General features: G+C 36.8%; 2 protein-coding genes and 1 long non-coding RNA gene across 4 annotated transcripts; all 3 read left to right on the top strand.

Annotated features, from left to right (window-relative positions):
- Positions 1-8815: 8815 nt before the first annotated feature.
- Positions 8816-10335, top strand: LOC145017176 (cytochrome b561 and DOMON domain-containing protein At5g35735-like). Its single transcript, XM_078975245.1, has 2 exons — positions 8816-9497; positions 9589-10335. The coding sequence occupies exons 1-2, from the start codon at positions 8886-8888 to the stop codon at positions 10153-10155; spliced, it is 1179 nt and encodes a 392-aa protein (XP_078831371.1). The 5' UTR covers positions 8816-8885; the 3' UTR covers positions 10156-10335.
- A 17644-nt stretch (positions 10336-27979) lies between these two features.
- Positions 27980-29552, top strand: LOC145018150 (cytochrome b561 and DOMON domain-containing protein At5g35735-like). Its single transcript, XM_078976057.1, has 2 exons — positions 27980-28673; positions 28774-29552. Exons 1-2 carry the CDS (start codon positions 28062-28064, stop codon positions 29335-29337), a joined length of 1176 nt encoding a protein of 391 aa, XP_078832183.1. The 5' UTR covers positions 27980-28061; the 3' UTR covers positions 29338-29552.
- Positions 29553-35582: 6030 nt separating this feature from the next.
- LOC145013889 (uncharacterized) lies at positions 35583-38270 on the top strand. Of its 2 annotated transcripts, none has more exons than XR_013665308.1 (5): positions 35583-36228; positions 36486-36664; positions 36782-36960; positions 37027-37074; positions 37150-38270. It is a non-coding gene; the product is annotated as an uncharacterized LOC145013889 (long non-coding RNA). The 2 variants fall into 2 exon arrangements; XR_013665307.1 differs by having other exon boundaries at positions 36561-36664.
- The last annotated feature ends 33819 nt before the right edge of the window (positions 38271-72089 follow it).

A 72089-nucleotide genomic window follows, 5' to 3' on the forward strand; every position in this document is an offset into this window, starting at 1 on the left:
ACTCGGCGAGTTGGGTCGCTAATTGAGGGAAGTTCTGAGCATGAGGACTCGGCGAGTCATCGGGATGACTCGGCGAGTAGGGTCAGTCAGGGGTTGACTTTGACTCGTCCAGGGTTGACCAGTTGTCTTCCAGGGGTATTTTGGTAATTAAGGGTATTTATTGAGTTGTATGTTTGATGTTTAGTGAAGGAGTTCGTGCTGGAGTTCGGAGCAGCGGGATCTTATCTTTTCAGCCGGCAGTTTCGAGGTGAGTTATCCTCACTATATTAACAGGGTCTAAGGCACCAAGGCCGGCCCTTTATTGTATTGAGATTCGGTTATGGTTATTATGTTATTCTTTGATGGGTCTGCATCCTGGTAGCTAGGATGGTACATGCTAGGAGGCCTTGCTAAGGTCAGTTTTCCCGATATACAGAGTGATGCTATGCTAGTGACCGGTTAGGTCGGTAACCCGGTTAGGGTAATGATATGCTATGTGATCTGCTTGCTCGGTTTGTTGGCTATGACTGTTATATGAATGTATGTTTTGTGCGCATGGTTGTTGGACTGGAGATGGGTTGAGGCGGGTCCTGCTTTGTGCTGTAGGCCAAGATACCCAGGGCGGACCGGTTGTTCCGAAGGCCCAGCGAGCGGTCCGGATAGGCTGTAGGCCCCACGAGGGCGGACCAGACGTGCCGAGGCTCGGAGAGTGGACCAGGCGGACTGAAGGCCCGATGCGGGCGGACCAGTCACACTGTAGACTCAGAGAGTGGACCAGGTGGGTTGAAGGCCCGATGTGAGCGGACCAACCCCACTGTAGACTCGAAGGACATGACTAGACCCAGAGGATGGATCCGTTGGACTGAAGGCCCGATACGGCGGACCAGTCACACGGTAGACCCGATATGCATGGTTGTTCTATGATCTGTTATGTTATGTATGTTTTATATGTTTTGGACCGGAAGGTCGTAGCCTGGTAGGGCGTATTCGTGGTTGGTATTTTGGGGGTATCTCACTAAGCTTTCGGGCTTACAGTTGTGGTTTAATGTTTTTCAGGTTCTTCAGGAGACTGTGGCAAGGCGAAGGCGCGATCGTACCGCTCCTCATGATTTTGTAGCAAAGTGATTCTGGGAATACTTTAATGACTTGTATTGAAAACCTTTTTGTAACCATTTTAATGAAAATCAGGTGGTTTTGAAAAATTTAAATTGGTTGTATTTTTCGGACGTTACAAGTTGGTATCAGAGCCTTGGTTTGAGTGAATTGGAGGAACACTTGTGTGACTCCAGTCTCAAATCGAGGAGAGCTTTCAAAAAGAGAATTTAAAATGGTTTTCAAAATAAGTAAAGGAGGACGCGGAGGTACGATCAACCGGAGCCAGTAAGTAACCCCAAAATACCATACATGACAATTGTTTTATTGTGCTTTAATAGAACAGCATGCTAGAGCTAGGCTAGGGATCTTCAGGATTTATTGATGAGTTGCTTGATTTATGATGCCTGCTAGCCTAGGGTTCCTTATGAGAGATTTCTAGTGTTCCTCTAGTTGTGAGGATAGAGCGATGTTATGTGTGTCGCTAGGGTGTTGTGGGAGTACTTCATACAAATATGGGTTGGTGTGGAAGGTAGTATGGGCCCGTACTACTGAAAGCATGGACTCATACGCGTATCAGGGAAACCATGACCTCTAGGGTTGGGATGAGAGCCGGTTCCCAGGATAGTGGAATATGTCTGAGATTTGGTGTTTTATTTTCAGTATGGAGATTTCAGGGCACGCTGGGAGTAGATCCGGGTCAGGATCAGGAGCCGGAGAGGGAGTTCCGGGTGGGTCTGTACAACCTGAGGTTGTCAGCCAGATGAGTACGCATGAGTTGGATGCGAGGATTCGTGAGATCTTGCATGATGAGGTTGTTGCATTGTTTAGGGCTGAGCTGCCGGAGTTGTTTGGGTTGATCAAGACCACCATGGTGGAGTATTTTGATGAGCGCTATGCGGCTCTCACAGAGACGGCTGCCGCGGCGGCTACCGCAGCAGTAGCAGCGGCAGGGGGAGGAGCCAGTAGAGGTTTTCAGTATCGGGACTTCGATAATACGAAGCCTCCCACTTTTGATGGAGTTCAGGATCCGATCGTTGCTATGAGATGGTTATCAGATGTGGAGGGATGTTTCTTCACGTGTTCGTGCCCTGCTGATCAGAGGGTGAGGTGTGCTTTGAACCTGTTGAGGCTCGGAGCAAAGGATTGGTGGAGATTGACCACGGGGTCGTACTCGGATGCGCAGAGGGCTGCGATTTCATAGGATCGGTTAAGAGAGATGTTCAGCACTTGTTATGTTCCGCAGGTCGAGAGAGAGAGATTGGCTCAGGAGTTCTTGGAGCTGAAACAGGATTCGGAATTGGTGATGGAAATCACCAGGATGTTTACTGAGAGGGCAATGTTTTGCCCTGAGTTCGCTTCGGAGCAGGCTCAGATGTCCCGATATCTGAGTATGCTAAAGAGAGACATCAGACAGTTTGTGTCTACGCAGAGGTGCGAGACTTTGCTGGAGTTGCAGGAGGCCGCCAGGCGGCGTGAGTTAGAGATTGAGTTACAAATGCGTGAGCTGAGGCAAGCTCCGGTTCAGTCGCAGCCGGCGACGAAACGGTCTAAGACCGTTGATTCCAGGATGGGAGATCAGGGTAGCCACGTCTGTGGAAAGTGTGGAAGGGGCCACGCCGGGGTTTGTCGGTCCGGTGGAGCATGCCGCAAGTGCGGAAAGGAGGGACACTATGCGAGGGATTATCGGCAGTCAGTGCCGGTTCGGGATTTGAGGATATGCTATCATTGTCATCAGGTTGGACATTTGAAGGTCAACTGTCCACGGCTTGCTACAGGACCGGTGCAGGCTCCAGCACCGGCTACATTGAGGATCACAGGTGGAGATCAGGGTGGAGCTGAGCCCCCAAGGGCTTAGGGTCGTGTTTTTCAGCTTGCTGTTGCGGGTATGTTTCTTTCTGATGTTTGATTATTTATGATTGTTGTGGAGTATTGTTATCTGTTGGTTTCGTTGAACTGCGTTTCGGGTTTTCGTGTGGCATCCGTTGTTCCTTGAGGGTTTGGCGAGTTGTGATCGAGATTTCGTTTTAGTATCTTTTGTTCCCTGAAGGATCGTTATGGTTAGGGATTTGTACTTCGAGCTATCGTTGATTATCTTTGTGAGGATTGATGGCGGATGCGGCGTTGATTTGAAGGCCAGTTAGATTCTGTAGTCTGAGGAATTGATAGTTGAAGATTGGGTTCCTTTCGAGCAGGTTGTGCAGCATGGGAACATGGTTGTATGAAAGTTGTTGGTGCTGGTGAAATACATTTTTTGAGCGCATGTGTTGATTCCTGCAGGGTTGCTTGGGGAGATCGGTGATGGCGACCGGTGACTATCTGTCAGTGTCTTAAGTGGGGGAGAATTGGAAATTCTCCGGATGATCGTTGGGCCTGAGAGGTTGTTTAGCTGCTTGGGAAATTCAGCGGTATTTCTATTAGTCGAGAGCAGGCTCGTATGAGTGAGTAACAGGCGTGCGGGGCGGAATACAGACCTAGAGCAGTTGATTGAGGAAGGCATGGGAGTAGGCCGGGATCGAGCATGTATGATGGAGATAGAGTTCGGAACCCCTAGAGGGCTAGAACGGTATGCACGGGAGGATTTCCCGAAGGGATGGTTCGGAGTGATGAATGCTAGTTGAGCGGTCCGAATAGACTGTAAGCCGGTAGGCGTATCAGTCAGACCGAAGGCTCGGAGGACGGTCCAGTCAGATTGGCTGAAGGTTCTGAGAGTGGTCCAGATTGGCTGAAGGCCTGGGGAGGCGGTCCAGTCATGCTGAAGACTCTGCGAGTATTGTTGGATCGGATTGAGGTTATGGGTTGCGTATGTTGCAGTGTGATTACATTGGGAGGTCTGGCCCCGGGTAGCAATCTGGAGCATTGAAGGTAGTGCATGGGCTTGAGAGTCCCTATGATGAGAGTCAGAGTAGTGGTGATGCATGGATGTTGAGTACGCTTTAAGGAGGTGGTGCAGCGTGGGATGAGCACCATGGTGCCTGTCATGGTGACTGGGCGGACAAGCGGTTCCTTGGTAAGGAAAGAGGGAGGAATGAAATCCCAAGAGGGAGTGCGAATTCACGGAAGTGAAAGCGGCAGTGTAGAGTTATGATTGGAGTGGTCCATCAATGATCCTTGAGTAGTGTGTTGCGGCGGTGGAATAAAAGCTCATTCGACTTGATATGTTGCTTTGGGCGCGGAGGGAATACCACGATGTAGAGCCAGGGAGAGGGATTCGGAAGGGATACAGAGGGAGAGTCTTAGACTCTCGGTGCGATTCTGATTAGGGTTTTGGCTAGGTTTTAGCGGTTCATCCTGGAAGGATGTTCGAGGATATCATCAGTGTATCAGTTTTTCCAACCTGAGGGTGTTAGAGCTAGATCAGCATGTGTGTGTGATTGCGAGAGGAGAACTCGGGGGAGTTGCTCCGAAATGGAAGAATGGGTCTTTCGGTCGTCATGGGATGGATAGAGTGGAAGTCGGATCGGGAATCCGATGGTTCGTGGCTTTATAGCCATATGAGTCAAGTGAAGGATGAGAATTGGAGCAGTAAGGCATCATGGGTAATTCTCGGTTGTTGAGTGTGGTTATCGGAGGGTACAGTTGGTGCCCGGTTTGAGTAGGTGGTGGGGACACCGTATGGAAGGAGAGAGTGAGCTTCTGGTTCTATGGTTGTACCTTGAGGGACTTGGTTCGGTCAAGGTCAAGTGGTGCGTCGTGGGAAGTAATTTGAAGAAGAGATGCCGAAGGCTTCGAGGACGAAGCCTAATTTAAGTGGGGGAGAATTGTAACATCCCGGAATCGCAAGAGTAGAGTTGAAGGGCTGAAAGTGTAAGTTTTAGAGGATGACTCGGCGAGTCAGGTCGCGGTCATGGTCGCGTGTCAAGTGGCCTACTCGGCGAGTCCATGGGATGGACTCGGTGAGTAGGTGCTGTATGGAGAAAACCCTAAATTCCGAGGTTGAGCCCTATATAAAGAGCATTATACTCCTCCACAGCCTCCCTTATTCCCCCCTTGAGTTCCAGAAACCCTAAATTCGTGGAGAGATCATTTGTGGAGCAAATTAGAGCTTGGAGAGGTGTTGTTTGAAGAGATCTTGAAGGAGAAGTGGCTTGGATCAAAGGGCTTTGCTTGGATTCGAGTTTGGCTGCTATTGAGGCATCTTTTGGAGGTAATATCTTCGTCCTTAGGCTGTGCATTCCTAGTTTCATCATTTTGGGGTTTGTGGGGAGTATGTCTTGGAATGTTTTGGAGTTTGGAGGATAGATCTGAGGTTGCTACCTCAGATCTGGAATATTGAAGGCCTAGAGTGCATTAAAGTTCCGTGCTTGAGTGCTTAGTGGAGCCACCATGTCCCAAACCTTGGTTTTAAGGTGAATATGGCTTAAATCTCGATAGATTCACGTAAAGTTTGCCACTTTACGTGATGGATGGATTGCAGGAGGATGGATCTATGTTTTGGGTCAATTGCATGGCCTGAGATGCTTCTGTATGGGTTCAGATAGGTGGTACTCGACGAGTCACATGGGTGGACTCGACGAGTTGCTTGAAGATGACCTGGGACTCGACGAGTTGGAAGAACAACTCGGCGAGTAGGATGAAGATGGCCTTGGACTCGACGAGTCCATTTGGACTCGGCGAGTCTTGTCGAGGAAGTCCTAATATTCTGGTTGAGTCGATGAATCGGTGAGTCAAGGGATGACTCGGTAGGTTGGGTGCGAGTGGACTCAGAATTGTTGGACTCGACGAGTTTTGGGGTGACTCGGTGAGTTGGGTCGCTAATTGAGGGAAGTTCTGAGCATGAGGACTCGGCAAGTCATCGGGATGACTCGGCGAGTAGGGTCAGTCAGGGGTTGACTTTGACTCGTCCAGGGTTGACCAGTTGTCTTCCAGGGGTATTTTGGTAATTAAGGGTATTTATTGAGTTATATGTTTGATGTTTAGTGAAGGAGTTCGTGCTGGAGTTCGGAGCAGCGGGATCTTATCTTTTCAGCCGGCAGTTTCGAGGTGAGTTATCCTCACTATATTAACAGGGTCTAAGGCACCAAGGCCGGCCCTTTATTGTATTGAGATTCGGTTATGGTTATTATGTTATTCTTTGATGGGTCTGCATCCTGGTAGCTAGGATGGTACATGCTAGGAGGCCTTGCTAAGGTCAGTTTTCCCGATATACAGAGTGATGCTATGCTAGTGACCGGTTAGGTCGGTAACCCGGTTAGGGTAATGATATGCTATGTGATCTGCTTGCTCGGTTTGTTGGCTATGACTGTTATATGAATGTATGTTTTGTGCGCATGGTTGTTGGACTGGAGATGGGTTGAGGCGGGTCCTGCTTTGTGCTGTAGGCCAAGATACCCAGGGCGGACCGGTTGTTCCGAAGGCCCAGCGAGCGGTCCGGATAGGCTGTAGGCCCCACGAGGGCGGACCAGACGTGCCGAGGCTCGGAGAGTGGACCAGGCGGACTGAAGGCCCGATGCGGGCGGACCAGTCACACTGTAGACTCAGAGAGTGGACCAGGTGGGTTGAAGGCCCGATGTGAGCGGACCAACCCCACTGTAGACTCGAAGGACATGACTAGACCCAGAGGATGGATCCGTTGGACTGAAGGCCCGATACGGCGGACCAGTCACACGGTAGACCCGATATGCATGGTTGTTCTATGATCTGTTATGTTATGTATGTTTTATATGTTTTGGACCGGAAGGTCGTAGCCTGGTAGGGCGTATTCGTGGTTGGTATTTTGGGGGTATCTCACTAAGCTTTCGGGCTTACAGTTGTGGTTTAATGTTTTTCAGGTTCTTCAGGAGGCTGTGGCAAGGCGAAGGCGCGATCATACCGCTCCTCATGATTTTGTAGCAAAGTGATTCTGGGAATACTTTAATGACTTGTATTGAAAACCTTTTTGTAACCATTTTAATGAAAATCAGGTGGTTTTGAAAAATTTAAATTGATTGTATTTTTCGGACGTTACAATACAGTATGTTAATACTATGGAAAAGTGATATTTATACTTACAAGGGTTTTCATTACACAAAACATAAACTTGTTGAAACAATTATGTGAGACAAAGTCTTCATTGTAATTACCAAAGTACACACTAAAGTCCTGAATTATAACCAAAATCTTGGTAAGAGCGTGTGATGCTTGTGTATAGATCTATACGGGACTGACAATATCACACCTAAGTTGGTAGCTATAGCCAGACTGGTTGGTCTGGGGTGACAAATATCTAACATTCTGACGCCTGAAGAACGTCGTGGCGTGCCACCTTCGGTTTTAACATGGTTGTAATAACTCACATGGCAAATCAACAATACATATAATTTATGGGGTAACAAGCATTCAAATGGTTTTATATAAGAATAAAACTACGTAATACTATTTTAAGTATAGAAAACTTACACATTTTTGGTATTAGGATTTTAGGACTACAACTCATTCTAAGAAAAGAATGGATTTTCTAGGAACAAATACTATCATTTTTACGAGGAAAGAATTACAGATTTTTGTCCATACAAAACTCTTATGAACTCACCAACTTAATTGTTGATATTTTTCAAAACTACTTTTATTCTCAAGAAACCGTTAAATAGATAGTCATAAGGCTTTTGAGGATGGGACGTTATGGCGTCGTACTATTTATTTTTGTCATCATAATGTAATTGGTTTTGAAACATACAATATCTAGAGACAATGTAACATTCTCAACTATATTTATGATGGTTGTGTATGGTTTGATCACTATTATACATTATATTATAATACTGTTCATAAAGTCATCCATCCCAGATGTTTCCGCCATCTTGGTTGAGGGGATGTGACAAGATGGTTCGGCAATAAACTCGCACACACACACACACACACAGAGCTAGAGAGAGAGAGAGAGAGAGAGAGAGAGAGAGATGCCATCATAGTTTCATGTGAATGGCATACGACATCTTGGTTTAGGGGATGTGAAAAGATGGTTCGACAATAAACTCGCGTCTGTGTGTGTACACACACACACACACACACACACACACATATATATATATATATATATATATATATATATATATATATATATATATATATATATATATATATATATATATATATATATATAAAGAGAGAGAGAGATGCCATCATAGTTTCATGTGAATGGGATAGGGTGATCGCCAGAAATAAAGGTGAATGTTGGAGATGGAAGACACTATAGAGTTCGAGATTGTGATGGTGACATGATTCAACTTAGGGTGTGTATTTCCATTTTCAACTAAATAACATAAATGGTCTGTAAAATTCCAAAAATTACAAAAGAAAAATCGGAAAAAATGGGACATTTGTGTCATCCTACATCTATCAAATGGAGACATGTGGAGGGTAAGCATTTGAAGGGATTAAAACTGCCAATCATATGACAACCAAGGATGTCATCTATATTTTAGAAACTTGGACTAAGACATGTCAACCACATGGTTAAAATTGTAATCAACTCAACATTTATCTAACCATGGTCATTGAACTTGATCATTTTTGTAATATGATATTTCTGAATCGTATACGATGTAAAACACACACCGTCAGATAAAACGATTTTTCTAGATGGTCAAGATTTTTGTAAAGCAGTTGAGTTATAATAATAAGAAAATCATATATTATTGGAACATTCATACTCAATATTTGGTCTTATCATATGATAAAGAAAACACAAGTAGCACCACATCAACCCTTTCGAGGCTTCTTCCAATTCCTCTAAATAAAGAATCAGCCAACTCCATTTTTGCTCTATAAAAGCTCTCCCATGTTCTTGTTCATCTCCCAGAAATACTCGATTTTGATCTTCAAAAGCTTCAAAAATGGGAAAATTTATAAACTTTCTTTTTTGCATTTTGATATCAAATTCGATCGTATCTTTAGCTCAACAAGATTGCAGTTCTTATAACTTCAGAAACAACGAAATCTATGCAACGTGTGTGAGTTTACCTGTTCAAAATTCGAATCTTCACTGGAACTACCACCCGACCAACGGCACCGTCGATGTGGTTTACCGGCACACCGGAGTTTCAACGTCGACGTGGGTGGCTTGGGCTCTGAACCTAAACGGGTCGGGTATGCTTGGAGCTCAAGCTCTTGTTGCTTTACCCAACTCAAACGGATCCGTTCAAGGCTATACATCGGCGGTTACCAGCTACGGCACGGGGCTGCAACAGTCTCCGTTGAACTTCGCCGTGCCAGCGATCAGGGCGGAGAGGGTGAACGGCGATGTTTTGATTCATGCGACTTTGGTTTTGCCGGGTGGGAGAACGAGTTTTAATCAGGTTTGGCAGTCGGGTCCGGTTTCTAACGGAGCTCCGGGTGCTCATGCTTTGGGTTCTGAGAATAGAAACTCGCTAGGAACGGTGGATTTCATCACCGGTCAGACTGGTGCCGGCGCCGCCGTTGGTGGTTCACTGCTTCACCGGAGAAACGTAAGCTTTTCTTTTTCATATTATCTCTTTTAACATATAATACGCAAAAGGTACAGGTGATTGATTAAATTATTTTTTGTTGATTTGACAGACGCATGGAGTGTTAAACGCTGTGAGTTGGGGAATACTTATGCCGATGGGAGCTATGGTGGCGCGTTACGTGAAAGTATTCAAGGTCGCTAATCCCGCCTGGTTTTACATTCACATCGCCTGTCAAGCCACCGCCTACGGCGTCGGAGTCGCCGGATGGGGTACCGGATTGAAGCTCGGCAGCGACTCCGAGGGTATCAAGTACACTTCTCACCGGAACATCGGGATCACCCTCTTCGTCCTCGGAACTCTACAGGTATTTGCGCTGCTGTTGAGGCCGAAGCCAGACAACAAATACAGGAAGTATTGGAACATCTACCATGGCGGCGTTGGGTACACCGTCATCATTCTCGCAATCATCAACGTCTTTAAAGGACTCGATATTTTGGATCCGGAGAAGAAATGGAAGCATGCTTACATCGGTGTTCTTATATCCCTTGGCGCCATTGCAGCCATCTTGGAAGCTTTTACGTGGTTCATTGTTTTGAACAGAAAGAAGGAGGAGAAGCAGGTGAACGGTGCTCATGGAGCGAACGGTTATGGTCACAGCCATCGCCAGCCGGCGTAAGGCAGTGTGTTGGGCGGCAGAGCTTCAAGACTTGGTTGTTGCTCCCAGTTTTGATTGGTAGTTATAGTTCATGTTTATACATCTGTTTTTGTTGAGGTTGATTATTGTTGGTATTTATATTCTTTTTTCTCATGGTTGTAATTTTTTAATGTATAAATAATAGTATAATCTATTTACACATGTATTTGTATGTTGAGATTTACTTTGAAAACTTATGGATATTTGAACACATTTGATAAAAAATATTACATGTTAACTACTTTTTCAAAAAAAAAATTGATACTACATTTGTTCAAAAACCGAACATTTAAAGGCATACCATATCCATCCCAAATTAATTGTTTAATTTTATTTATTTTTGAGTTTTGAAGGATTTTTTAAATAATTTTGACCTAAAATATTTTCATTATATTATATATTATTTAATAAAACTTATAATAATAAAAAATTATTTAAAATACAATCCATTCATATATTTTATATCAAGTATCATCTATCAAAACAAAAAAAAACTAAAAGTTAATGTTGAATAATAAAGACTTAAAAAGTTAAATGTAGACAATTAAATTGGGACGGGTGTAATATTTCCAAACATCGTATGATTTTTGAACATTTTTATAGAGTTAAAATATTTTTAAAAATAGCACAATACAGTTTTTGAAACTAGATTGAAGCATAAGGGTGAAAACTCTTCTTCAAGCTACGTAAATAAAATAGATATAACTCAATTTTCTTGAAAGTGTTGTTGATATCACATTGAGATTAAATAATGTTCAAACATACAAAAGTCAAAGATCGTTAGGAATTACATACGGTTGGTTGTCCCAAAATTCATCAAATTTGAATGTAATACTTTGTTATGAGAAGACTACTTTGTTCCCGTTAGTTGTTGTAAACTTTCTCTTATACTCATTTAGTGATATGTTACCATTCTTTAAATGATATTTTCTACTTGAAGTTTTCAGTATATCTAAAGGCACAAGACTTTTCTTTCAACCTTTTATTGAATTATTCCTAAGACCACTTATAAACTATCTTCTTTCCAAAGGTGTCCTATAAGGTTTCCCACTATATTAATGCATAATCTTTGGGATAACTGGAAGCATAAATCACTATCTCTTTCTTCTTAAGACTGTTACTTTCTAGAACTCTTTCGGTTTCCAGAATCCACTACATTGTAACTTTTGGTTTCAAGCTACATGATAATCTTTAGGTTTACATGCCATGAAAGACTTAAACGATCATCCTTTCCATCCTTCCAATTCAATATCACTATCTCTAACATGAAATGAATCTCCACCATGGTTATTACTGCAGAAAGATTTTATCTGTGAAGAACGAGAAGAAAGTTGTTAAGTTTCTTCTAGACGTGTATCAAGACACTACTAGAAAATTGGTGCAATAGCTACGGCACAATCCGTAGCTATTCCGTAGCTATAAGCAGATAGCTACGGAATTGCTACGGAAAATTGGTTGTAGCATAATGGCCCGTGGCTAAATTATAGCTACGGATTAGCTACAGAATCGCTACGGAATAGCTATGGAATATTCCATAGCTCCTATAGCTACGGAATAGCTACGGAATTAAATAGCTACGGATTTCCTACAGAATAGTTACGGCACTAGATAGCTACGGAAGTAAATAGCTACGGAATAGCTACAGATACAAATAACTACGAAATAGCTACGGAACCAAATAGCTACGGAATAGTTACGGAACAAGACAGCTACGAAATCGCTACGAAAGTAAATAGCTACGGAAATCCGTAGCTATTCCGTAGCTAACTTCGTTTTATTTAAAAAAAATAATAATTTAAAATTTTCCAATTTTTTGTCAAATACCACATTCAATTCACATTTGTCCCAAATACCATATAAAATACACCAAAAAACGCCCGTAATACCAAGTTTGACACATTTCAATCCATTATCCAAAATATCTTACAAAAGTTAGCACTACTTAACAAAACAAACAATATCAAATGTTTACAAACTAAATTGTTCCAAAATACTTATCAATTGTCCTCAGCTGGATTATCGAGGGGAGCACGGGGTTGATTTCCAGACATATTCATCATCCTCATAACCATTTCCATTTGTTCTTTCATTTGTTGTTGTTGTTGTTCCATGGTAGAAACTTGTGCACGCGACCTATCAACCTAAAAAAATGGCAACACAATGCAATAGTTAAACAATATTATCAATGTACTTTAGTTTATTATATCAATATTATCAACATACTAATTAATGTTTAAACCATAAAAACATACCTCTTGTTGTGTACTATCCGATTGGGTGGATTAGGAAGACGGTGTCCCAGTAATCACAAAATGTATATCTGATGCTCCTATGCCATAGATATCACCCTTCTTTTTTCCTTTTCTCCCAAGTTGAATTCCCTCCCATACCCTCGCATCATCTTTATGGTTTGAAGAGTCTTCTCCGTGTTTTTTGACCATCTCCTGTAGATACATCTCCTACAAATTACCAAAGAAGTATCATTGTCATGTACAAAAATACTAAGACAATCAATATATATAAATGATAAAAGATAAGTTACGTGTGCTTCTTTGGCAGTTAGTGAGCAATATTCGAGATTTTCATGATCTCCCGCAAAATATCTTTTTTCCCGCAAAATAGGGAGTCGTGTTTGAATTATTAGGACTAAACCCATCAGTGCACAACCCGAGACGTATATTGCGCTTCTCATTTGCAAAATCAGGAAATTTTCTGTCAAAATGATTCCACGCTTCACCTTCACTGGGATCTATCATCTTTTCTGGATCTACTAAATGATCTGCATGCCAAGTTAAATGTTTGGCCGTCTTCCTTGAATAGAAGAGCCTTTGGAGTCTCGGTCCAATCGGCATGTAAGTCATGACCAAATTAGGAACCTTTATCCCTTTGGCTTTGTATATATTTTCTCCACATACTGCACAATGATCCAAATCAGCAAACTGGCCCCTAAATAGCATGCAATGGTTTATACATACATGAATCCGTTCTGAAGGCAATTTTAGTGGCTTCAACATTTTCTTGGTCTCGTAGAAGCTATTAGGAAGCTTCTCGCCAGTTAGTAGAATGTCTTTAACAATCAAAAGAAGTGTATCAAATGACGTGTCTGAAACATTAGATTGGGATTTCCAATCCAATAATCTAGTGGTGGCAGAGAGTGTGGAAGTTTTTGTACACCCGTCCCATAAAGGCTCACTCGCTTGTTTCAAAACTTTATAAAAATTTTGGGCTTCAAGATTTGGGTGTTGTGGTGTTTGTTGATAATACGAAGTCTCAGGTTGGTGCATGCTATCGATAACCATCTCCTCGTATCTATGATAATCACTAAAATCGTTATTAATGTGTTGAACTGTTTCAATATTCGAACTTGGACCCACGTGTTGAGGTGAGATTAGGTTTGAACATTGACCTATCTCTAGTGTTAGATATTTTTCTCCATGTAAATAACATTGTGTATAACCATTCATGAAGCCTCGGTTAACAAGATGGCTAAAAACTAATTCTCTCGAAAGGTAATAAATATTTTTGCATTTCTCACACGGACATCTAATTTCAAAAACTTCCGCCCCTTCCCTAATGATATGTTGGATGTTTGTTGCGTTCACATAAGCAAAATCCAAAAACAAATTAACATAATGTGGCCATTGTGGATTAAACAAACGATGATTATCGAGTCTCTTTGTGTACATCCATTCTCTATTAGACAACATTTCGATCTAAAACTACATTCAGATATAAAAAATGTTAAAACTTTAAACTAAACATGAAGTAATAGTGTAACATCTCATTTAATCTAATATATATAACTAATGATACATAAAAAGCCCATAAAAATTATTAACATAATACACATACATAATACACATATATAACTAATGATACATATATAACATCCCATTTAATCTAACATTTTTAACAAATTTATAAAATTAGCCTAACATTTCAACAAAATTAACATTTTTAACAAATTAAAGTTCACAACATTTTTTATATATCACATTTCAACAAAATTAACATTTTTAACAAATTGAAATTATCCAAATATTCAACCAAGCTATGAAATTAACCAAATATTCAACCAAATTAAATCTAAATCCTTAAATTCGACATCACATTCAACAAAACATATCAATGAATAAAGCATCTAAATTGTATATATCAAGTAATTTCAAAAAAAAAAAAAAAAAACACTAGGGTTTTACCTTTTTAAGGAAGAATCGAGCAAAAGGCCGAGAGAGAGAAGGGAGGTGCGCCGGAGAAGAAAGTCGGCGACGACAGCGCTCGAGAGGGGGAAGAAAAATCGTCGGCGGTTGTCCACGAACGAGAGGGGGGGGGGGGGGGAGTTTCAGTTTGTTTTTTTTCTACGCATTAGCTACGGCCTGCAAAAAAAACGTGGGTGAGATTCTAACTCAGGTTGCCTACGTACAATAACACAAACTTACCAACCGGCCGAGCATGCCACATCCATGCCAACATGGTTGACTATTCTATTTAAACATCTTATTATTATTATTATTATTATTATTATTATTATTATTATTATTATTATTATTATTATTATTATTATTATTATTTCAGGCATCAAAAGTCGAGTGCACAAATGGGATCCATTACTCGTTTAATGGTTTAAAACTATAATTTTATCATCTACGTTCACATATAAATACTCACAAACACGTATACATAGACATATACACATACATATATACCACAAATTATTCATGTATACAAACATAAACCAATCACTACTTGGTAAAAAATATAATCATTATATTGTTAAATTGTGCAACGAGTACTTGATCCCGAGGTGTAAACGACTTTATGAATGATATTAATAGCTATAAGTTGGTGAAAATAGAGATAATCATTTATAATAGAGGTGTGAGAAAAACGAAGTGGAAAAACGACGTTTGGTGCCCGGAAAATAGAACATAAGTATAATCCGTAGCTAATCCGTAGCTAATTAGCTACGGACTAACTACAAAATTCTAATGGAAAGCATATTCCGTAGCTAATTAGCTACGGATTAGCTACGGAATGTGCTTTCCGTTAGAATTCCGTAGCTAGTTCGTAGCTAATTAGCTACAGATTAGCTACGGATAATTCTTATTTTCGATTTTTCGGGCACCAAAAGTCGTTTTTTCCGCTTCGTTTTTTTTACACCTCTATTATACATGATTATCTCTATTTTCAAAAACTTTTAGCTATTAATGTCATTCATAAAGTTGTGTGCACATACGGGATCCATTACACGTTTAATGGTTTAAAACTCTAATGCTTATCATCTACATTCACATATAAATACTCACAAAAACGTATACATACACATATACACATACATATATACCACAACTCATTCATGTGTACAAACATAAATCCATCACAAGTTGGTGAAAAATATAGTCATTATATTGTTAAACCATTAAACGAGTACTTGATCCCGAAGGTGCGCAAGACTTTATGAATGATATTAATAGCTAAAAGTTGGTGAAAATAGAGATAATCATGTATAATAGAGGTGTGAAAAAAACGAAGCGAAAAAAAACGACGTTTGGTGCCCGAAAAACTGAAAATAAGAATTATCCGTAGACCGTAGCTAATTAGCTACGGACTAGCTACGGAATTCTAACGGAAAGCACATTCCGTAGCTAATTAGCTACGGAATAGCTACGGAATGTGCTTTCCGTTAGAATTCCGTAGTTAGTCCGTAGCTAATTAGCTACGGATAGCTACTGATAAATCTTATTTTTGAAAAATCGGGCACCAAACGTCGTTTTTTTTTTGTTTCGTTTTTTTCACACATCTATTATACATGATTATCTATATTTTCACCAACTTATAGCTATTAATATCATTCATAAAGTCGTGTGCATATACGAGATCCATTACTCGTTTAATGGTTTAACACGCTTATGATCTACATTCACATATAAATACGCACAAACACGTATACACACACATACACGTACACATATACCACAACTCTTTCATGTATGTAAATATACATATACAAAAATAAATTCATCACAATTTGGTGAAAAATATAGTAATTACATTGTTAAAACTGTGAAACGAATACTTGATCCCGAAGGTGCACACGACTTTATTAATGCTATTAATATCTATAAGTTGGTGAAAGTATAGATAATCATGTATAGTAGAGGTGTAAAAAAAACGAAGCAAAAAAAACGACGTTTGGTGCGCGAAAAATAGAAAATAAAAAAATTACGTAGCTAATTAGCTACGGAGTTGCTACGGATTTTATTATTTTTGATGTTCCGGGCATTAAACATCGGTTTTTTTCTCTTCGTTTTTTTACCCACCTCTATTATACACAATTATCTTTATTTTCAACAACTTATAGTCATTAATAGTGTTGATACAATCGTTTGCACATTCGAGATCCTTTATTCATTTAATGGTTTAATATTATATCCGTAGCTATTCCGTAGCCATTTTGTAAGCTAATTAGCTACGGAATAGCTACGGGTTGACATCCATAACTATTCCGTAGCTATTCTGAAGCTAATTAGTTACAGAATGACTATGGAGTAGCATCCGTAGTGATGCCGTAGCTATTCCGTAGCTAATTAGCTACGAAATACCTACGGAATTGCATCTGTAGTTATTTCGTAGCTATTCCGTTACTAAATTAGGGCGTCCCATTCTGTAGCTAATCCGTAGCTAATTAGCTATGGAAATTTTCCGTACCTATTATCCGTAGGAAAACACCTTTTTTTCTAGTGGTGAGAATACGATTCACATATTCTTTTACTTTGTCTCTCATAGTATCCAAGAGATTTTTGATAACTTGAAGGGTTATTAATGTTTGATTTGTATTGTTTCCAAAATGACTCTTGTTATTGTGACACCCGCAATTTTGGTCAACAAAAGTCCACAAAAGTCCGCTGAAATAACTTAGGTTAAAATGGTGAAACGTAATTTTCATAAGCTTCCTAAAAGTGTTATTGTATTTTTAATACTACATACGCCATTTTAAATTAATTATCAAATAAGCGCTTTAATTATGAATAACATAATATAGTAGCATAAAAATTCAATAAATCACACAAATATTATTTTGATATAAGCAATATTCATAAACAAGGTATTTGTGTTTCGAATCCGTAGACATATAGAATGTCTAAAACGGACCTCACATTTATAAGTTATGATGATTTAGTTACAGAAAATGATAAATATACATCGGTTATCGGCTCTAAATGTACTACAATATGCAATAAACAATAATTATAAAGTATCGAAACACACCTTATAGAACATAATATGACCTAGCATTTAATTTTGTACTCCGGTTATTTTTCCGGAAAAATGTAATATGACTAAAAAACGAAATTTTACCGCGTTTGAACGCTCATATTTTTATATAACGGACTAAAAAACTGTTAAATTATAAGGTTTTAATATTACTATTAATAATATTATTTAACATTATTATTATTTATTATACCTTACAAATTTCACAATTTCACAATACTTTTTGCTACACTTTTATAAAAACACCAAGATTTATAAGAGACTATTTTGCTACACTTTTATAAAAACACCAAGATTTATAAGAGACTGAATTTTTTTTTTTTTTTTTTTTTTTTTTTTTTTTTTTTTTTTTTTATAAAAACTAACTAGAGACAAATCATGCATCCTCTGGCAACCAAACTCTCTTTTCCCAACTTCACCATGATCATATTTATATATAATAATCAGAGAGTAATATCTTGAATTTTCTATCAAAAAACCTTAACCTTAATTAAATAATTAAAGGAGCTTATCTTAACACTTCCCCATGCAAACAACCCCACTCTCCTTCATCTCCTTTCTTATTTACTGCCAAGAAGAGCCATCCCCACCCCCATTTCATCTTAAAGTCTCGTTAAGGTCCCTCCAAGAGCTTTCAAGTTGTTTCCAAGGTTTTTTCAAGTGTTTAGCAAATGTTTTGGTAAGTTCTCCCTTCATATTTCGACTTCTATCCACCCTTTATCATAATCTTTTGGTTACCATATTCAAATTCTTGAACCAAAAGCCGTATAGGAAAGATCTTGAAGTTTCAATAAGGTGTTATCTCCCAAGACTTGATTCTTATCCCCATCTAATGATGTAACGCCTGTGTTTCTGGGCAAACCATTAAAGATGATGCAATAGTCTAGGTCAACTATTGTAGTGCGTTTTGAAGTAATAAAATGAATTATGTGAATTTATGTACCTTATATTTAATTATGATAATATAAAAAATTAAGGATAAAAAATAAGCGACAAAAATAAAACGTTACATAAACCCGATATCTACGAAGAATGTTGTAGTGGTGGTAACAAGGATTCCAGAGATATAAAGAACACCGAAAACCGAGTTATAACGAAGAAGTTATGACATGCCGAAGTTTTGCGACAGAATCGATACGATGTTGTGTGACGTAAAGAGTGAGTTTACGATAAACTGTTTTTTAGCCTTAGTGATCTAAATGAAAGTCGTAGTATATGTTAAACCGAGAGCCTGAATAAAAATAATGTCTAAATCTGACTTTATAAGAGGAAGTTGTGAATTTTCTAAGATTTGACATATTAGTATGTAGTCCGAGAATTCGAATTATAGATCGAGCGATTTTTAGCTGACATAACCTAAACGTTAATCGAAGATCTTTTTGATAGTAGTTCAACGGTAAAAAGACAAACGAAAACGGACGTCGGATGAAGAAGTTATGAATTTTTAACGGATTTTTCCTATCCCGACTTGTTAAAAATATAACTTTGAAAATATCTTCAAAATTAGTTGACGGAGTCTAAATGAAAGTTGTAGAGCACGGTCTTACCTACGCGTGGATATAAAGAATGTTAAAAACGGAGCTCATATGCGAAAGTCATAAATTTTTTATGTTTGAAAAATAAAATTCAAGGGAGTACGCCCAACGTACTCGTGTACATGGTCTAAAGTCGCCCACTAGCGGTCCATCAAGTCCATGTGCATCTTAAAAGTGTAAAAGTCCTCATAGGACTTCTGGAGTTCCGTGGTCATTGTGGCTAACATGATGCATGCCACTTTAGTAGCATCTCTCTCATGTGCCCTAAAGTCAATGATCTCCTCTGGAGTAGCAGTGGACTCATCAATTTCCTTTAGCTGCTTGTCGAGGACATATTCCTTGTCCTCGTAATGAGTGATCATCCTGATGTTCCAGATCCAATCCATAAAGTTGGAACCATCAAAGATGACTTTCCCGCAAAGGTTCTTAAGAGAGAAGGAGTCAGTATGGTTTGAGCCAGAAGCAGCATTGTTGGAAGACATCCGAAAAAAAGAAAGACAAGTTTAGATTAGATATAAAGATATTCCTTAATAAGACACCTAAATGTAATATTAAGGCTAGGACCCAACACAATATTTTATAACTTAGAAGAGGGATGTCGTAATGCAAGCTATAAAATATTTGAAGGTAGGTGAATGACGATTCACCAATTTCCACCATGAAAAGCGAAAGGGATAATGTCATAAAAAACCATATGTTTGACAGAAAATGTCGGTTTTACCCTTCGGCAGATTTTTTGGTACATTTATACCGCAAACTTGACATTTTTTTGTCGGTTTTGCCCTTATTACCTGCAATAGCAGGTTTCCAGGTTACTATGAATTATTTTTTGCGAAAAAACCCTTAAGTTTACAAATATTTTGCAAAAAAACCCTTAAGATTATAAACATATAAAATATAAATATATATTCAAAATTTTATAAAACTAAATAGTTTTCTACTGAAACATATTTTTAGCTTTATGTACGGTAAATTTTATATTTGTTCGATATAAAGTTTGTATATTTAAATTTTAAAAAAGTTACCAAGTTTTATCAAAATTTAAATATTTATTAAATAATACTTAAACTTTTCAAAGTAACATTAGCTAATAATAATATGACATTAGTGATATTCAATTATTTTTTTAAAAAAAAAAAAAAAAAATATTTTATATGTTTAAAAGGTTTGAATTTCATAAATAATAAACTATCATATTTTATATAAAAATAAATATATTTATACCATAAATTAGACAAATATCTTTATATTTTATATGTTTAAAATGTTTATATTTATTTTTGATGTTTAAAATGATTATGATATTTTTTTTAAAAAAAATATGATAATATTATTATGTATTTAAACATATAAAAAATACGATATGTTAGTATTTTTGAAATACAAACCTTTTAAACATATAAAATATTTTTATTTACCTTTTAAAAAAATGAATTGAATGTACATGATACCATATTATTCATATTAACTATTTTAGCATAATTACTTATTAACTAACAAATGTTTTTTAATTTTGTTTTGAAAAGTTAAAGTATTAATTAAGATATATATTCAAATTTTGTTAAAACTAGGTAAATTTTTTAAAATTTAAATATAAAAAGTTTACATCAAACAAATATAAAAGTTACCATATGTAAAGATAAAAATATGTTTCAGTAGAAAACCATTTAGTTTTATCAAATTTTGAATATATATTTATATTTTATATATTTATAATCTTAAGGGTTTTTTTGCAAAAAATTTGTAAACTTAAGGGTTTTTTTGCAAAAAAATAATTCATAATAATCTGGAAACCTGCTATTGCAGGTAACAAGGGCAAAACCAACAAAAAAATAACAAATTTGCGGTATAAATGAACCAAAAATCTGCCAAAGGGTAAAATCGATATTTTTTGCCAAACTTAAGGCTTTTTATGACATTATCCCAAAGCGAAATATGTTATTATGTTTTAATTGGTTTTGAAACTCCTAGATTCTTTTGAGATTCATTGAGCTTTTCAATAGCATGTTTCAATCTCGATTGTGCCCTTAAGGTTTTGTGACTGGGATACCGAGGATCACAAAACAAGGTGTGAATAACCATTCAAATTACTTGGTAGTCTTAATGTTTATCACCTAATCGATTTGCCGGTTAACCACACGCGCTCCACCAATCTATCATAAACCTGAAGCCACCCTTTTCCAACCTTGTTAAATCCAAGTTAGTGTGCTGGTTAACCACACACGCTCCACTAACGACTTAAGCAAGGTGCAAAGTGTAATTTCATGGGTTAGCACCAAATTCACATTTTCCTAAAGTAACTAAGATTAGGAATTTATAAAACATTAAGTTACTTTATAATCATTATACTTTTAATGAGGATTAAATTCATTGTTCTTCCCGTTCGGCTAACGACCTTCCACCGGCCAAAAAAGCGGTGGGTGAGAGTGGACACCCGTCAAGCTGTCATTTTATAGGCAACAACCTTATACTCCCCTTATAGACCAGGTTCATGAATAAGGCCTACTTACGGTCAAATGACTTGTTCTTATATATATATATATATATATATATATATATATATATATATATATATATATATATATATATATATATATAATTAACTTATAATATTATAAAGTATAAGGGTTGAATTTTAACTTTTAAAATTCTAGGGGTTGGAACTAAAGGTTTTTAAAGTGACTTTACATGTTCCAAAACTTGAGGACAAGTTTTGTAACTGTTCAAAACTTTTCAACTTCATAACTTATAAGTTAATGATTTATTAAAATGAAGACTCTTCATTTTATGTAACTTATGTGTTCTTTAATGGATTTTAAAAGAAAGACTTTTGGTAATCCATAACTTAAGGATAAATTATGGATTCCAATAAAAAAACATTTAGATCAAGAATTAAACTAACAAACTATTTGCAAATGATTCCTATGATCTACCAAACTCATAAGTGTATGAACATTCATATCAACAATTTCAAGAATCATAAAAACACATATAAAACTTGAAATTTTGATAATAACCATTGTAAATGGATTAGCATAATCATTACCACATCAAAAATAGGTTTTATAAGTCCAAAACAATTTAGGGTAATGATTCTAGTCCATTTCCAGCAGCAAAACTCGAAAACTACACTCTGTGCCTCATACTCGTCAAGTGCATGAACCTACTCAACAAGTAGGATGAATATATGCATGGACTCATCGAGTCCCCCATGGACTCGGCGAGTTCACTCAGCAGAACGTAGAAAATTTGAGTTTCTTCAACAATTTGCATCACGTATCAAGAAAACAAGCCTAGACTCTTATACCATTGATGAGTTTTGAGCATTCTAACACTCCTAAGGTGTACATGCAACCCTAGAAACCTTGGATCTATGTTTTACTAAGATACATGCAAATTTGATTTTTCCAAGGTTCTTAACCTTACTAGCATGGCATAGGGAACTTGAAACATAAAAGCTAGTATGAGAACATACCTTTCTTGTTACTTGGATACCTTAAGAAGTTTGTGAGCCTAGCACCCCAAATGTGATGCCTCAAGTGTTTCACATAACACCAATACTCTTGCAATAACTTTGAGAGAAGTACACACACTCAAAATCGGCTAGCCCTCTAGTTCTTCACTTAGTGCCGATTTTGGTAGCCCATGGGGTCCTTTTATAGTTGTGTCAGAAGTAGGGTTACACCATGTAAACCCTAATTCACATGGCTTTTCATTTCCTCCATGATCCATGGGTTTTAACCTCCATGGACTATCCATGGAGCACCCTATGGGTTTTAGCCCAATTCCATAAACCATGGATCATTAGTCCACTATATAAGAATGGATGATTTACACAATCAACCCCATATATTTAAGTAGTCTCTTTTTGATCACCAACTTAATTCTTGATCAATACTAATTAAATAATGTTATTAATATATTAGAACATATAATATATTAATAATCCTAAGTGTTCTTTTCTCATTTTGTCTATCTAAGTGTCATGAAGACATGCAACCCAAATGGACCATGCCAACCGGGTCAAGTACATACTAGAAATAGTCATGAACTTAGACACCTAATCCAACAGAAACCCTGGTCTTCAGTTGTCTGACTGCAAAGACGGTTTTCTGCTTATTGTTACAGTTACAACTTTCAAATATCATCTCCATTTTGGAGATCTGGTCCTTAATCTCTACTGCTTTGGGCTTCCAGAAAGACTTGATGGTTTTACACCCAAGAAGTTCTTATATATACGCCCATCCCTGTTAATCCCTCTATTGGGGTTGTTCCTCCTTACCACTCGGGGCTCAACTTGACTCACAGTATGGCTGTAATTTCCTTCCTCTGACAGTTATTCATTCAGTTCTAGCAGCACAACAGGCATAATAGGCTCATCCCTATTCTGTTGAAGTAGACACCCTGTATTTTCCATATGATGATCCAACAACGTTTGTATCATTGCCAACATGATGGATTCGTGTTCAGCTACTACCTCTGGTGCATGCTGAATTACTCGTAGCTCGGGCTGCTGATTACCGTTCCCTAATCCGCCACTAGTTCTCACCATGTCGATCTATAAAGCACTTCAGACATTCGGTGTGCAGTGATGAGAATTAAGATAAGGAAAACATTATTTACGATAAACATATAAATCTCTTTATCACTCCGAAAAATAACATGTCATTTCTAATACCGTAATTAATAGTTTAGAAACCTAAGCACATAAAATTTCCAAATTCGGTCGGCAATAGGATATAGATCCAATCAAATGATAGCATCATAAAGCATATAATGCGTCTTATACCATAAATCATTTAGCGCAAAAAAGCAATTCAGACATCTTCCCTAAATAAGCTAGTGTCCGTGTTTATTCATGCATACTTCCTAAATATAGCAGCACTCATCTCACAATCATTGCTTACCGTTGTAATTTTAAATCTAGAAATTTCCTAAAATTCTATAACGACATAAAAATTTCAAAAAAAAAAATTCAATTTACATTACCAACATCACATATCATAATTCTCAAAATCTAAAGTGTCAAAGTCATAACATATTTCAAAAGTATTTATCAAAATCTAGGATCCACAAACATAGCTCCATCTCAACCGTGTTTGTACAATCAAGCCGGTGCCTTCATGCGATCCTCGGAAATACCTGAAACACATAAACACATAACACGGTAAGCACACATGCTTAGTGAGTTCCCCAAAATACCATATACAACTTGTAAGCCATTCGTGGCTATAACTCTATAAGACCTTCCGGTCAATGTGTCTCAGTGGGACCTTCTGGTCCCATAACTCTAATGGACCTTCCAGTCCTAGCTCTGTAGACCTGGTCCTAACTCTATTGACCTTCCGGTCCCAACTCTGTTGACCTTCCGGTCCCAGCTTTATAAGCTTAGAATATAACATATACAAATCACATAAACAGAATCATAATATCAGATAACTCATGTAAGCACATAAGACCGTCCGTTCACACATAGTTACCAGTCTAGGTAAGGTATAGTGAAAAGCCTCACCTGGAAAGAACTCGGAATAATCTAAAACTCAAATCACCGGTCTAGCCTCCACCTAACACATACAATGATTATATCTATTAATAATGATTTTCTCTCTCAAGGCTAGACTAACCCTCCCATACACTCACAAAAGGGTAAAAGACCATTTTACCCCTTCATGGGTTTAATGGACATATGCTGACCAAAGCTTACAAGTCAACCAAAAGTCAACAGTCAGGGAGTACGTTGTGCGTAACGACCCTCTACGCGGGGTGTACTCGTCCGCTATGCAGGCATCGGGGATGCTCGACTCCTTACTCCTAACGTACATCCCAATTTCACTCTCCTTGCATTTTTGGTCTTAATCCGTTAAGACATAGCTCATATCTCAGATTTGGACTTCCTAATGTCTCTTAATCCATAAAGTCAATCACTTTAAGGCTTTACATGGCTAATTTGGTCAAAAACACTCAAAACATCCATCCACTTTCCTTATGAAGTTCATAACTCATGCATGGTTCATTCCTAATGTCCAAGATTGGATTTTTATTACTATACTTCACAGAATACAATGAAAATGGGTAGATCAAGATCTATGGAGTTCATCATTGCATAAAGTCTCCACCTTTTGGGACCAAAAACCTAAAATACTCCATATGAATGAACCTAATCAAAGAATGAGAAAGCTTGAAGCTTTATACCTTTTTATGAAGCTTTCCTCAGAGCTAAGCTCAGATCCAAACTCCTAGAGCTCTCCCTCTTCTTCTCAAACCTTCTTCTCTTCTTCAAGAACACACAATCACACTAACAAGCTCCCAAATGCACTCTCTAGCTATAAGAATGAAGATTTAGGGTTAGGTGGGTTTTATGTTTGGGAATGGTTGCCAGGAGTGAGGCCATCATGTAATTTAAATAGGGGTTTTTTTCACAATTAGGGTTTCATTCTGGGCTATGTACGCCCAACGTACACACTGGTACACCCAGCGTACTAGGTGGCATCCACGTCTCAAGCACACATTCGAGTACGCTGAGCGTACACTCTAGTACGCCCCACGTACTTGCTTATCATATTTTCTCTAACAAGAACCAAAATGATCAAGTACTTAAAAGATCATGGATTTATAAGATATACTTGAACTTGGGATGTTACAAATTCCTAGTTCTCTTAAACTAATACTCTGATACCAACTGTGACATCCCCATTTTCTCGGCCAGAAAACACAGATTTGTTTGTGTTTTATTTAAATCAGAGCATCTTTTTTTTTTTTTTTTTTTTTTTTTTTTTTTTTTTTTTTTTTTTTTTTTTTTAAGAATAATATTGTAGAATTTGTTCCTAGAAAACATGATAATGATGTTGTCAAAGCATTTCCAAATAAATGTATTTTATTTATACTAAAACATTGGAATGTCATCGTTAATACATAAACATAAACATAAACAGACCTTACATTAATTTACACTAATGAGTTACATCTCTTTGAATCCCTCAGCAGAATGTACCTTTAATATCGTTACATGTTATAAAATAATCTGAGTGGGTTGAGTTAGGAAACCTGGTGAGTACATAGGGTTTTCAACCCACAATAATATAGTTAATTTGTTTCTTCACATATTTCATGTCAAACAATTAAACCGATTACCCATCCCTATTTTCTTTATTTATTCTTCCCTAAAGTTTTATCCTAACGGTCATCTCCTACATCGTATTTACCTCTCACCGCCTTACATCACATTTCCTTATATGTTTGCTCCTAAGGATCATCGCCTACATCGCGTAGAAAGTACTAATTCGGGAATTAGTTTCCCAATACATGTCTAGTAAGGGTTAGAGTATCATCGCATAAATACATAGTTACTAGATCGCATTAATTCGTGATTCATCACCTAAAGTTACGAGCCTGCCAATGTTTCCACATGACTTGTTTAGATTATTCAATGGTCGCCATATATACTCTGGTATATGACTACATCGTAGCATCACAACATCGCAGTTCAAGGTTATGGAATCTCCTAATCATCTCTTATCTTGCATCACCTATTCATCATTGCATATCTATCATCAGCTACTTATGATCACTTTTCTATTATCACCCGTCGCTACCTAATACATATTTATAAGTATATAATACTTATATGATTAAATCAGTTGAACATCATCTCATAATAACTTATTTAACATATAACTTCTTCGTTATAAGTCAGATTTTAGCGTTATTTATATGTACGGAATCCTTGTGACATATATTATAACTTTGGTTAAGATCATTTATTCTAAATAATCTTCTATAAAAAAGTCATTTTAATGCTTATTATCTCTAAATTGACTAACCTGAATGTGTGGACGGTACAATTAAGATATATGATTGATTAACATATTTGAATCTAATCCCTCATAAATTCTTTTTTAATTTATCGTACAAGTACTATGCATCTGATAGATACATAACTTATTTTTATCAGATCTCAACATTGATTCTAATAATCGATTAATCCAAATCAATTTAATATTTTTTCTTTCCTGATATAATATCAATTGAAATTAAAACATGTTAGTTAAATCTGACATTTTGAAATTTTGTCGTTTCATTGTGATCATAGGGCTATTAATTGGTTTGTAGGTTCGTTCCATCCAGATGGTTAACAACAAACTCGTCTCTCTTTCTATCTCTCTCTCTCTCTTATTATTATTATTATTATTATTATTATTATAATATATATATATATATATATATATATATATATATATATATATATATATATATATATAGAGAGAGAGAGAGAGAGAGAGAGAGAGATGTCACATTAGTTTCATGAGAAGGGTATAGGACAATCTGGAAATAGAGATGAATGTTGGAGATGGGAGAGAGTATAAAGATGGAGATTGTGATGGTGACATGATTCAACTTAGGATTTTTATTTCCATTTTCAACTAAAGAACATAAATGGTCTCTAAAATTAGAAAATTACGAAAGAAAAATCGGACAAAACAGGACATTTTTGTCATCCTACATCTATTAAACATGACATGTGGAGGGAAATCACTTGAAGGGACTAAAACTGCCAATCATGAAAACCATGGGTGTCATATTTTAGAAACTTGGACTAAATCATGTCGACCACATGGTTCAAAATTGTAATGAACTCGAGATTTATCTAACCATGCCCATTGAAACTTGATCGTTTTTGTAATACGATATTTCTCTTTGGTCTAAAATGGTTAACTCAACTTATTTTATTACAGTAGATCAAAAAGTTCTGAATCTACCATAAAATATAAATATTTGATAATCTAATTCGATGTATAACACCGTCAGATAAAACGATTTTTCTAGATAGTCAAAATTTTTGTAAAGCAGTTAGAGTTATAATAATAAGAAAATCATATTTTATTGGAACATTCACACTCAATATTTGGTCTTATGATATGATAAAGAAAACACAAGTAGCAGCACATCAACCCTTTCGAGGAGTCTTCCAATTCCTCTCAATAAAGAATCAGCCAACTCCATTTTTGCTCTATAAAAGCTCTCCCATGTTCTTGTTCATCTCCCAGAAATACTCGATTTTGATCTTCAAAAGTTTCAAAAATGGGAAAAGTTATACACTTTCTTTTTTGCATTTTGATATCAAATTCGATCGTATCTTTAGCTCAACAAGATTGCAGTTCTTATAACTTCAGAAACAACGAAATCTATGCAACGTGTGTGAGTTTACCTGTTCAAAATTCGATGCTTCACTGGAACTACCACCCGACCAACGGCACCGTCGATGTGGTTTACCGGCACACCGGAGTTTCAACGTCGACGTGGGTGGCTTGGGCTCTAAACTTAAACGGGTCGGGTATGCTTGGAGCTCAAGCTCTTGTTGCTTTACCCAACTCAAACGGATCCGTTCAAGGGTATACATCGGCGGTTACCAGCTACGGCACGGGGCTGCAACAGTCTCCATTGAACTTCGCCGTGCCGGCTATCAGGGCGGAGAGGGTGAACGGTGATGTTTTGATTCATGCGACTTTGGTTTTGCCTGGTGGGAGAACGAATTTTAATCAGGTTTGGCAGTCGGGTCCGGTGTCTAATGGAGCTCCGGGTGCTCATCCTTTGGGTTCTGAGAATCGAAACTCGTTAGGAACGGTGGATTTCATCACCGGTCAGACTGGTGCCGGCGCCGCCGTTGGTGGTTCACTGCTTCACCGGAGAAACGTAAACTTTTCATCTTGAGTTCTTTCATATTATCTCTTTTAACATATAATACGCAAAAGGTACAGGTGATTGATTAAATTATTTTTTGTTGATTTGACAGACGCATGGAGTGTTAAACGCTGTGAGTTGGGGAATACTTATGCCGATGGGAGCCATGGTGGCGCGTTACGTGAAAGTATTCAAGGTGGCTAATCCCGCCTGGTTTTACATTCACATCGCCTGTCAAGCCACCGCCTACGGCGTCGGAGTCGCCGGATGGGGTACCGGACTGAAACTCGGCAGCGACTCCGAGGGTATCAAGTACACTTCTCACCGGAACATCGGGATCACCCTCTTCGTCCTCGGAACTCTACAGGTATTTGCGCTGCTGTTGAGGCCGAAGCCAGACAACATATACAGGAAGTATTGGAACATCTACCATGGCGGCGTTGGGTACACCGTCATCATTCTCGCAATCATCAACGTCTTTAAAGGACTCGATATTTTGGATCCGGAGAAGAAATGGAAGCATGCTTACATTGGTGTTCTTATATCCCTTGGCGCCATTGCAGCCATCTTGGAAGCTTTTACGTGGTTCATTGTTTTGAACAGAAAGGAGGAGAAGCAGGTGAACGGCGCTCATGGAGCCAATGGTTACGGTCGCAGCCATGACCAGGCGGCGTAAGGCAGTGGAGGGCGGAGGAGCTTCATGACCTGGATGTTGCTTCTAGTTTTCGGCCTTAGTCATAGTTCATGTTTATACATTTATTTTTGTGGAGGTTTATTATTGTTGGTATGATGAAATTTATATTCTTTTTTCTCATGGTTGTAATTTTTTAATGTATAAATAATATGTTGAGATTTACTTTGAAAAATTATATAAAAATATAATTGACCGCATTTGATGACACGATTGAGAAGGTGGAAAATGAATTAGTATAATGAAAGTTTTCATTGATTGATTCAACAACTACCTATATATACAACACAATTCAAAGAGAGAACTTTTAACAAACTAACTACTTGACCAACTAACTCTAACAACTTCAACTTAAAGTTAAATTACAAATATGTCCTCGAGGTTCTCTCTCTCTCTCTCTCTCTCTCTCTCTCTCTTGTGGGAGGATATTGCAAAATTCGAAGCAGGGAAATTGCTATTTGATGATTTGGTCCACTCAAAATCTTTGTAAAGACATCAGTTAATTGTTCTTTAGTTTTTACATAAGATAAAGAGATAAGACCATCTTTTCACAAACAAAATGACAGTCTAACTCAACACGTTTCTTACGTTCATGGAACACACGGTTGGTAGCAATGTAGGTAGCTGCCAAGTTGTCACATTTGAGTGGAATCAATTTGATATTTTTGACATGAAATTCATCTAGCAAACTATTGATCCAAGCTAATTCGGTTAACTACTTCTTCAATTTCCAAGAAATTGGACAGCCCCGAAAAAAGATGACATAACCACTAATATATCGACGAGTTAAAGGACATGCCGTCCAACTAGAATCATAAAAGACTTTAATATGATAATTCCAATATGAGTTCTTCAAGTAGCCCAAAGATTTAAATTGTTTAACGTCCCGTTTTCAAAATAAAATTTTCATTTTGAATTAAGGATAAAATATTGTTTGACAATAACGAAGTCAAGAAAAACATATGTGTCAAATACAATCATCCCAAAATATGAAAGTATGAGAACATGCAAAATCATAGGTGGATATTTACAATTGTGTCTTTGCCTTCTTGCGATCATCTTTAGTAGCTAAAACATAATAAATTAACATCTGTTAGCACGAAGGTTAATGAGTTTCCCCAAAAATGTCACATAATATATATATATATATATATATATATATATATATATGAAGCTATATCGGGTCGGTAACAACTTCGGGTCTGTATAAACCTCGATTCTATATTGACTCTGAGCCTAAATCGGTTCCATTGTGTCCGTATCAACCCTTATTCTATAATAACTTCGAGCCCATATTGGCTCCATGCATAGAACAAACAAGCACATCAACAAGAGTCACAAAGACAACATGCACAGTTGACACCTAGTGTCCTATATTACAGTGAGAAGATTCACCTTCTAGGTAGCAGCTAGAACGCAATAGATGTCACACGGTGAAGACTAGTACTACAAAACTCCTAACAACAATAAAGAAGTACACACTCAGTCGACACCCTAAAACCACTTAATTGACCAAAATTCAACCACGGTCAAAGTCAACTCTGACAGGTCTCCATGGCGTGGCTACCCGAGGCCAAGTCTTGGGTACTATAAGACAAAACAGTCGACACTCTCCCTAGTCACCAAGTCGTGGCCACCTAAACGCCACAACATGGGAACTGGGTTTCCAACAACTTAACATATTAAGTTCTTAATTCGTTAGACCATTCCTTCAAACTTTCCAGGAGCCTTTCTAAGGCCTAATACTTCACAATGATTAGTGCTTTTTAATCTTGCATTTCTAATGCAAGTCTAACACTAGAAGTTAGGTTAAAATGAAGAAACACCATTAAAGCTTTAATGGTATTTCTTCATTTTAACCTAACTTCTAGCGTTAGACTTGCATTAGAATTTTTAAAGAGTGTCAAAAAACCGCTACAAGTTATGTGGTTTAAAACCGAATCACAACTAAAAGTGTAAACTAATTATCCACAAGGACCAATATGTATTTTTTAATAACTTGTGGTAAATGCTTGTGTTGATACTCAAATCGTTTGAAGGAGGACAGGTTAAATTCTAGAAACAATCAGAAACTAATATCAAATACTCTTTTTTCGGCTCCAAAATCGTTTTAGGGTCCAGAAAGGATCGCAATCAAATTTCAAGAATGTGTTTACTCTTCAAAATTAACGCGGGAAGTCTTCTTGTTTCTCACCGCCAAAACCATATCAAATTGATTCGAGAAAGGTAATTTCGAGATATTAGGTATCATCTTTGAAATTAGGAACCGATTTTCTTCATCTCTATAAAGAAGATTGATTTATTTAATTACTTTTATGGTCTTCTCCAGTGTGAAAGCGAATCAGCTGTACTACAAGGGTTCTTCTACCAAAATTGTTTTTTATTCAATTGTAAGTCTCCGTGAATGTTAACATTACTTTTCTCTTTTAGTCAATTAAAAATGTTACTGATAGCATATTATTCCAACTTATGCCATAATGGAATTTATTTTTTTGAACACCAAGTGTGCTTGTTGCACACCAACTGTTCGATAAAAAGTCTAAATCAATAATTTATGTTAACTATTATTGTATGGTATCATATTGTTTAATGAAATACTAATCTAACTTGTATGTTATTTTTCATTTTTAATTAAGCATTATGGAAGGAGAAAATACATTGATTGAAGATGTTCCTATACTGGAAATGGAGGAGGAGGACCAATATGATGGATCTGATCTAGATGATTCAGAACATGAAGACAGATCTGACTACACTTCTAGTGATTCTGATAGCAACAACGAGACTACAAAGAAAACAAGGAAGAGGAGATTGACTCGATTGCCAAAGTTACGAACATACCAATTCTGGTGGAAGAAAAAAACGTGTAAAGTTTGATGAATTTGGAAGGTTTGCAGGGAAGTATAAATCAAAACTACTTAGTTATCTGGGAGACTTAGTACGGGAGAGGGTAGGAGTTAGTGTTTTCAACTGGAAGAAGGTAACAAAGTAAGTCAAGGAAAAACTATGGGAAGAAATAACGGTAAATAATGTTTTTTTAATATGCAACTCATATGTTATTGTTATTCTCCAATGCAATTTCATTCATGGCCTAACATAAGCGTTTCTATGAAATTAAAGATAGTCGAAGAAAATATATAATGAATCGGCTTGGTATCCTTCTACGGAATTTTAGAAGAAAATTGTACGCAAAGTACATAAAACCCTACTTAGGGAATACCACCAAGCTTAAAAGAATTCCTAAACGATATCGTACAATAATCCTTAGCCAAGATCATTGGGACAAGTTCGTTGAACACACACAGTCTGAACAATTCAAGGTTAAATTCCTTCTTTTTTTTTTTTTTTCATTATCACTTTTATTTTATAGTTTCTCAAGGTATAAAATACTTATAAGATCCATGAAATTTATATTTTGGAAGGATATTTCGACAAAGACGATAGTAGCGCGTTCGAAGTCGAATTATAATCATCGGATGAGACGGGGAGGATATACGGCCCTAAGAGAGAAATTGGTAAGTTCTACATCTTTTCAATTATGTATGGCTATATGTGTTTGTTTTTTATAAATGTACATACTACACCTATTTGTTCATATTAGAGCATTGAACTAGCATACACCCTTTGTTTGGTTTTCTATTTGCACAAAGTTAACCCTTTGGTTAGTCAAAACGGTGAAAGTGGGACTGCCAATTAGAGCATTATACTTTCAAGTTTTGAAGTACAATGCTTTACTAAAAAGTGGATTTTATATGCCACAACTGATGGAGTAATTAAAAACTGGGACAGTTTAAATGCTAGGGGTATTTTGGGAAAAATTTGAAAGTTATTGCAATTGTTTGATTTATTGGACGTTTATAGTTATCTTCTTTTGTTTCATGTTCCCCAACATCAGGAGAAGACAAATATACCATATAATTTCAAATCTTTTAAATAAAACTATTTTACCAACCATCAAGAATGGTTAAAATCATATAATAACAATACTTTGACTGTTTGTTTCACCTAATTTATTGAAATTTTCTATGTATTTTGAAAGTTATTGCGCTTGTAACGTTTCAATAATTTTTTTCCATAAGATTTTTTATTTTCAGTTTATGTTTTTTATTTTTTTTTATCGATTTTACTTCTATTTTTTTTACTGATATCTCATCAACTGTGAATGTAATTTGCTTTATTACCTTGCTTTGAGTGATATGTCAAAGTAATTGAACCAGTCTAAAATCATCTAATTTAATTGCTTTAGACTTTACCAACTTTTATCATTCATACCTTTTCCACTTTGGTCATGTAATATGCATTATAACTATTATTTTTATGTCTCTCTTTTGATTTTGATTCCATATGAGTAAATATAAATGTTTTTAGCGATATTATATCCAACAAAATATGAGTAGTCCAATAGGTGATCGGAAAGTGAAGAAAGATAAATTATTGTAACCCAAAACACACAATTTTTAAAGAAAGAGAAATCAAATGTTTTTCTATCTTTTATTTTATTCATATTTATTGTAGATCAAGGAAACTTTTCAAATTAAAAGAATAAATAAAGATTAATAGATTTTATATTTTATTATTTTATATATATAGAAATATACAATTTCAAACTTGCTTTCCTATATCAGATTATTACCATTTTCAAACTAACTTTAGTGTTTTATATTGTATTAGATTTCTTTAGTACTAGGTTTCTTTCATGTTTGGTATATATATATATCTTTACTATATTATATTATTAAAGATATTGCTTATTTCTTGAAATTTTATATTATTAAAGATATTGCTTATTTCTTGAAATTTTAGAGGTATACCTATACAACATGATGTACAATCTTTTTTAGCTTACAATGTAACTCATCCCATCTTTACTCTATCTTAACGACAAAACTACAAATTTGGTCCTTGTGGTTTGCAAAAACCTTTAGATAGGGTCCAAAAAGTTTCCGGCTTGCACCGAAGGTCCAAAATCAAGGTTTTTCATTGTTTTTTGTCCAAAAAAACTTGAAAAGTCGATTTTACCCTTTTCTATTTCTTTTTTCTATTTTCTTTATTTAGTTTGGTATTTAAATAATTAAAAAAATAATAAAAAATAAAATCTTACCCAGCACTCTCTCTCTCTCTCTCTCTCTCTCTCTCTCTCTCTCTCAACTGAAGAACTTCCCATCTCGTCTCCATTGGGAATTATATCAAAAGGGAATGTTGTAGTAGGGGGTTATTTTGACAATTCATCAAGTTGAAAAGGATTTAGGGCTTTTTCCCTCGTCACTTTGACTGATCGGGCAAAAGAGAGACGGATACGAAGCTGCGAACGAAGCAGACGAACGAATAAAAGGGAAGCATGATGGCTCGTAGGGCGCGATTATTCGTTGATCGGTCGTGAGAAGGATTGTCTCCTGGGTCGACGAGACCGAAGAACGAAGATGTGAAGAAGCAGCGAAGGGACGGAGGTCTTCGATAGGGCGAGACAAGCAGCAATGGTAATGACTTTGGTTGTTCGATGTCCAACAGGAGGTATGCGAGGGCCTTTTTGCTCCGTTAATTCCTTGCTTCATCTTCTTTTTGATTTGGTAGGAACAATGAAAAGGTGAAGGGAGAACGAAGGGGGTTTGTAGCTCCCTTGCTCACCGGGAACGCACAAGAAAACACCTCCGACGGAGGTGCTTCTGCCGAAAATCGGGACAGAAGAAGGAAAGAAACAGGAAGAGTTCCTTGATTGTTTTTTTTTAATCTGGTCAATTTTTATGTTCTTCAGTTAAGAGAGAAGGGAGTTTCATTGTGTGTTTATGGGACAAGTAGTGGGGTTCGATTAACAAGATGATGATCAAAGGGAGGGGTATGTCGATGGATTTGTGGAAGATGAATAAGAATAAACCTGAGTTAGGTTAGGGGAGAGAGAGAGAGAGAGAGAGAGAGAGAGAGAGAGAGAGAGAGAGAGAGAGAGAGAGAGAGAGAGAGAGAGAGAGAGTTGGGTAAGATTTTATTTTTTATTTTTTTTAATTATTTAAATACCAAAAACAATAAAGAAAATAGAAAAAAGAAATTAAAAAGGGTAAAACCGACTTTTCAAGTTTTTTTGGACCAAAAACAATGAAAAACTTTGATTTTGGACCTTCGGTGCAAGCCAAAAACTTTTTAGACCCCATCAAAAGATTTTTGAAAACCACAGGGACCAAATTTACAGTTTTGTCCTATCTTAACCCTAACATCCTCGACACAACATCAGACGTCGTCAAACCCATATCTATTCTATCTCTCTTCTCTTCTTACTTGCTTCAGTTTTCGGTGGACCTTCGGTACCACCACCCTCTTCACTCTCTTTCCGCCGCCGCTGCAACTTGTAGAAGGTCACCGGACATCCCTTCATCCATTAAGTGTCATGTGCTCAATCAAATACTCACCACCACTGCTCCACTCATCGCACTTCTGATAAATCTAGAACCAACATCGCATAATGCCATCATCACCAACTAACCACTATCTCGGAACCCCTTCCTCCATCGCCTTCATCCACCATCACAGAAAAACCCCACCACCGTCAGCAACTAACCACTATTTGTTGAGTTTTAATGAAAACCTCCTCCCAAATACTTTCACATCGATTAACCCATTTCAATCTCTCTGCTCCATCTCTTTCAGTCACAAACCCTAGCTGTACCACTCACTTTTCCCTTTTTCTACGCACCACCTAAATAACGCCACCACCATCCTTCTGAATCACTGTAAATCATATACATCGTCGCCTTCTTCATATACCCTAGAAGCCACTTGCGTAATTGTAACCACCTCCTTCCCCTGTATCTTCCTTATGACCTATTCATACGCCAACCCTATGCAGCTTCATGAAATGAAATGACCACAAAATATTTGAACGTCGAAGTAAGTATCTATACCTATGTTTATGAAATTTTCATTAACTGGTCTATGTTTATTTATTTATTTATTTTGTTGTTCATCATCTAGCCATGGATTATGCATTAACATAACTTTATTTTAGTGGGTTGACATCAAATGAGATTAGTGTCGATAAAGTTCCCCTTTTTTATATGTATCCCATGGAGTCGCCTTCACATTTGATAAAAGACAAAACTTTTCCCTTTTTGCAATCTTATTTTTTATTGGAAAATTATTTGCAGTCTTGGATCAAATATGGCACCACTTAGACATGCGTATCCATTTGATATAGGAGTTTTCTTACATATAAACTACAGGTGTAGTCTGTGAGGCGTTGTAGCGACCTGCCACTTGATACCCAGATGTTGAAACCATGAGTACTTTTGATGTATGTGGTGCTTCCCATCCTGAAGGAGATGTGGTAAGAATCAACTTAAATAAGATTTTGATTATACTATTTTCATATATTATAAATGATAATGTTATTTTACTTATAAGTTTATTCATTGTGTAAACGTGATGGTGGCTATTGCATCAGGTCAAAGTTATGGAATATGAAATCATCATCTATCCTTGGTGCACCCATAGAAAAGTCATAATTTAAAGCTCATATTTATACTAATATTATTGAAATGCCCTTTTGCATCATTTGGTGGTATACAAATCTGGCATTCCGTTGCACAAGTTTGTTATTTGTTCATGTGACAGACTGAAATGGTATGAGATATTTGCTTAAAATGTTTAAAGATTACTCATCCTTATGTTATTTGTTGTTGATTGCAGCAATGTGCGTACAAGGCTATATGGTCTATGGTTAGGAGGGCCAGATAGGTAATAAAATTAAGCGATAAATGATTCCTAATTTATATTTATAGGCTATTAACATATGATTTTGGTTCTTTTCAGTGTTATGTTCGATAAATAAGTGCAGAATTTGAAACATATTGACGAGTCTGTCAATGGAAGTGATGGTGGTTTTATCTCAGACTTTTCTTGAAAAAAGGTTTTCTAACTGGGGGGAGGGGGGCTTTTATCTTAAGTATTTTTAAAGACTAGGGATATGGAAAGAAAGCAAATGTAGAGTCTGTTAATGGAAGTGATGGTGGTTCTGGAAGTTGAAAATGGTTGTTTAAAATATGGAACTCTACAAGCAAGTTACATCACCCTGTCCCTCTCCCTCCCTCTCTCTCTCTCTCTCTCTCTCTATATATATATATATATATATATATATATATATATATATATTGTATTTTTTACTGGAGTAAGAAATCATAACTAAGAATCCATTGATAAGTTGTTTTCTTTATCTGTTAATAAAAACAGTTTCAAGCTTTCACCTTTCTTCCATAATGTTCATGTATTTTTATAATTGAAAATATTCTTTTTAATGGTTTAAATCAAAATCATGTTTCTCTTTAATTATATGTTTTTAAGATTATTTTCAACATATATATGATCCTTTATTTGTGATCTTTTGCTTCACTTCTCCAGTTTAAGGCTGTGTTTCTTTGGTATCTTGTTGAGCATAGAGTGTTTGATGAATCTGTTTATGGATTGTTCATGTTTCTAAGTTTTGGTGGTGAATGGGTCTCTTTTTTTGGATATACAGGAAAGAAATGTGGTGAATCCTTATGGATCTTATTCCGAATGCTTATAGATGTGTTAGTTATTATTTAAAACATGTCGACAGTGTACCGTCTGTTTTTTGGTTAAAACAAATGGCTTTTGCCCTGCGCACAATCGAAGATGTTTATAGCTCTTGGTAAGGAATTGATCTCTTTTTCCATTTTGTAGATTTATGTTGGTACTCTCTCTATAATAACTAATCTGCACTCAAATATATGATTTTCAATGATTCTATATTTACATAGACGTATCTTCATGTACAAGTAGTGAGGACTGCCAAACCATTTTTGTCAGGAGTGGTTAGCTGTCTGATTGCATTTAAAAAATTAACCCGGTTTAAATTTGATATTTTTGAATAGTGTAATATTAGATTGTTAATAAAATTTTTATGGTTTGTTATCTTGCACTTTTTTGGGTTAATTTCTTAACCTTTTTTTAGTGGACTATGCTTAATTTCACCATTACATATAATTTATGATCGAAGAATATAATGAAGGAGCAACTTGACTTTATTATGATGCAAAGATTGTCCGGAATGTGTTTAATAAACTGAAATAATTTTAAGAGAAATCTTTAGTAACAAAATAAAATATAACTATAAATGATATTACTGTCTTCCATAAGAAACAAGTGATGACATACGGAAAGAATTCATAGGTATAAAAATGAAAAATCATGATATGGAATGTATGTGATAGAGAAAGTTAACTTTTAATTTTTAGATAATTTACTATAAACAAAGATTATGCGAGTGATTTTCTTTGCATGATCAAATATCGAATATAATAACGTTTATAATAAAAAAGAAAAAAACAATTATAAGCTATATAAACTCTCACATTATTATTATTATTATTATTATTATTATTATTATTATATATAATCAGTATATTAAAAATGAGTGTAATCAAAATAGTTTTGTAGATGTTTTTTTTATGTAAAAAGCATGGTTGCAGAAATCGGGATTAATCGGCGATTAATCGTGGATTAATCGTTTGACGTTCTCCAACGGTCGAGGATTAGGGCATTAATCGGGTTTTGCGGGATTAATCGGCCTTGGAGGGATTAGTCGGTCAACAAAAGTCAAAAAAATCGAAAAAAGACAAAAAAAAAAAAGGTCAAAAAATATTAAAAAAAAAATTCAAAAAACCAACTTCCTTTTTTTACTCCAAAATTTTCAAATTTTCAAATATTATACCAAAATGTTCATATATTCGTATTTCCAAATTTCCAAATTACAATTTTTCTTATTTTCTAATTTTGAAGAACTTGTTTTTCTTAATATATATTAATATTTAATTAATTTTAATATTTTATTAATAATCTATGGTCCCCGATTAATCATCGATTAATCCCCGCCTAGACCTATTAATCCCTTAACACCAGTCGACCGTCGAACTACCGTCAAACGATTTTTACAACCTTGGCAAAAAGCATGCAAAAATGTAATTTTTATGTTTTACATCAAACGATGAATATATGTGTTACATTTATTTATTTATTAACAAAACAAAAATGTATGTATATTTCTTAAATACATGTTAAGCTATTCGTCGAAATAAAACAACGCTGCCCGCCGCATTGCCTTCAACTTAAAATTGTCAATCAACTTAAAATTTACATCAAGTTTTAATTACCTTCTACTTAAAATTAATTCGTCCAAGTTTCATTGCCCAAAATACAATAGAAGATGCATGAATGAACCCACTTTAAAAGGTCAAAGATATGTGTATTTGAGGTTACGGTCAAATGGCTTTCGAAGAAATCCCTATTGTAGTAATATGTGTGCAAAATCCCTACAATTGTAAGTCATAATGTACACATAGTTATGTAACATACATTATAATATTTAATTTAGACCAAAATTACTTATGGTCACAATTTTCTCTTTTACCATTTGGTTAATAAATTCTTGTTCACACGAAACATAATTATGTGACCATGCATTTTCTTTTTACAATGTTTTATTGATGCGAACAAATTCACCTTACTACTTTATCATATAAATTTAGAATTATTGTTGCCCATTGATCACAAAAATGGATATATATATATATATATATATATATATATATATATATATATATATATATATATATATATATATATGAAAAATGCAAAAAATCCCAACCAATTATACATGTATATGCCAAAAAAACCTTTATATTATTATTTACGTTTCAAATAAAACCAAATCGTAAATTTTTAAGAGAAATGACCGGCTAAAATATGATATATATATATATATATATATATATATATATATATATATATATATATATATATATATATATATATATATATATGAAAAATGCAAAAAATCCCAACCAATTATACATGTATATGCAAAAAAAAACCTTTATATTATTATTTACATTTCAAATAAAACCAAATCGTAAATTTTTAAGAGAAATGACCGGCTAAAATATGATATATATATATATATATATATATATATATATATATATATATATATATATATATATATATATATATATATATCCCTTATATTTCTTTGATTGTATGCAATAACATGTCAAACCGATATACATTTTGATTACTTTCACTCGATTGTGTTTTCTATATGGTTGATTTTTCTCTTCTTAACTAATCATTTTTATCCCAAATTAAAATCAATGTCATATTAAAAAAAATAAAAATGTAAAAAACATTAGATTTTTAGTTGTCAATTTCTCTTAAAAATCCGTATTTTGGTCTTTTTCGAATGGTAACTATTAATATAAGAGTTTTTCTGAACATAAAGATAATATAAGGGTTTTTCTACATATACATGTATAATTGGTTGGACGTTTTTGCATTTTTCCATATATATATATATATATATATATATATATATATATATATATATATATATATATATATATATATATATATATATATATATATATATATATCGACTCGGTGTTCACCATCACGTTTAGTAATGCACAAGTAATCATGTGTTCATGTACATTGTAAAGAATCTTAACTTTTTATTTTTAATTCTTATTGATTTCGTTTTTACTTGCATGACTTTAATTGATAATTTTTTAGATGTAGTAAATCGTTTGCGCAAAAGAACTAATTGATTGTAGAAATTAATTTATGAAAAAAGAAACTATCTAAACCCGTCGCTTGGCGCGGGTAAACGGCTAGTATATATATATATATATATATATATATATATATATATATATATATATATATATATATATATATATATATATATTATATCGTGACTTTTACGAGTTGACAACTATGATTACTTGGTAAATAATAAAGGACTTGCCAAAGATGAAATGCCACCCCGGTCATTAATGTGGTGTAAAGGACGTGAAAACAAAGCAGACGAAATAGAAGATTCTAATGTAAAACTCATGGCAGAAAAACTAGTAAGTTATTGAAACTTTCTCCTTTGTTGTTTGATTACTATAATAAATGTGACTTGTTAAATAAATATTCACGATTTTATTTTGATATCATTTTGTGTAAAGGTGGAACATGAAAAACAAATTAAAGATGGAGATGTGAAGCTTGATCCTGGGATGGATGCCATGTCACTTGTCTTTGGCAAGGATAATGGTGGATTCTTAAAAAGGGTTGGTACAGGAGTGACTGCCAATAGATATTTCAATATTCCTAAAACCAAAGGATCTTCAAAAGAACAAATTGCGGACCTAAAGTTTGAACTACAGAATGAAAGACTTGAGCTTCAGAAAAAAGATGAAGAACTTAAAGCGTTGTCAACAAAGGTGAGAGAACAAGATAAAACACTAAAGCTAGTTTTAGCTCATCTTGAATCACAAGGAACAATATACCAAATCTACAATCTCAGCCAAATCAGTCTCCAACACAAGTGAATTGTTATTGTTTTTGCAAAATGCATTTATTTGCATAAATTAACCCTTTTCCTTCAATTTTGTAGACCTTTTCAGTGGACAAGAATGTTGAATCTCATGTGACTCCTGTTACTAATACTATCATAAAGAAAACACCTGTCACAAATAAAGTATTGAAAAATGAACCAGTTACACAAGTAAGTAATTATTTGACAAATTCATTGATATTAATATTTTTTGTATTATTTTCTGATTTTCATATATTATTGAATTATTGTTTTCTAGGTTATTGCAAAACCACCAAAATAACTGTTGAATCTAGGAGTGCGACTACAAATTCACGTCTAAAAACAAATACTCACTCACCAAAACTCCCAGAGGTATGTATTTTAAAATGCAAATATAAATTTATGTTTCTTATTTTTTATCTAAATATTTCCAATCTGATAAGTTTAAAAATAAACTTAAAGATCGATTAGATCTATGAAACAGGTAGAGAAATAATCAGATAAACAATAAGAACAAGCAAATGGATCAAAAGGTGTCGAAAGATTAATAAACAATCCTCAGAAGAGCTCGATAAAGAACATCAACTGTAGAGGATTTTAGGGTTTACAATAATCAATGAGAATGACGACAACACTTCTACATACGCATACATGCATGCATATATTTATAATAAAACCCTAACCGTTTATCAAAGAAAAAGGGCTAATCTAGATAAACATGGATTGACAAGCCCAATCCGGTTGTAAAACAATAGGGCCCAAGACGCAACACAATAATCTTCAACAATCTCCCCCTTTGCGTCTTTGGCATAGAGGCTTCATTCCCTTTTAACAGCAGAGGGTTTCTTCATTGTTTCAAATATCCTCGGTATAATGGCTAGAATGTGATGCCTGAAAGTGATATACCACCAAAGCATATCTGTAAAATTCTTCTTGTCTGCTGTAGAGTTCTGCTTGCATCGGTGAATGATGTTTATGATATGCTCCAGGCAATCTGTTGAAAACAGATGCTTGTCTACCAAAGCAAACAGAAACTTGTGCTTATCGCCCCTTGTGAACATGACCGTCAGATTTGAAGAGTCAATTTGCCCTAACTTCATTTTGTGCACATCTCCTGTCATGGAAGTAGGCTTGACGGTCGGTTTCTTGTTCATTATCTTTGCTATTTCCTGATCCATAGTGGTAAGCTCATGGATATAGGAAGCCAACATTCTTTTGAGATGTTTCAGAATCGGTTCATACTCTCTTTGATTTGAGAGAAGAATGTTGTATAGCAGAATCCAATCATGAGGATTCAGACTGGGAAGATCTGCCAGAGAAATAAAATGTTCTGTGTTGGCCGTTCCACTGTTGACTTTGAAGTTAACGTTCACAAATTTTCCAGCCTGTGTTGGTTTCAGTACCTTGACCTTTACAATCTTCTGTGCACTCCATGTCAAGTACTGTGGTTGACCATACTTCAAATAAAAATCTATCAATTCTTTGTCAACCTTGAAGTTTGGATGAGGGACATCAGCAGTGACATCGAAGCAATGAAATGTAAAAGCCTTTCGTGTGATCGGCATGTCAAACTGCGAGTCTTTGGTATTCTCACACTCAAAAGATGCAATCGGTTCCAACCAATACATGGAGGGAAACTCAATTGCTTGATTAATGAGTGTGTCTCTGTCCCATTCTGGGAACAGATTCTTCTTAGCATTTAAAGCATCCTCATCCTCCTTGATTCTTCTTTCTTTGGCCTTTGCCTCTCGAGCGATTTTCAGAGTCTCATCCAACTCTTTATCTCTTTTCTTTCGTTGAAGAGCTTCAGCAATAGTTTCATCAGTATCTGACTCGCTCTCAACAAGTAGTTGCTTTCCAGAACCCGAAGCTAAATTAACCTTCGGGTCTGTCTTTGGTATACTCTCCTCTCCCCTTGTCTCGGAAGAACAAGCTTCTCCGAGACACCCTTCATCTCGCTCAGAATAGTAATCGCAGGAAGGAGTTTGGCCTGGAGTTGCTGTCGGATGGTAAGGGTAAGAAAGGGATCATGAGTTTCGAGGACATTAGTCAACATGTTCTTGACATCACCAGCACAACCTTGAAGAACAGCCCGCTGAGTTTTCAGTAAAGAGATTTCTTGTTGTGCCTGGGCCAGTTGGATCTTCTGAAGTTCAATAGTTGCCTGATGCTTGACAAGATCCTCTTTTAAAGTACTCTCTGCGGCTAGAGAAGCAAAACGTGAATCCAAAGATTGAAGAAAAGAGGTGGATTCAGTTTTGAGGTCAGCACGCAGAGCCTCGAACTTGGAGGTTTCACCCTGAAGGGTAGCCGAAAAGGAGTCCACAGACGTTTGATACTTGGCCGCATTAGCATCAGCATGTGCTTTGAGAGAATCGAGAAAAATCTGAGTTGTGTGTACAACCTCAGAGACTTCCTTTGTGTCTTTGGAGCACGAAGCGGCTGATTTCTCAATAGCATCAGTGGAGCGATCCAGAGCATCAGTATACGTCTTGATTGCAGACTCGATAAAGGCTTTCAGCACCACACCCCCATAGGCTTTATTATCAGCCAACAAACTTTCGAGTTTTTCATGAATTTCTTGAAGCTGCTGACTGGTAATGGGGGTATCTGCATCAGTATCAGTGGGAATCCGGTATGGGCTATAATAAAGAGAATCATACTCTTCATCGTCACCACCCAAAGTAGCACCAGAGGTTGAGGATGGAGAAGGTGATGGTGGGATGTGAATGACAGGTGTTTCAACCACAGTAGTAGCCCCTGTATCAGATACATTGACTGTTACTGGTGGTTGGGAAGAGGTGGTAGTAATGGATTCGGTGATAATGGGAGTGGGGATCAAAGATGTAGGGATAGTGACAGAGGAAGGAATGGTTGAGGTGGGTAAAGAGGTTGGTTCTGTTGTAGTGGGAGTGATGATGATAGGAACAGAAAGTGAAACCTGCTGTTTCGGTGATGGGGGTGGGGTAGGAATTTTAGGAGAAGGTGGAGGAGTGGGTAGTTTTGTAACTTTGGGAGATACTGGTGGAGAGGGAATATTAGTATCTGTAGGAGAGGATGGTTTTTGAGGAGAATGAGCAGGAGTTGGCTCTTTTGGTGAAGCATGAGGAGCGGCAGCCTCTGCGTCTGATATTTCATTTGGAGCAGATCCAGGAGAAGAGGATCCTTTGGCCCGTTTAGCCATCTTCTTAATCTTCTTGGATTTGGACTGAGAGGGTTCTTCTGCATCAAGTTTTCTCTTAGAGGATCTCGGCTTTCTCTCCTTTTTCGGTTCTGTTTCCTTCTTCTCCTCTTTTTCCTTTTTAGCAGGCCGCTTGCCACGGTTTGCGGGTTGATCTAGGGCTTCCAAGGCAGCCTTCTGTTCGTCAGTCAGAACCCTTGGAGGCAAAGGAGTTCTGGTGCTGTAATCGGCCATGACCATGCTATGAGGCGTGACACACCTGTACATGGATTCAGGAATTAATCCATAATGTAGAAAGTTACTCGGTACGAGACAATAATCTTCTTAGTATGGAAAGAAGCTATTGAAGCCAGAAGAGCATCCTTCATCACGGGGATTTCCAGAGAATCCATGGCTTTCTTCGTGATGAGCGTCCAGAAACGCCCGCAGGAGATCTCAGAGTACCGGGTTGTGGTGTTAAGACTCTGAACAACTTGAGACCAGATTATGGAGCCATAATCTAAGTTGATGCCGTTGTAAAGACCATAGAGAATGGTGAGAAATCCTTTGCTCGTGGTATCAGAACCACCACAGCGTTCCGCTAAACCCTTGATTAACAGGGTAAGCAAGCCATTCCACTGCGAGGGGAGACAGGACTTCTTGACCTTTGCGATCGTCGTAAGTACATCAGTATAACCCATCTCGTACATCATCGAGAAAAGCTGGGCAGTCGAGACAAAATCTGGTGAGATGACGGATGAATCGACAGCAAGCCCTAAAAGAGAACAAAACTTGGTTTTGGAGATGGAGGTTTTCTTGTCATGGATGGTGAAGTAGATACGATCTTTGTGTTTATCATAACTTGCTGATGTATAAACTTGAGAAAGTAGGGACATCGGAACCGCTTCCACCTGCGTGAGAGCCAACAACAATGGGGAATATTTCAGACATTCCACCACATGGAGCATGTACGCATCATACAAAAAAGGAGTCATCTCGATAATCATATTCTGATTAGGCTTGATGGAAAGCAAAGATGAAGATGCAGTTTGATCGTGCGCAGAAGAAGAAGTCGCCATTGTTGAATCGAAGAAGAAGATGAACAGTGGAAACTTTTTCAGAGAGAGAAGATACGTGTGTGGTAAATGACAAAGAACACGATCACCCCTATTTATACCGTTCACTGGAGAGAGAAAATCGTGATGATTATGGAACGAAACGTCGCCTGAAAAAGTGCGATTGGATGTTATGGTGTATCCCAGGAAAACGTCAGCACACGTGGGTGTGAAACGAATCAACTGCATGCGCCCAAATCATATTTTTGTACCGTTTGAAATTCCTTGTGCCCTTGTTTGGTTACAACTGAAACTTAAAACCACATACCAAACAGCAATAAGAATGTTGGAAAAATTAATTTCCATGCATAAGAGTGTGAAAGATAAAGAAAGAAATCAAAGGTGTTTGAGATGTGAGTGATGTCTATGAAGAAGACATAAGGTGGAGGATTCCGGGCAAGAATCACTTCCTTCAAAGCCAAGAGAGACTTGAAGTGCTTGTGTGGTTTCCCGAGAAATACGATCAATTGTCTGTCAATAAACAATGAAAGGCATCTTTTGATCATAGGGTGTTGGGTGGCTGTCCTCTAACCGAACATCAAGTCTCAACATAAAACTGAGTATTGGCAGAGGTTCCTGTGAGACCGAGATGATCTGTTGAACAGGTAGGTGGGAATTATTTTGTGACAAGCATGGGAGAAACAGAAATCTCAAAAAAATAAACTGGACCTCTTGGGGAAGAAATGTCTGAGGTATAGACGATTTCATAAAAGATCACGCAAAAGAAAAATGAGATTTCCAAGTTACAACTTGAGTATATCACTCACCATCAATTCATTTTAGGTATTGGATTTTGGGTTTCACCTAGAACGTGGTAATCGAATCCAAGATCATAAACACAGATGTTGTGTAACCATAAAATTCAGTGGTAGAGACCGAAAGCATCAAGGGTTACTTTAGGGATCGAAGGTAAATGTAGAATTTTAGGAGGTGGTTAAGAAACCAAATGTACCTTCTGCTACAGAAATGTGACAAAGCAGAGCAACTCATGTCTCAAATGAGAAGAGTAAGGTAGCTCTAGACCGAGTGTTGGAAAATAGCCTGATTGGGAAGAAACGATAGGTATTGATCGAATCATTAAGGCTTACTCAAGATCATAGAGGCTTGTGACAACATACAACAGCATGCTTCTAGGGACTTCTAACTAGTCTGAGAGAAAAAATGAAACATACCTGGTTGAACACTATCGAAGATGATACTTGTATTTACCTGTGCAAAGCTTACACCAACCAGAACTAGCGAGTAGTGGAAATAAGTAAGAAACTGAATAAAAGCAAAAATGAAAATATTTTTGTATTTTAAGATTTTTCTAAAAGAGAAAGATAAAATGTTTTTGCGATTTTGAAATATTTCTGAAAAAGAAATAAAAACAGAAAGATAAAATGTTTTTGTGATTTTGAAATTTTTCTGAAAAAGAAATAAAAACAGAAAGATAAAATGTTTTTGTGATTTTGAAATTTTTCTGAAAAAGAAATAAAAACAGAAAGATAAAACGTACAACAGAAAAAAATGATGAAGCAGAGATAGACCGAGCGATCTATGTATTTCGGTGACATTAAAATTACAGAACAGAGAGGAACCGAGCGGTCTGTCTATTTCGGTGTCATTAAAATTCCTGAACAGAGAGGGACCGAGCGGTCTGTCTATTTCGGTTGCATTAAATCTCCAGAGCAGAGAGAGACCGAGCGGTCTGTCTATTTCGGTTCCATTAAATCTCCAGAGCAGAGAGAGACCGAGCGGACTGTCTATTTCGGTTCCATTAAATCTCCAGAGCAGAGAGAGACCGAGCTGTCTGCCTGCTTCAGTTCCTGATTCTTAGTTAGAGATTTGAGGATTCGGGACCGAATCTCCTACCATCATACCTAAGCCTTGTAGAATTTTGTTGAAAGTCGCTTCAGGAAGAGCTTTGGTAAAGACATCGGCCAACTGATCAGTGGTTCGAACAAAGTGTACTTCAACGTTTCCATCTTCCACGTGATCTTTGATGAAGTGATACCTCAGTGCTATGTGCTTGGTCTTGGAGTGTTGCACTGGGTTATGAAAAATCCTAATTGCACTTTCAGAGTCACAATATAGTGGGATCTTTTTCATATTGAGTCCATAGTCTCGGAGTTGACTCTGGATCCAAATCACTTGAGATGTACAGGAAGCAGCGGCAATGTATTATGCTTCAGCAGTAGACAAGGACACACACATTTGTTTCTTTGACTACCAGCTAACCAACTTCCCATTGAGGAATTGGCAGCCGCCAGTGGTGCTTTTCCTGTCGAGACCACAACCACCAAGGTCTGCATCTGAGTAGGCTTGAACGAAGAAGCCTGAGTTAGAAGGGTACCACAAACCTAAAGAGGTAGTTCTCTTGAGATAACGTAATATGTTCTTCACTGCAAGCATGTGAGGCTCCCGTGGATTTGCTTGAAACCGAGCACAGTAACAAATAGAAAACATTATGTTAGGCCTGCTAGCAGTAAGATACATTAGAGAGCCTATCATTTGACGATAAAGCGTAAGATCAACAGCTGGTTTATCCAGGGATGGAATGAGCTTAGTGTCGAACGCCATTGGGACTTTGACCTTTGAATCTCCCATCATGCCAAATTTTGCTAAGAGAGTCTTTGTGTAAGCTTCCTGGTTGATAAAGATGCCTTCAGGTCCCTGTCTAATATTTAAACCAAGGAAAAAAGTTAATGGGACCCATCAAGCTCATTTCAAATTTAGTCTCTATCAGCTTTCTGAATTCAGCTGTTAGGCTAGGATTCGTTGAGCCAAAGATGATATCATCGACATAAATTTGAATGATCATGAGGTGGTTACCTTCCTTTTTGCGAAAGAAGGTTGGGTCAACCGAACCTTGTTTGAATTTGGACATCTTTAAAAATTTAGCTAGCGTTTCATACCAGGCTCTCGGTGCTTGTTTCAGACCATACACGGCTTTATCCAAAATGTAACAATGATCGGGATACTTTTCATTCACGAATCCAGGAGGTTGCTCCACATACACAGTTTCTTCGAGTTCGCCATTGAGAAATGCACACTTGACGTCCAATTGAAAGACCTCAAAGTTTTTGTGAGGAGCATAGGCAAGAAATATTCTCACTGATTCCAGCTTAGCTACAGGAGCGAAAGTCTCTTCATAGTCAATGCCTTCCTCCTGACAATATCCTTTTACGACCAGACGGGCTTTGTTTCTTATAACGTTCCCTTCCTTGTCAAGTTTGTTCCTAAAGACCCATTTGAGACCAACAACCGAGGCATCTGGAGGAGTTGGAATAAGACGCCAAACTTTGTTCCTTTCAAATTCATTCAGTTCGTCTTGCATAGCTTGAACCCAATCGGAATGATCAAGAGCAGTGTTAACTGTCTTTGGTTCAATTTTTGATACGAATGAGTTAAACATGCAGAATTCGACTTTAGAGAACAAGGAAGTTTGTTTTGCCTTGAGTTGTGATCGAGTTAGAACTGTATCTGATACATTACCAACAACGTGAGAGACAGGATGATCTCTGGTCCATTTGGTGAGAGGAGGGTAGTTTGGATCAAAAGATGGATCTAATTAAGCATTTATCATTTCTTCTGGTTCGGACAGACTGTTGAAGTCAGATGACATATCAGCATGCTCCCTCTCGACAAATGATCTTACAGGAATGTCTTGAGAATCTTGAGCTACAGTGGTTTCTTGTGGTGCTGAGCTTTCGGGCGTTGATGCACCTTCGGTTGGTGAGGCACTTTCAGTTGGCGAGGTGCTTTCAGTTGGTAAGGCACTTTCGGTTGGTGAGGCACTTTCAGTTGAAGTTTTAGACCTTAGCTCCCCCTCAACTTGTGAGCTCGGCTGGGATGATGATGGTGGATCCTCCCCCTCGACTAATGGTGGATACTCCCCCTCGACGGATGCATTGTGTTGGGGAGGGTCTTTTGAACCTGATTCTTCTTCATTCATTCTTCTTGCAGCATCGTCAACAAGTTGCTTCAAGTGATCTACCCTGTTGTCTGCTGCACTGGCTTCAAAAAGAGTGGCCTTCTCTGGTTCATCAAAAAGCTCCATGAAGTTCTCGAATAGATTAGCGATCGAGGCTGTGACTTGGCCAGTTTGAGGAAAGATTTCTCTAGCTGTGTCTTCGTTGGCCTTTAGCTTTTTGACATAGCTATCATCAAAAGTCACGTAGTAAGTTTCTTCTATTTTCTTTGAACGCTTGTTTAACACCCTGTATGCTTTGGAAGTAAGGGAATAGCCCAGAAATATCCCTTCGTCAGCTTTGACATCAAACTTGTTGCGGTGTTCTTTAGAATTGAAAATGAAACACCTGGAACCAAACACATGGAAAAACTTCACATTTGGCTTCCTGTTATTGATGATCTCATAAGGAGTGAGAGTGAAGCGCTTGTTAAGATACGACCTGTTCTGTGTAAAACAAGCAGCAGAAATAGCATCAGCCCAAAAATATAAAGGTAAGGAAGCAAAACTTAGCATGGTTCGGGCAGCTTCACATAGGGATCGGTTTCGTCTTTCGACAATTCCGTTCTGTTGAGGTGTGTATGGAGCTGAGAAGTTGTGACTGATTTCCTTTTCTTCCAGGAATTCTTCAAATTCTTTATTTTTGAACTCCAACCCATTGTCGCTTTTGATGTTGCGAACGACCTTCTTCAGCTGTACTTCAATCTGCTTGATGAACACTTTTAGCTTGTGAGTCGCTTCAGATTTAAGCTTCAGAAAGAATACCCATGTAAAACGTGAAAAGTCATCAACAATAATAAGAATATACTTGCTACCACCAATGCTTTCGATAGAAGATGGACCACATAAATCAATATGAAGTAATTCTAGTGGTTCAACAACTTTAGTGTTTATTATCGATGGATGACTTTGACGACTCTGCTTCCCCATTTCACATGCAGCACACAGATGATCTCTATCATACTTGAGCAATGGAAGACCTCTAACGTGACCTCCAGTAACAAGTTTGTTGATATCTTTGAAGTTGAGATGAGAGAGTCTTCGGTGCCATAGCCAGCTTTCGTCAGATTGTGCTTTGGATAACAAGCAGATGGCTGGGTTTCCTTTGATGGGTTTGAGATTTAAAGGAAACATTTCGCCTTTACGCTCCGACTTGAGAATAACTCTTTTCGTCTTCTTCTCAATTATCTCAGAACCCTCATCGTCGAATGAGACTTGAAAACCGGTACCTCCAAGAAGTTGAGATACACTTATGAGGTTATGTTGCAATCCTTCCACATATGCAACCTTCCTTATTGTGAAATCACCATTTGTAATCATTCCATAGCCTTTTATGGTGCCGAAGGAGTTGTTCCCAAATTTGACATTTCCACCATTTGAAAGAGATCTGAATTCCCTTAGCTCTTCCTTCCTTCCTGTCATGTGACGCGAGCAGCCACTATCAATGTACCATTCTTCGTCAAACTGCTCGTCACTGATAACCTGCAAAAATTAAGCAGATTTAGGAACCCAGAGCTTCTTGGATCCACGTGAGCTTTTTACAGGAACAGGAATAGTAAGAGAGATGTCAACTAAATATGTTCTTTTTATTAGTGTTGTTTCATCTTTCCTTTTGATGGTGAAAACTTTGATTTTATTTGGATTTGATGTTTTTGATATTGATTCTGGTTCAACATCTGAAACCTTCTGTTTTCCTTTTTGTTCAGCTGATGACTGAGATTTTTGAGAAGGAACAGAGTGGAATTTAGGACAAGAAGAGACAGAAGATTTTGAAGAGTTAGAAGAGTTAGAATGAGATAGCTCAGATTGGTATGACTTCTTGGTTGAAGATTCTAGGTGACTCTTTTTCTTTTGATTAACAGTAGGACCAACCCTAGAGTTTTGATCTCTTTTGATTTCCGAACCAAACCTGTGCTTTCGGTTGAAATCATTTTCTGAACCGAACCTATGCTTTCGGTTGTTGTTATACTCTGAACCGAACCTCTGCTTTCGGTTGTCATTGTGCTCTGAACCGAACCTCTGCTTTCGGTTGTTGTTTTGCTCAGAACCGAGCCTCTGCTTTCGGTTGTCATTGTGCTCTGAACCGAACCTCTACTTTCGGTTGTCGTTTTGCTCAGAACCGAACCTCTGCTTTCGGTTGTTATTGCTCTCTGTCGATCCAATAGGATTTTTCTCTAGTTTTAAATTCCTGTCTTGATGTGAGAAATAGGCATTTTGCGATTGCCAAAATTGTTTTCTTTCTGAGAGATTCTTCCTATATCTCTGATTCCTTTCTCGTTTTTGATTTCTCATCTGCTTTGGTTGATGATGGATGTTAGCTTTATGTTTTTCGTTTTCGTTGGCTGATCCACTTTGAACTGATGAAGTTTCACTTGGGGATGTGACTTCTTCTGCAGGAATCTCTTTCTCTTGAGGGACATCTTTTGTTCCACTGGTACTTGCCACGTTGAAGCTATCAGGTTTATTCAAAGGTTCTGGTACGTATCTGCCTTTGCTTTTCCATGAAGTCCTTTCAGACAGACCTACCGTTTCATCAGCGTTGTCAATGGGAGCTGACCAGAAGAACTCGTCACAACAGTCAGCATTTTCTTCGTTCACAATAGCTGTGAGTTCAGCAGTCTGATGTTCGGTTACACCTGTGACCTTGTACACCTGATTTGGAGTGGTTCTAACTTTTTGGTATACGACTGCCTTCTGTACAAGGATCGGGGACTTTTGTTGGAACATCCGAGCGAACTCCACAGAGTTTTCTGAAATGAGATTTTTGTGGTTCTCGGGTTCGTTCTTGACAAATTCCGAACAATCAACCATGTCCTCTACAGAAATTTTACTCATATTATCATCCTCATTAAGCTCAGATGCATTTTCAACATCAATTTTATTTTCTGAGCTTAAGTTGACATTCAATGAGTCAAATTTTTGTATGGTTTCGGTTCTTAGCTTCAGTTTATCATTTTCATCCAAAAGGTTTTTGAGCATGTTCTTGTGGTCCTTGGATTTAATGAAAGATTCTATTTTGTCCAGTCCATACAGATATGTTGGATTAACATCCTCAGACGAAATAACACTCTCACAATTATATGCTTCAGCATCAATTTCATCTTCCTTAAACTCAAGGAAGGGTTAAATCATGCGATGAATCTTTTTCCCTATTTCACAATTCAAATGAAGTTGAGTAATATTTGTATAAAGACGTTTGGCAATCAAACAAAAAACATTTCGCTGTTTCAAAAGCTTTAAATTGTCTCTGTGCAAATAAATGTTTTCATCTTTTATTTTGATTAACTCCGACTCCTTCAGTTCGATCCACATTCGCCATTCCTCACTCTTTGATGACACCCTGCTTAATTGGTCAGTTAGGTTAGAATTGGTGACCCGAGTTTGAGTTAAACTACTATCTAGATGAGAGATTCTTGAATTAACACTTTTTAATTCCTTTTCATATGAGCATTGTGGGACTTTAAATGAGCCAAAAACTGATTGTACCTTCTTGATTAGTTCATCAAATTCGTTGAACTGCACGCTGAGTGGTTTGGCAGTAAAGCACAGATTCTGTTGTTCCTTTTTGTCATCATTCCCACCATCAGTGTTGTATCCCCTCATCTGAGATACGTCGGACACCATCAAGCATCTTCCTCCACTACTCTCTTCTTTCACCACATAAGCCTTTCCATGTGAAGACTTCCTCACTTCGTCATCTTCGGAGTCGGTTGACCAGACCTCCACGCCACCGAACTCATCATCAGCTACCGAACCCTGCACAATTAAAGCATTCATAGGAGGGTTAGCAACAGATTTCTTCATCCTTAATTCATCAAGCCTTTTCATCAACACGACTTCTTCATCATTTCCTCATCCTTTTCTGCCATCTTTTTGAGGATGCAAACTTTTGCATAGTGGTTCTTTCCTCCACAATAAAAGCAGCTCACTCCAGAATCTCCTTCAGCCTTCGGTTCCTTCTTTGACTCTGCAGCCTTCGATTCATCTTTGACCTTTTCAAAGCTATAACTCTCTTGCCAGTTTCGGTTCCTGTTAGTGGGGAATCTCTTCTTGATGAATCTCTTGGGGTTTGACACCATCATAGCATAGTCCTCAGACGTGAGATCATAATCATCCAAGTTGAGATCTTCGTCCTCTATCACCGCTTTGCTTTTCGACAGGAGGGCCAATGAACCAAGACCTGAAACCACGCCTTTCTCCTGTAATACGATCTTTTCTTGAGATTTTAGGATGCCCACCAGTTTTGCCAAAGAATAGGATTTGAATTGCTCGTGCACTTTAACTGTGGACACGACTGCTCTCCACCCAGATCTGAGTCTGTTCAAAAACGTAACCTTCTGTTCAATAAGCTTCCTTTCGATGTCATGTTTGATCATCTTGCTAAGAAGATGATTGAAGCGATCGAACGTTTGAGTCACCGTTTCTTCTGCTCCTTGCTTGAACTCACCAAACTCAGACAAGAGTAAGGTTTGAATGGAGTGTTCAAGATCTTCGTCTGTAGAGTACAGTTCACGTAGCCTGTCCCATATCTCTTTTGCAGTCGTGCATGAACTTACCAGCCTAAAAGTATCGGATTGAAGAGCAAATCTGATCAATCTTAACGCTTTGATATTGCACTGAAATTTAACTTTTTCGTCTTGCGCTACATCTTTAACATCTTTCAGAAGATCGTTATACTCCTTTTGAGTTTTAATAATCCTTGAAGTTGCTGAATGAGAAAAAGGTCCAGAGATGATTGCTTCCCAGATGAGGTATCCATTATCCTCAGATCCTATGACATAATCTTCAAAGTGATTCGCCCAGACTTCATAATCATGGGTGTACAGGATGGGAATCTTCGTTGTTGATCCAATGCTGTTTGAAATATTGATGGGATTGGATTGCGACTCATCCATAATTGATCGAATAACCTGTTCAAAGATCAGACTTGTAATATATCAAATTAGGGCAAAAACAATAAATATCGAGATACGTCAATTATGAGATGACGGCTCAATAAATATCAATGAATGCGGAATAACCCTAATCGAAGCTTTTTCACAGAAAAGAAGTGTATCGATTACACAGCCTCCTGCTCTGATACCAATTGATAAGTTTAAAAATAAACTTAAAGATCGATTAGATCTATGAAACAGGTAGAGAAATAATCAGATAAACAATAAGAACAAGCAAATGGATCAAAAGGTGTCGAAAGATTAATAAACAATCCTCAGAAGAGCTCGATAAAGAACATCAACTGTAGAGGATTTTAGGGTTTACAATAATCAATGAGAATGACAACAACACTTCTACATACGCATACATGCATGCATATATTTATAATAAAACCCTAACCGTTTATCAAAGAAAAAGGGCTAATCTAGATAAACATGGATTGACAAGCCCAATCCGGTTGTAAAACAAAAGGGCCCAAGACGCAACACAATAATCTTCAACACAATCATTGTAGACAATGAAGACAATGAAGTGCATTCTACAATATCCAAATAACAAAAGTAATGTTGCTTTTGGTACCGTTTACATATCTTCGGAAAGACAAACCATTCATGGAGTTCCACTTCAAGACGACTGTTATAAAGTATCAATTGATGAAGTGATAAAGGGAGCTGCATTTTTACCATATCAAAATGGTGATATCAAAACAGTTGAGGAGGCATATAAAACTTTTGTTGGATGGCCAAAATACCTTATCAAATGTGATGAAAATGTTTGTTTCTTCTATTAACTACTTTATGCATTAAACTTTTTTCCTTTGGAAATCAGTCTTTTAAATTATTAGTTATTCAAATCTGGTTCAATATTGCTATAGGTACCACGTATGAGATCAACTCATGATGATGCATGTAAAAGCTTCAAGAAGCAAAAAAAAAAAGTTTTATAACGAGAGATAGCATTGACAAGCATACAAGAAGCACTTTCAATAAGACCGAACAAATGTAGTTTTTGGTTTATGCCTTTTTTCCTTTCTTTAAAAAATTTAAGTAAACTTATTTTCACTAAAAGGATTTTTACCTTTTAACTAGGGAAATTATATATGGGAATTTTCATTTGAATTATTATTAATCTTTATTTTTTTTTTTGTCGTTTCACATTGTCCATTTATGGCTACATTTATTTACATTACTTTTTATTCCATGTGTATAATAATTTTATTGTCATGTTTTATTATGTTTTGTCACTAAAATGTATATAATAGTTATTTTACAAAAAATGTGCCGTGTGACTAAAGAGTTAACAATAGTTATGATAGAAACTCAATATGTGTCTACAAGTGTTTTACAAGCATTTTTAATTAAACATATGTGACTAAAAGTAAAACAAATACAACAATAAAAAATTTTGTGTCTATGAAAAGATACACATGTCACTTTATTTAATAATCATGTGACTAATAGTTTATGTGTTGTCATCTTAAAACAATTCTTACGAGTCAAAATCTTAAAACACGACATGATAAGATAAAAGTAATATCACAATAGGGTAAATGTAGTCACGGTGAATGAAATTTTGTGTCAATACAACACTAATGGTTACGATTGCATTGATTCACGATATATAAATTATGATCAATAGCCACATTGAAAACTATAGATGTGTCTAGAGGATAACAAATGTTATGGTTATGAAAAATTTGTGTGGTTAAATACTAAACAATAAGGACAATAAACATTAGTTTTGTTTCTACAATGATTTTATAGTCACGCTTTAATTTAATATACGTGACTAAAAAAATAAATAATATTGTCAGTGTAGATAAATGTGTGTCAAAATCTTAACATCTCACTTATTCCTACATTCATGTGACTTTATGTTCTACAATAGTCATAGTTAGACAAACATTATATAACTATACGACATTTACAACTATGGTTTAAGTATGTATCTGTGACTATAATAAAAACAATAGTCACATTTGTAATTTTTTTAATGTCTAAACGATAAAACCGGTCATACTTAAAACACATTGTTATGTTCATAAGATGAATATTAGCCATTGTTATATATACTTTCGTGTCTATAAATCAATTATAATCATGTTTAATTGATTTTCTATGTCGAAAAGATATAAAATAGCCACGCTTACAACTTTTTATGTGTTTGAATGATAGTAACGGATATGATAAATTATATGTATGTGGCTGTAATCTATAAGATAACCATAGTTAAAAAATAGTATGTGTCTTTAAAATACTTTTGGTCATTGAAATTACAAATTCATGTGACCATTTTAGGAACATCGTCATTATTTACTTAATTATGTGTGCCTAAAAGATTATTAATAGTCATACTGAACAATTTTTTGTGTGACAAATCATTAGCAAAATGTCATAGTGAAAATAAATTCATGTGGCCATTTGATGAACATGGTTATGTTTTGCTTAATTTTGTATCTCTAAATGATAGTCGATAGTCATAGTGAACTTTTTTGTGTGACCAATTATTAGCAACAACGCCACAGTAAAAATAACTCTATATGACCTATCCATGAAAGATAGTCACTAAAATAAGTAAAATGTGTGTCTACAAATGGTTTACGGCCACAATATTGGACAAAATGATAAAGTACAACAGCAAAAATCCCTACCCTATAGCCACACTTTTATGCTATGGTCATAGTTTTTCATATGATACAGCCACTAAATATAAAAGTTGCCATATGGTGCCTAAAATGGCACGACCTTCATTGACACTTTCGTTGAAAAAAAAAACGTGTGACTATAGGCGTATGGTCACGGTTTTTTGGTGTGACCATAGCCCATTTCCGTACTAGTAAAGGTCACATGCAAGAAGTCTAAACTAGCATCAAACTTCAAATTTGGAACATATGTCCACTAAGGGACCTTAAAATATGTGAAGTTGCTAACTTTATGGATTCTAAGCATTCTACCGAAACCAAGATATACGGCTAAAAACCTCGATTTAGCATGCTCTTAACATAAAGCTAGAGTCTTTGATACTTACAATGGTCCAAAAAGTTACCAAGAAGAAAATGATGAGACTTGCAAACTAGATCAATGCTTCCACAATGACACCTTCTCCTTCACAACACTAAAAATGGCCACATAAGCTCAAGATATTCTATAATGGGGCTATGGTTTGGAAGGGTGGTTTCTCAGAGGGTGGAGACTGCCAAATGAGGAAACCATAGGAGTTAGTTCCCTTAAATAGGATGTCAACCCCACTAATTAGGGTTTTAGCCCAAAACGGTGCCCACATCATGGCCAACATAACGTCACAGCGTAGGAGTGTAACGCCTGATTCCTGGTACGCATTTAACTCATTTATTTATTTATTTTGAAAGAAGGACTTGATGAGTTGGTGGCCCTAACTCATCGAGTAGAGGGTAGCGTATGTGCAGGATTTAAGCTATCTACTCCATGAGACGAGATCCTCGACTCGACGAGTAGCTCGGCTAGGGTGAAACCTTAATTTCGGGGTTTTGCACCCTATTTAAGCATCTTAATCCCCACCCATTGGCTCATTTACAGCCTCCTTGTCCTAAACCCTAATCCACGAAACCTTAGAGCTTTACTTGAGTGTGTGAGCCATTTTGAGTGATATTTGTGCACTTTTGAATCTTGTGAAAAAAAATAGAGGGCTCAAGTGGGAAGGAGTAGATCCAGAAGCTACACTCCATTTGCTACATTTTCTAGTAATCAACTGTCTAACTTGATCATTCTTTTCTTAGATCTATTTACTTCCTTTTTATGAGGGTTTTGGTTCACAAACCTTAGCCTTTGGGATTTAGACGTCCCAAGTGACATATATTTCAGATCTGGGATTTAGGAGGAGTTCCATGGCATAAAGGTGCAAGCTTTATGACCATGGAAGCCCCATGCATACTTTTAAGCACTTATATGGCCTTTTTATCCCTAAAAGGCCATGCATGGAAAAAAGCTCAAGACTTTTCGTGGTTAACTGGTATCTAGGCCCTAGATCTAGGTTTTCATGCTTTGGTTTGGGATACTAAGGCTTTTTGGACAAGATCTATGTCCTAAAGGAATTAGGGTTTTAGCTAAACCCTTCAAGAAGAGCTACCAATGGGTAAAGTTAGAAACTTTAGCCTTAGAAAGGTCATTTCTAGTGAACAAGTGAAGTATGGACTTTAGATCTAGAGAACAAGGGCTTAATCTGTTAAGATGACCAAACGGACAGAGGGACTTGTCGAGTCCATAAGGGAACTCGACGATTTAGGTTGTGTTGTCCCATTCCAGTTTATGGTAGAACTCGTCGAGTCAGGAACAACTCGGTGAATTGAGTCGGGATTTTAGGATTTTTGAGTTATAAGAGCTCCACGAGTTTAAAGGTTGACTCGGCGAGTTGGTCAACTTAGAACGTTGAATTTGACCAGAGCATTGACTTTAACTAGGGGGTGAAATTGTCATTTTACCCTTAGATGGATTTTCAATTTTCTCACTTAGTATTACTGTATAGAGTTAGTCGGGGAATTGTGGGAGCAGCTATCAGAGATTCCCCACGCATGAGTTCAGCATCCACTTTAAGAGGTAAGTTTTCCTCCAGTAGGAACGGGTCGAAGGGTACCATTGTCGGCATGTTCATGTATGTTAGTGTATGCCGGACTTAGGTCTGATGTCGGGGATAGCCCGATGTAGCTTATGTGTTCCAGACTTCGGTCCGATGCCGGGGCAAGCCCGAGGAATGTTGTATGCTTGATGTCTTTGTGATTCTTGCATGTACTTGTTTGAATGTTCCGGAACTCGGTCTGATGCCAGGGCAAGCCCGATGTAGATTTAGCTTGTATATCATGTGTTATGTGTTCCGGACTTCGGTCTGATGCCGGGGAAAGCCCGATGAAGCTTTATATGTTATATGTTATATGTTTATGTGTAATGTTTTGTTATTATGATATATGTATACCAGAATTAAATCTGATGTTGGGCGAGGCCCGATGCCAGACTTTGGTCTAATATCAGGTGGGGCCTGATGCTAGATTCGTCCGATGTCGTGCGGGCCCAATGCATTAGGCAAGGCCTAGTATATGCTATTATGTGTTTATTGTATGGTATGTGGTAGTTTGGGGAGCTTACTAGGCTTTGTGCTTACAGTTTTCATTTTTGGTTTCAGGTACTTCTGCTAGCAAAGGGAAGGGCTCGAGATGATCGCATGGCACACACCACAGTTTTCTAGCTTGGGATGTTTCACTCTTATATTTGATATGATAATTTAATACTTTGACAAATGTTATGATGTTTTTGGAGATACATGGATTATGTTGTTTACTTATTGATGTTATTTATGGTTTTAATAATGAATTAAAAACAAAAATTTTTGTCCGTATTTTGGGGACGTTTCAGGGTGACTTATTGAAGTCGCATTCAACCCCATTCTTGCCACGTCGTGGTGGCGATTCCCGCACTTCATGGCCTTATAATTCACAAAATATTAAGTAGGAAATTATACATTAGAGACTCTGATGTTATAATTCTCCCTCAGTAGAAACAGACTTTGCCATTGAAGTCCTCAATCTCGAACGAAACAGGATAGTGGGTACGCATCTCATCCTTGGGTTCCGAAGTCCACTCAGAACCCTTTCGGTGCTGCCATTGTACCTTCACCAAGATCACCACCTTGTTATGCAAGATCATCATCTGCCTGTCGATAATCGCTACCGGTCTCTCAATATAATTTAGGCGGTCATCGACCATAATATCATCCAAGGTTACTATTGTTGTCACATCAGTCACACACTTCTACAACCAGGAATCACGGAAGGAGTTATGAATCTTGAGCACTATCTACATGCTCCCCATTACTCTCTGTCCAACCTCTCCCCAACCGATAGGGGTCCAACACTTCCTCCCGTAACGAAACCTGAAGGGAGGCATACCAATGCTGCCATGATGGTTATTGTTATACGGAAACTCATCCAAGGGAAGGTAGGATTCCCAAGTACCACTTAAATCTTTGATGCAATATCTCAACATATCCTCGAGCTTATGGATGGCCCGCTTACTCTGCCCGTCCGTCTGCAGATGACAATAAGTATCGAAATGTAACCGGGTATCCAAATCCTTGTGGAACCACTTCTGAAATCTAGAAGTATAACGGACAGTCCAGTCTGAAACGATAAAATTGGGTACATCATGTTAAGCAACAACATTCAGAACATAGATCTTAGCCAACTTCTTAGTGGAAGAGCTCACAAGAATGTAAGGGCGGAACACAAGAATTCCGATCAACGGGGTCGATACCAATATTTTAAAAATGGGTTTGAACCGGCCGGTTAGTCCCCGAACGAGGAAAGTGAGCGGTTGAACTATCACCAGTTTTATCCATATTTCTAAACCGAAACAAAATGACTTTTTCTAAAAAAAAAAGCTCGTTTGAACTGATTTTTAAAACATTGGATGGAAACACAAATTTGAATTATAGTTAATTACCTCAAAGTGATTACTAATTTCTTATTGCTAAAGATTTATATAAGCAAATAAACTTTAAGGTGGTCTTTCAACCATAATTGACTAATTATGTTTGTGACCCAGTCTTCTAACTATAAAATATATAAATTGTTTGAGATATTATTATCCATAACTAATAATGAATAGTATATAAACAGTATGCTATGTAGAGATATAAAGAGATAGAAGAACGGTTTTATGGTTTCAAGGCACTTGATAGTTTGATACAAGGACTTGAAGACTTTTTATACTTCCTAAACAAAGTAAGGGTCTACATTGCTAAAAAAAAGCTGCCAGTTTAAAGACATAAAAGCAAAATAAAGTTGTGACTCTATCAAAGTTCAAACGGGTATCTAAAAGAAGAGGATAAGAGGAAACTTGACTTGTGAAGAAGATTTATAGATCAAATAGGCTGAAGAAAAGTCGAGATGAGGAAAGGCAATGTAATGCCTGTTCCAGGTATCATTAAATTTCTAAGTAAGTTAGGGTCTTGGAGTATAACTCGACGAGTTGGGGAGATCCAACTCGTCGAGTAGAGAGAATTTATGAGGACGCAAGACTTAGAACTTACTCGACGAGTCGGAAGGCCCCGACTCGATGAGTAGACACTGTAAAAGACCCTAATTTTTAGGGATTTATAATCTATTTAAAGAAATTATGGCTCATTTGTACCCTCTTTCATCGTTTTTATAGCCCAGAGCAACCCTAGTTAGAGCCTTATACCTTCTTGAGTGTGAGAGAGAACTTTTAAGAGTGATTTTGGTGTGGTTGTGAAGGATTTTGAAGCTTGAAGAAGAAGGAGTAAAGAGAGAAGTAGTAGATCCGACATCTACTCTATATTGGTGACCATCTAGAGGTATAAAGTCGCAATCTTGATCTGTACTTTCTTAAATCTCATTTTGAGGAAGTAAATGGTCACTTTTGGTGAATAATGGAGTCATTTTTTGATTGAATTTTGTTATGAGGATAGGGTTATAGATCTGGACATCCCTAGACCTCTAAGGATATAAAGTTGCTCACTTTATGTAACCTTAGCCTTGTCTATGCCCTAAAATTTGTGTAAACCTTAATTTTTAGTGTTTTAGCCTCTTAAGGCCTTGCATGCACATAAAGTTGGGAACTTTATGTGGCAACTACACCGGCCTTGGAATCCACTAGAAATAACCGAACATGTAAAGGGATGAAGAGACTAGACGAGTTGCTTAGCCAACTTGACATGTCGGAAAAGGTTCACCCATTTTCGGGATCCTGAGAGATCTCAGTGAGCTGGTTAGGGGTTTCGGTTAAGAGATTTCAGTTTAGATTTTTCAGCTCTTGGACATTGAAGAACTCGACAAGTTACTCGGGTAACATTTCAGTTTTCTGGACTTGGCAGGAACTCGACGAGTTGCTAGATGCACTCGATGAGTTGGGGTCAACATTGAATTTTAACCTCGAGTATTGATTTGGACTTGACCAAGGTTAACTAACTTTCACTTCAAGGGTGTTTATGGTATTTCAGGATTTTGACAAGTTAATCACATGATGGTTACAGGAAGTTGAGTTAGAGGTGCGCGTTGGGACTTATCTGATTCTACTTTATCAGTTCAACACTTTTGAGATGTGAGTCTCCTCACCAAACCAATGGGTTGAAGGCACCAAGGTCGGCCCATTACTTGTTATGTGTGTGCTAGTTGATTATGTGATATGTGGTATGCTAATTGTATCTATGATACTTGCATTGAAGACCTCGGGGGGTTCCCGAGGCACTTAGGTATAAGACCTTGGAGGGTTTCCACGACATCCTAGGTAAACACCTCTAGGGTTTCCTAGGGAACTTAGGTATAAGACCTTGGAGGGTTTCCACGACACCCTAGGTAAAGACCTCGGGGGGTTCCTGAGGCACTTAAGTGTAAGACCCTGGTGGGTTTCCAAGGCATCTTTAGTCAAGACCTCGTGGGGGGGGGGGGGGGGGGAGGGGTTCCTGAGGCATTGGGCTAAGACCATGTGGGGATTACCATAGCACTAGTAGTAAGACCCTAGATGGTTTCCAAGGCTTCCATATATATTTGTATGCATGGCTTATGTGGTTTATGTAGCTTTATAGCTAAAAAGAAAACGCAACCATGTCTCCCATATTGTTGATTTTGAGCCATTTTCCCGAGCCGACGATTATTAACTGCTGACAGTGTTCAGTCAAATTCTATCGGAAAAAACACAATTAAGGGGGGTAATTTCATCACTACATTTGGTTACTTTGTGGTGAGTTTAATATAGGGACAACTATATGTTATCTGTTATATGTGCAATGTGCTTTCCTGTGCTATTCCGGTATTGGTTTTGAGCCTTTGGACATGTAGAGCATGTCTCGTATTATTCTGGTATTGGATTTATGCCTTTGGCCATGTAGAGCATGTCTCGTATCACTTCAGGTATTGGCTTTGTGCCTTTGGCCATGTAGAGCATGACTCGTATAACTTTTGGTATTAGCATAGGGCTAGGTAGGGCTAAAAGCTTGTCTATTCTAGCAAAATGGTATTCAGAAATTGTCTTTTCCATGCCACTTGGGCTGAAGTTTTATGATGTATATCATGTTGAAATTGTTGTATCTCATTGATTGTAAACCTTTAAATAAAATCATTGGTTGATATGGAAAGCTCGACATACGATACACATATGCCTTTGTTGTTTTTTGTCCATCTTTTCTTCTATCACATTGTTATATGTATGGCATAGCATTATATTGTAATTATTGTTAAACTCACTAAGCGTCACCCACTTATCCCTCTCAGTGTTTAACTATTGCAGGTGATAAGCATCCAGGATAGTCATGTACTGTTGGAGGATTTAAAATAGTTAATATTATTACTTTTGTACTTAGTTTTCCTATATGTATATGAATTATAAGTTACTGAGTAGTTATGTAATATATAGAACTTTGTAAAAACCTAAATAGGTTGTTTGTATCCAGACTTTTGTAATTAGACCATTGATGTAAATTGTAATTATGAATATGGATTTAGCGTGTGTGGAGTAATATTGTAAAGTTTATAGAAGGGGATCTCTCAATCATGGTATCAGAGTAGTAGTTTAAGCGAACTAAATCCCACATACTGGTATTTAGACTTAAGCTATTGGAAGTTCAATATATGAACGAATTCATTATAAGTATATGGATACAAACCATAGGAAAGACTTAAGTAAAGTATTAGATAATGATAAATGCTAATATTCTAAAATACTATATTACTCCAAATTTCAGAACAATGGTTGAACATGTGAGTAGCCATACACCAAATGTTGGTGGAGATCCTCATCTTGATGAAGGAAATACTCTAGTATCCCCTCGTGAGGAGCGACTTGTGGATAAACTTACTGGTGTTATTCGACAAACTCTTGAAGAACACAAAAGGATAGTGATAAAGGTAAAGAGAAAACCATCTGAGAATCTTCAAAAAGGGAGGCAAAACATCCCTCATTCAAAACATTCAAGAGTAATAGTGCTACAAAGTTTTCATGTGTTCTTAATCCCATTATTGTTCTTACCTGGATCCAGAACACAGAAAAAGTATTCCATATTTCTCATGTGGGTAATGAAGATAAGGCTAATTATGCTTCTGCAATGCTCATCAGACAAGCCATGGTCTTGTGGGAAGCAACATTTGAAGCTCTCAACGAGTATGACCAGAAGAATTTATCTTGGGAAATGTTCAAAACTCATTTGCTAGGAAAGTATTGTCCTCTATACATGAGGAGAAAATTAGAGAAATAATTCCTCGAGCTTAAACATGTAGGAGTGACTATTAATGATTATGAAACTCAATTCAATCAAAAAGTACGGTTTGCTACAAAGTATATTTCAATTGAAGACGATAAAATTCAGTTATTCATGGAAGGACTACGGTACGAAATCCGTGATTTCGTGGTTAATCGATATGTTCTATCATTTGATAAATTTTTTGAGTATGCATGAAAACGCGAGCATGAATTAGAGATACGTGGTGCCACTCTTTCTGTTTCAAAGCATCCATGTGTTGATCGAACTATTCCTGTTTCCTATATTCCATCAGCTCAATCTGTTCAATCTGATCCTGGAAAACAAGTACAATCTCATAATACCTCTCGTGGCCGTGGTAGATCACAATATTTTTCACTTCAGTCACCATCGTGTCGAAAATGTGGAAAGAATCACTAGGGCCAATGCAGAACAGAATAAGAATCGGTAATCTATTATGGATGTGGAGAAATGGGTCACATGAAGCCCATTTTCCCAATGAAGAATGTTACATGCTTTGCTTTAGGTGTTACTGGCCACAGCAAATGTTTATGCCCTACACTTTCTAGTCAAATGGCAGGAAGTCAAGCTTCTGTTCAATAACCGGTAAATACTTCAACTAAAAAGGAGGAGGTGCCAAAAGCTAAAGGTTGTGCATTTCAAATTACTACAGAGGAGGCACGCGAAGACCCGAATGTTGTGACTGGTACATTTCTCGTCAACTCTAGACCTACTCACAACTTATTTGATTCTGGTGCCTCAGATTCCTTTGTGTCTGATGAATTTATGCGTTCTTTTCAAATTGCTTGCTATGCACTCTCTCAACCATTTCATGTAGATACAACGCGAAGTATATCATTACTTGTTGATAAAGTCTATAGAGATTGTGTCATAGAAATTGAAGGTTATAATTTTCTTGCTAACCTGATTCCTATATCCTTGTCCAACTTTAATATTATTCTCGGTATGGATTGGTTGTCAAAGAACTGTGCAAAACTCTTGTGATATGAAAAGATGGTACACATTCCTATTGAAGGAGAGAAACCTATTTATTTCTATGGTGAACAAATACTTAAAATCTTTAAAATAATCTCTTTCCTAAAAGCTCGTAAATTTATATCGAATGGGTGTTTTACTTATCTAGCCTATACAGTTGATATCTCAAAAGAGGAGAAGAAAACTGTAAATAATGTTCGTGTTGTTAATGAAAATCCTGATGTTTTCCCCGATGATTTTCCTAGACTTCCTTCAGATTGACAAGTAGAATTCCGAATTGACCTTATGTCTGGTGCTGCTCTGATTGCAAAGACACCTTATCATCTTGTGCCAACTGAGACGAAGGAAATGATGATTCAATTGCAGGAATTACTTAACAAGCGCTTTATTCGACCGAGTACCTCTCCTTGAGGTGCTCCGGTATTGTTTGTCAAGAAGAAGGACGGATCGATGTGAATGTGTATTGATTATCGCAAGTTAAATAAGGTAACTATCATGAACAAGTATCCACTACCTTGCATAGATGACTTCTTTGATCAACTTCAGGGTGTTAGTTATTTCTCAAATATTGATTTGAGGTCTGGCTATCATCATGCCATTTCATTTAACAAATGCCCTTACTGTATTCATGGATATGATGAATTGAGTATGCCGTCCAATGCTCGATAAATGTGTCCTCATATTCATTGATGATATTCTAATCTATTCCAAGTCTGAAGATGATCATGCCATTCATATTTGTGAAATATTAGAACTTCTTCGAAAGGAGAAACTAAATGCTAAATTCTCAAAATTTGAATTTTGGCTTCGCCAAATTCAATTTCTCGCCTATGTGATTTCTGGTGACGGTATATTAGTAAATCCTACTAAAATTGAAGGCATTCAGAATTGGGAAGCGCCTCATAATGCTTATGAAATTTGCAGTTTCTTGGGTCTCGCATGGTATTATCGGAGATTCAGTAAAGATTTTTCACGTATAGTTGTACCTCTCACAAATCTTACACGAAAGGAAGCTAAGTTTGAATGGGGTGAAGCCCAAGAAAAATCTTTCTCAACTTTAAAAGATCTTTTGACTCATGCTCCGATCTTATCAATCCCAGCAGGTGATAATGATTTTTCCGTGTATAGTGATGCTTCAAGGTTAGGACTTGGTTGTGTGTTGATGCAACGTGGTAGAGTAATAGACTATGCATCAAGAAAAATGAAAGATTATGAAAAGAATTATCCCACCCATGACCTCGAACTCGCTGCAGTAGTATTTTTCCTAAAACTTTAGAGGCATTATCTTTTTGGTACAAAATGCCAATTGTTTACCGACCACAAAATTCTCAAGTATATATCCAGTCAGCAAACTTTGAATATGAGACAACAGTGAGCCATGGAGCTGAAAAAAGACTATGATCATGAAATCATGTATCATCCTGGAAAGGCCAATGTAGTTGCCGATGCACTTAATGGAAAGGTTTATCATAATAGTTTGTGTTATGTTATTAATCACACTACAACAAAGTTTACTATTCATGATGAACTAGAAAAATGGCAAGTAGAGACCTTAAAGCTAAAAAATGTGAAAAAGGAAGGGATGGTACATTATGCTGATATTTTACTTGATGATCCACGTGGACTGAAAGTATTTAAGAATCGGCTATGGATTCCAGAGATTAGTGGATTAAGAAAGAAGATTTTAGATGAAGCCCATAAGTCTAAGCTATCATACATCCTGGTACAAGTAAAATGTACTATGATGTACGAGCTGATTATTGTTGGTCTGGATTAAAGTAAGACACTGGAATGCTTTGTATGCTTATAAGTCAAAGCAGAACACCAAAAGCCATACGGTAGTCCAGAAGGTATTAATGTCCCCATATGAAAATGGGAGGAGTTGTCCATGGATTTTATCACAACATTGCCAAAGACTGCGAGACGAAATGATAGCATTTGGGTAATTGTCGACCGACTGACTAAGAGTGCACATTTTCATGCCATTCATGAAACAACTCCAATGGAGAAATACGCACAAGTATGCTTGGATGAAATTGTTGCAAGACATAGTGTGCCACTAAATATTATTTCCGATCATGATACTCGCTTCACTTCTCATTTTTAGGTAATTATGCAACGTGAATTGGGATCTCGGATTGCTCTCAGCACAGCTTATCATCCCCAAACAGATGGTCAGACAGAGAGAACAATCCAAATAGTGAAAGATATGCTTCATGCATGTGTCCTGGAATTTGGTGGTAACTAGGAAAAGTACTTACCTCTTGTCGAATTTTTATATAATAACAGTTACCACACTTCAATCAAAATGTCACCATATGAAGCATTATATGGTCGTAAATGCCATACTCCATTATGTTGGCGTGATGTAGGATAGATAATCATTGGAGGCCCTGAAATGATTCAAGACACCACTGACAAGATTCAAATTGTATGAGAAAAAATGAAAGCAGCCCAGGATCAACAGAAGTCCTTTGCAGAAAAGAGGAGACGACCCATAAAGTTCCAGGTGGGTGATTTCGTAATGTTGAAGGTATCCCCATGGAAAGGCATTATGCGATTTGGGAAGAAAGGAAAATTGAGTCCTAGATTTGTTGGTCATTTCAAAATCGTCTAGAGAAATGGTAAGCAAGCATACCGCTTGGAGTTACCTGAATATTTTGCAGGTATTCATGATGTGTTTCATGTGAGTTATCTGTGTAAATGTTTGAGCATATATAATGAAACCGTTCCATTATCTGAGGTGAAACTGGATGATAAATTAAGATATGTAGAAGAACCCGAAGAGATTATAAACGATAGTATGGTTGAATTGCGTAATAAAGAAGTGGAGTTGGTGCTTGTCAAATGGAAACACCATTGAGGCTCAAATTATACTTGGGAAAATAAGAATGAGATAAGAGTGAAATATCCCATTTGTTTAAATCGTTGTGATTTCGGGGACGAAATACTCAAAAGGATGAGGTATTTGTAACATACACGTTAATAACCTTGTATAATTATCATGTATTGTAAGCTTGATAGTTTAAAAGTGAATATTATTAAATATTGTATTAAATTAAGCGATGAGTTCTAACAAGATAGTTTTATGAGATTTCAAATAAAACTATGTTTAGAATCATTCGGAAAATATTGGAAGTGATGAGAAGTCTTACAAGATTCTGATCAAAAGTCAATTATCGAAATTAATGATAATATAACATTTAAGTTGGAAATAAGTTAAACTAATATTATTGAAACTTGTAAATTATCTCATTAGAAACATTTAGGTGAAAACATCACTGAAATCCGAGTTATAACGAAGAATTTATGACTTATCAATGTTTCACGACAAGAACCGGCACAATGCCATATGACTTAAAAAAGTGAGTTTACAATAAACTACCTTTTAGCTTTAGTGATCTAAATGAAAGTCGTAGTATTTCTTATACCGAGAACTTTCATAAAAAGAACATCTAAATCTATGTTCGTATGAGGAAGTTATGATTTTTCTAAGATTCAGCATAATAGTGTGCAACTCGAAATTTGAATTATAGATCGAACAATTTTTAGCTGACACAACCTAAACGAGAATCGAAGGTTTCATCAATAGTAGTTCAATGGTAAAAAAAACAGACAAAACGGATGTCGGATGAAGAAGTTATGAATTTTTAACGGACTTTTCTTGTCCCGACCTGTTAAAAATTAAAATATATAAAATGAAGTCAAAATTAACCAACAGAGTCTAAACGAATGTTGTAAAGTATAATTTCACCTATGTGTTGATATAAAGAACGTCAAAAACGGATCATGTATGCGAAAGATATGAATTGTTGAAGTTCATGGCACAAACCTTGAGATATGACAAAGCTCATGACGTGAGTAAGAAAGTATCTTCACGTGAGGTAGTCCATCGACACCTCTCAAGCCTAGAACAAACGCGGAAAGCCTACGAGCTGATCAGGACTAGACTCATGACGTCAGCTTATAAGGCTCACGACGCGAGAGTCGAATTTTCGACCTATAAATAGAGGATCAACCCTCTTGTTTCCATTTACACAATAACGCAACCCTCTATCCCGTATTATTGATTTTGAGCCATTTTCCCGAGCCGATGATTGTTAACTGCTGAAAGTGTTTAGTCAGATTCTACCGGCAAAAATGCACTTAAGAGGGGTAATTTCATCTCAACATTCGGTTATTTCACGGTGAGTTCAATATAGGGACAATTGTATGTTATGTGTTATATGTGTAATGTGCTTTCTTGTGCTATTTTGGTATTGCTTTTATACCGTTGATCATGTAGAGCATGTCTCGTATCACTTCTGGTATTGGCTTTGAGCCTTTGGCCATGTAGATCATGTCTCGTATTATTCTGGTATTGGATTTATGCCTTATGCCATGTAGAGCATGTCTTGTATCACTTATGGTATTGGCTTTGTGCCTTTGGCCATGTAGCATGACTCGTATCACTTTTGGTATTGGCATAGGGCTAGGTAGGGCTGAAAGCCTGTATATTCTAGCAAAACGATAATCAGAAATGGTATTTTTTGTGCCAGTTGGGTTGAAGTTTTATGATGTATATCATGTTGAAATTGTTGTATCTCATTGATTGTAAATCTTTGAATCAAATGGAAAGCCTGACATATGATACACATATGCCTTTGTTGTTCTTTGTCCCTTATATATATATATATATATATATATATATATATATATATATATATATATATATATATATATATATATGGCATAGCGTTATAATGTAACTATTGTTGAACTCACTAAGCATGACCCGCTTATTCCTCTCAGTGTTTAACTATTACATGTGATAAACATTCAATATAGTCATCTACTGTTGGAAGATTTAGAATAGTTAGTATTACTAGTTTTGTACTTAGTGTTCCTATATGTATATGAATTATAAGTTCCTGGGTAGTTATGTAATACATAGAACTTTGTATAAACCTAAATAGTTGGTTTGTATCCAGACTTTTGTAATTAGAAAACTGATGTAAATTATAATTATAAATATCCATGTGGCATGTTTGGAGTAATATTGTAAAGTTTAGAGAAGGGGATATCTCACCTACATTACAACTATCATGAAATTCTATCATAATCACCATAACAAATAATAGTCTGGGTAGCTTGGGGTATACTTTTTTCTCTGAATGATCATACACATCTCATCCTTCTTTGGTTATTTTTTTGAAAAAAAAATTAAAGAATATTTTTGAAAATTTTTACAAATCCTTTGTTTGAGTTCGGATTCACACAAATGCTCATGTAATTCTCTCAAAGGGCGCTGATACCAAATTGTAACATCCCAAAATTCAAGGTAGAAAAAAATTTCATTCTTCAATCAAACAAAACCATAATCGTTTACAAAACATTGTTCTCAAAAAGTGGAAATCATATATCAGACGGTCCCAAATCAAATGTCATAAAACCAGGAGGATGTGAACCATCACGCCATTCCTTTTCCATAATCATCTAAAGTACGTGAAACATAAACTTAAACTGTATGCCATAGCTTAGTAAGTTCCCCCAAAGTACCACACGTAACCATACTAACAAGAACATGCGTAAATGAGCCTTTAGTCTGAATGGTCTGCCGCACTGGGCTAACAGACTATCTAGATTGCTCTTAGAGGCTTCAATATGACTAGACCACCACATCAGGCCTACAACTTATCTGATCTGCTCTCCGGGCCTTCCGCCTGACCGGGCCTCCTCATAGGCCTTTAGTCTATCCAGACTGCTCTGGTATCTTGGTCTTCAACACAAAGCAGGACCGCGTCAACCCAACCGACCATATCACATCAACATATACCTTAACAATTAATAGCTACAAAATACATGTAGTTAAGATCACTACCACATAACAGCATCTTATATACCAAGATAGAGATCTAACATATCACTATAGCATGGAAACATCCTATATACCATGATGCAAATGTAGCACAACCTGCCAACATCCTATATACCATG

This window comes from Lactuca saligna, chromosome 9 (assembly GCF_052625555.1).
Source record: "Lactuca saligna cultivar CGN05327 chromosome 9, ASM5262555v1, whole genome shotgun sequence".
Taxonomy (NCBI): domain Eukaryota; kingdom Viridiplantae; phylum Streptophyta; class Magnoliopsida; order Asterales; family Asteraceae; genus Lactuca; species Lactuca saligna.

Coding starts and splice junctions, on each gene's coding strand:
- LOC145017176 (XM_078975245.1), top strand. CDS start 8,886: ATGGGAAAATTTATAAACTTTCTTTTTTGCATTTTGATATCAAATTCG. Junction 9,498..9,588: donor CACTGCTTCACCGGAGAAAC/GTAAGCTTTTCT, acceptor TTGATTTGACAG/ACGCATGGAGTGTTAAACGC.
- LOC145018150 (XM_078976057.1), top strand. CDS start 28,062: ATGGGAAAAGTTATACACTTTCTTTTTTGCATTTTGATATCAAATTCG. Junction 28,674..28,773: donor CACTGCTTCACCGGAGAAAC/GTAAACTTTTCA, acceptor TTGATTTGACAG/ACGCATGGAGTGTTAAACGC.